Here is a 72,089-nt window from a genome sequence, read left to right as displayed (position 1 = left end):
AATTTTCACTACTGCTTACATGGTATGAGACCACTAGAGGTCTCCTCTGTATTACAAGTCCACTACTTTGTGTCCCTTACAATATAAAGACTTTATTAACCCTTTGTGTGTTTTCTTTTGTGCAGAATTGTAATTACGCAACCGCAAAATTCAGTGTTGTATTTCTGCATCATGACCCCCCAAAGCCATGTTCTTACATATTACATTGGAATTATTTTTATTTACTAAGTGCTGACTTGCACGTCTATAAATTAAGATTCTTATTTAGCTTTTATCCTAAGTCATATGTCAAGGCTCGTTAAAGGGTCGATAATGACTTGTAGGATTGTTACTTCCAGTAACCGGCTACCGGTATTCTTCGATTCAGCATGGAGGAAGCTCAGTCGCAGCTTCCTTCCTGCCCTTCACTCTCCTTTACTTCTCTTCCCTTTCAGTCTCTTTACAATTTGCTCTGCTCTCTTTGCTCTTCCCAGGAGCTGCAGAACTCTCTGTCTGCACGGCCCCAGCTTTCCTTCCTTACTCCTCACTCTCCTCTCACAATCTCTGTCTCTGACAGACTGACTAACTCCTCTTCCAGACCAGAATATATATCTACTAGATGGTGGCCCGATTCTAACGCATCGGGTATTCTAGAATATGCATGTCCACGTAGTATATTGCACAGCCCACGTAGTATATTGCCCAGCTACGTAGTATATTGCCCAGTGACGTAGTATATTGCCCAGCCACGTAGTATATTGCCCAGTGATGTAGTATATTGCCCAATGGCGTAGTATATTGCCCAGCCAAGTAGTGTATTGCCCAGTCACGTAGTATATTGCCCAGCCACGTAGTATATTGCCCAGTGACGTAGTATATTGCCCAGTGACATAGTATATTGCCCAGCCACGTAGTATATTGCCCAGCCACGTAGTATACAGCACAGAGCCACTTAGTATACAGCACAGACATGTAGTAGATTGGCCAGTCACATAGTATATTGCCCAGGCACGTAGTATATTGCCCAGCCACGTATGTAACAGGTTAAAAAAGACTTAAAATAAAAAATAAACATATACTCACCCCTCCAAAGGCCAATTGAAGTCCTGGCCCTTTGTGCGGTGCACGCGGCAGCTTCCAGTCCCAGGGTTCGTATGAGCGTAGGACCTGTGATGACGTCGTGGTCACATAACCTTGATGTCATGGCAGGTCCTTCTCGCATAGCATCCTTGGCACCGGAGCCTGCTGCTTGCACTGCCGAGGATAGGACGCCACGTCGAAGGGTGAGAATAAGGTTGTTTTTTTTTATTATTATTATTTTTAACATTAGATCGTTTTACTATTGATGCTGCATAAATAGTAAAAACTTGGTCACACAGGGTTAATAGCGGCGGTAACGGAGTGAGTTATCCGCGGCATAACGCGGTCCGTTACCGCTCGCATTAACCCTGTGTGAGGGGAGTATGGAGCGGGCACTGACTGCGGGGAGTATGGAGCGGGCGCCGGGCACTGACTGCAGGGGAGTAGGGAGGGAGTAATCGGACTGTGGCCGTCGCTGATTGGTCGCGGCAGCCATGACAGGCAGCTGGCGAGACCAATCAGCAACTGGATTTCCATGACAGACAGAGGCCGCGACCAATGAATATCCGTGACAGACAGATAGAAAGACAGACAGACAGACAGACGGAAGTGACCCTTAGACAATTATATAGTAGATATCTAGGAAAGCTCCCCTGAAACTAGGTTCAGAGCTCCCCCTTCTGGCCCGGAGTCAGAACAGTGTTGCATGTGCTGAATACCTGATAGAGGGATCCTTCCTCGCTTCCAAGCATGGTATCCCTCTCCCTGTGAGGAAAGCAATACCACTGCAACAACCGGTTACCTGGGGAGTCACACCCGCCCTCCCCGTTAAATCCAGGACTGAGAAAGCAAAAACAACAATAGGTTGGTTAAAGACTAGTAATGAGCGAGTATACTCGTTGCTCGGGTTTTCCCGAGCACGCTCGGGTGGTCTGCGAATATTTGTGACTGCTCGGCGATTTAGTTTTCCTTGTCGCAGCTGCATGATTTACAGCTGTTAGACAGCTTGATTAGCTGTGGGAATTCCCTAGCAACCAGGCAACCCCCACATGTACTCAGGCTGGCTAGCAGCTGTAAATCATGCAGCTGTGTCAACAAAAACTAAATCTCAGAGCAGTCACAAATACTTGAAGACCACCCGAGCGTGCTCGAGAAAACTCGAGCAACGAGTATACTCGCTCATCACTATTAAAGACATACAAGCTTTTTGAAGTGCATACAACAGGTTAAACAGGTTATGCAAACTTTTTCTTCCCTTTATGGGAGGCAATTTTCTTGAATGTTACAGGAACATATTTTACATGTGCAAAAGATCACCAACAACAGCAGTGATGTGGGGGACCCGTTCTAAACCCCCAACGTAGGCTTTGGGCATGCTGCAAAGCTTAAGTGGTCTCCTCTCTGGATCTTTTCTTCGGCCACGCCACACAAGTTTTTCTTCTTGGTCCCTTTAAGACAAAACAACTTTTTAAGGCAAGCAACAATAAACAGTTTCTTTAATGGTTCCATGTAAAACCAGTAGAAAGCACCTTAAGAGGTGCTAACTATTTACATGACAGTTCTGATCATGCCTAGTTCATGATTCTGCTGTTCTTTAAACTTGAGAAACAAGAACATAACCCAACCGGGTTAACTTAACTCTTTACAGTTATATTCCAGGGTCTGTGTTAATCCTGCTTCCATGGTAGCACCTGGATGCTACCCTCTCTCATCTTGGGATAAAGTCTTATTTCTAGTCGCTGGCCATATTCCTCCCAGCTGAGGACTTCTATATGTGACCTCTCTGGTTGGACCTCCCCAGGGAACCCAATCAGGTCTGCCCCTGGATTGTCCTACTGAAATATGACCCCCTCTGCGCTCCCCTCCAGTGATGTGCCTATGCGTTTCAACAGAGCTTTCATGTTTTTCCCCTACACCACCTGGTCTGTTGTGAATTCCGCTCTTGGGCTCCCTCCGGTGGTTGTAAGTGGCACTTTTGTGAGTTCTGCTCTTGGGCTCCCTCCGGTGGTTTTAAGTGGTATGGCTGCTCCTTGGATTTTGCAGTCTGCAGCTGCTTCCACTGATTGTCTTTCTGTTCGGCTATTTATGCCTGGCTCTTCCCTTCAGCAGTGCCACTTGTCAATGGTTCCTGGTTGGATTCACATCTCTCTTGGATTTCCCTGATATCCTGACCAGTTCAGCAAAGTTAAGTCCTTGCTTTGCTCTTTTCTGTCCACATGTTGTGGACTTATTCGTTCTGTGTATTCTATGTTTTGTCCAGCTTGTCAGTATGGATTAATTCAGTTAAGCTGGAAGCTCTGGGAAGCAGATTTACCCTCCACACCTTTAGTCAGGTGTGGAGATTTTTGTAAACTCTGTGTGGATTTTTGTAGTTTTTATACTGACCGCACAGTATTCTATCCTGTCTTATCTATCTAGCTAGACTGGCCTCCTGTGCTACATCCTGGTTTCATTCTGTGTATGTCTTTTCCCTCTCCACTCACAGTCATTACTTGTGGGGGGCTATCTATCCTTTGGGGATTTTCTCTGAGGCAAGATAGTTTTCCTGTTTCTATCTTTAGGGGTAGTTAGTTCTCAGGCTGTGACGAGGTGCCTAGTGAGTGACAGGAGCATCCCACGGCTACTTCTAGTGTTGTGTTGTGCTTAGGGACTGCGGTCAGTACAGGTACCACCTCCTTCAGAGCTCGTCCCATGTTGCTCCTAAACCACCAGGTCCCAGGAAACGTTGTAATGATCCCAACCAGGTCAGGGGGCTGATGGTGTTGGGAGCGGACCTACCAGTGTCTTTTCGGCCTGCAGAGCAGTCCTGTCGGTGGCTGTAGTTAGGACAGTCACTGGAGCGGGGTCAGTAGCTGGGGCAGAAGCAGTCGTTGGAGTGGGGGTGGTCACCGGGGCAGGGTCGTTCTCCATAACTGCTTCAGATGTGATCCCTCTGGTGCTGATCTGCTCTGCTGCTGAGGCTGTGGACGCTGGTCACAGGACAGGCCATGGCTCTTCCAGTGCGGTCTTCCTGCGCATGTGGTATAGCAACATTTGAAGGGGGCGTTCATGACTTTTGCGCCGTGCAGCTTGTCTCTGCCCACGATGGCACACTTTTGTTCTCCTGCGCTCCTCGTAGCTGTAATGGCGGCAGTTTCGGCGGCAATTAGCAATTCAATATTCTCACAATAAAGCTCAGTCTCTTAGGCGCACAGGACCCAGTTTGCTGGGTCAGTCCATCCTGTTCGTGACACCAAAAATGGAACGCCCGCCAGGGCAGTGGGGTACTTGGTACCGGGTCCGGTACTTAAAGGGATGTGTCACGGCTGCGGTGAGCCAGTCCGTGGCCCTGGGCGCCCATGTTAAAGGAAAGGTCTTTAAAGGGGTTTGTGAAACAAGAAATGTTCATGATGCCACCTGTGGTGTTCGGTCAGGGAGGACTGACGCTGCTTAAAGAGGTCCACTGGGGTGATGTTATGACAGCAGGGGTGGTATGGCTTTCCACAGGTGAAGCTGGGTCCCCAGGGCTCCCGGTATAGTAGGAACAGGTGGTAGGTGGGATAGAAAGGATCAGAGGACACAAGTTGCAGCCTCTTTACCTCTTTACTTGGTTTAAAGCAGCCACAGTCCAGGGTACAGATCACGGGGGCTGGTGTGGTCTGGCCGGCTTGGAAGCGATTCCAGACTCCCCCTAACCAGGTGGGATCGGAAGCCTTCCTCTATGTGCTGTGTTGTAGCCCCTTGCTGCCTTAGGCCTCACATAAGGTCCTCACTTTCTCTCTGTCCTCCTTTAGGTAGGACACTACCCGCATGACAGGTAACTCGAGCCTTTTTACAGGGTCTCTCAGGATGACTCCGGGCTCTATCTGTTACTGTGCCATCAAGTGTTAATGGTGGACAGGTGACCTGAAATCCTTCTGTCTGCCGGTTTCTGCCGTGGGGCATAAAGTTACCCCCATAACCTCGGTCTTCCGGCTACCAGTATTCTACGCTTCAGCATGGAGGAAGTTCAGTTGCAGCTTCCCTCCAGCCCTTCACTCTCCTTTACTTCTCTTCCCTTTCAGTCTCTTTACAATTTGATCTGCTCTCTTTGCTCTTCCCAGGAGCTGCAGAACTCTCTGTCTGCACGGCCCCAGCTTTCCTTCTTCACTCCTCACTCTCCTCTCACAATCTCTGTCTCTGACAGACTGACTAACTCCTCCTCCAGACCAGAATATATATCTATATCTAGGGAAGCTCACCTGAAACTGGGTCCAGAGCTTCCCCTTCTGGCCCGGAGTCAGAGCATTGTTGCATGTGCTGAATAATTGATAGAGGGATCCTTCCTCGCTGTCGTTCCTCCACACTATGTCCGTGACCCTGCCCTATGTGAGGGTTCATCAATCAATGTACGCCTGAAATCTTGGCTCATCAGGTTACCTTGGATCTGGCCAAAGTAGCTTTCATCATGTCCCATCTCACTGGCGAAGATATGGCGTGGCTCAATCCTCTATGGGAGAGAAGGGATCTGCTTCTTTTAAACCTCCAGTCTTTTCTAGAAGCCTTCCGTAAAGTCTTTGATGAGCCTGGCCGCACTATTTCATGAGCATCTTCTCTTCTCAGACTGCGCCAAGGAAACTTCACAGTGGGCCAGTGCACTGTCCGATTCCGTACCTTTTCCTCCAAGCTCGTCTGGAATAATGAGGCACGGCTGGCCGCATTTTGGGATGGCATTTCTGGGAGAATCAAGGACGAGCTGGCCTGTCACGATATTCCCACTTCAATGGATAACCTTGTGTCTCGTGCAACCCAGATCGGCATCAGGTTTCAGGAGCGTTCCAAGGAGGTGACCAGTGAGAGAAGACCTGTGTGCCTGGCTCCTACTTTTCAAAAGCTGATCTTACAGAAAACCTTAACCTCGGCATCCTCCCAAGAGACCATGCAAATTGACCAGGTTACGATGGCCAATCATTATTAGGAGGCCCGTCCTGCCAAGTGAAGCTTCTATTGTGGCAGTCCTGAGCATGTACTCCGCTCCTGCCAAGAGAAACCGGGAAACACTAAAGCCTAGGGTTTCTTGGAGAGGCCACCCTGGGCGAGAATCATCCCTCTCCATCGCTGATACTGTCAGTATCCATTTCCTGTGGCACAATTGTTGAGTCGGCCTACCTGGCCTCTGGTTTTGCAGGTAATCTCATCCAACAGACCATTAAGAAGCGATACAAAATCCCAATCCAACATCTGCAGGATCCATTGGTGGTTTAATCGATGAATGGAAATTCTCTTTCTGAAACTCTTTTGTTACTGAGCCCGTGGAACTTCAGGTAGGCATGCTACACTAAGAGAAGATTCCTCTTTATGTGCTGTCAGGTCTGTCCCATCCCACCCTCTGCTTTTAGGTCTGCCATGGCTGCAAAAACACAAGCCTGTCTTGGGTTGGAAATCCAGAGAAGTACTCCGTTGGGGACAAGAGTGCCACAAGAGTTGTTTAGTTACCAATCATCTTGCTTGACCCCCGGCCTCTCCATCTAATTTACCTGGTTTGTTTGCTGCACTTTGAATGTATGCTGATGTCTTTGACAAAAACTAGGCTGAGACGCTATCACCTCATAGACCATATGACTGTCCAATCGATCTTCTTCCAGGCACATCTACTCCATATGGCCAATTCATCCCCCGTCACAGGCTGAGAACCGCAGGAACTGGGATCTTCTTTGTGAAGAAAAAGAACATCTCACTTCGACCCTGTATCAATTACAAGGGACTCATCCTCTGCCTCTTATCTCTGAGCTGTTTGATCATCTTAAGAGTTTGAGAGTCTTCACAAAACTTAACCTGCAAGGGGGTATATAACCTGGTTCAAATTCATCAGGGAGACGAATGAAAGATGGTTTTTAACACCCGCGATGGCATTATGTTACGGCTGCGACCGCAGACGTGGCCGAGCCGACGCCTCCACGTCGCCAGACATAACGATGTGGGGCGAGCGTCCCTAGTGGGAATGGAATGTGGACCAACTGGACCCCATAGAGTTACCTGGACCTACCCAAACTAGGGAAGGGCAGTGAGCAGGGTCTGTGGCAGCTGAGCATGTGGACAAGATGGCGATATGCAGAACTAGATTACACCGCACAACTTCAGGTATGAAGAAACAAAGTTTACTCAAATGAAAACACTACATAACAAAACATAATGTCAGTATCCCGATTCCACACATCAGAGTAGCGTACACGTCTCAGGCTTACTAGGACGGCCTCTCTCTCAGGCCTCAGGCGCAGCTCTGGCTCAGCAGGAGAACATCAGACACCGACCCAGGACAGACGTCATCACAGGGTGGACCCCAGGGAACCAGTGGAACATCGGGTCACTGGCTGGACATCAGGACATCGGACACAGGCTGGACATCAGGACATCGGACACAGGCAGGACATCAGGTCATTGGACACATGATAGACATCTAGGTCACTGTTGTGGCAGCCCAGGTCATCGGCTGGGACACTGGCGTGGCAGCCCAGGGCATCAGGTCATTGGACACAGGCAGGACATCAGGACATCAGAGACAGGCTGGCCATCAGGAATACCGGATAGACATCTGGGACACTGGCGTGGCAGCCTAGCTCATCGGCTGGGACACTGGCGTGGCAGCCCAGGGCATCAGGTCATCGGACACAGGAAGGACATCAGGACATCAGACACAGGCTGGACATCAGGAATACCGGATAGACATCTGAGACACTGGCGTGGCAGCCCAGGTCATCGGCTGGGACACGGATGGCACAGGACCAGGTAGCGGTGGTCAGCAGACACCTAGCTACGGCCGTCAGGCTCCAGGCATCGGACCTAGGAAGGAACTCAAGCGTGATGGTGCAAGCACCGCCGGACTGGAACTGGGCCAGACGGGGTTAGAACTGCAAGAAAGGCTGAGCACAGCATAGTAAGAGCTCAGCAAGAACACCGGACTCCATCTTTAAAAGATGAGCTCTGAAAGTTCAGTCACTGGGTGCGGGGTGTCAGACACAAAAGGACTTCAGGAACATAACACAATGGACACAGTTCAGACAGGATCAGGTACTGGATATGCAGCCTCCAGGATAGGCGGGTCTGGGTACTCTGCCCCCAGAATAGGCAGAAAAACAAAACACAAACATATCAGGATATGCAGCCTCCAGGATAGGCGCGTCTGGGTTCTCTACCCCCAGATTAGGCGGAAAAACAAAACACAAACAGATCTAGATATGCAGCCTCCAGGATAGGCGGGTCTGGGTACTCTGCCCCCAGAATAGGCAGAAAAACAAAACACAAACATATCAGGATATGCAGCCTCCAGGATAGGCGGGTCTGGGTACTCTGCCCCCAGAATAGGCAGAAAAACAAAACACAAACAGATCTGGATATGCAGCCTCCAGGATAGGCGGGTCTGGGTTCTCTACCCCCAGATTAGGCGGAAAAACAAAACACAAACAGATCTGGATATGCAGCCTCCAGGATAGGCGGGTCTGGTTACTCTGCCCCCAGATTAGGCGGAAAAACAAAACACAAACAGATCTGGATATGCAGCCTCCAGGATAGGCGAATCTGGGTACTCTGACCCTAGAACAGGCGGAAGACAGGTATCAGCTCTCCCAGAACATACTGCAGACAGAACGGGAGCTGAATATCTCACACACAAGACACAGAAACACAATGCAATGCTCTGGCAACGCCCAACCGGAAAGAGGGAGTTTATATAGAAGCTGCCCCTCAGCGATAGGCTGAGGAAAACAACACAGGTGCACACTCAAACCCTGATAAAAACAGGGTAGGTGTGGCCGCGCACACCCTAAGCACAAATAGAGAAAACCATTACAGCACAGTTACACAGGAACTGTGGCTTAGGATACCTGGCAGTGACTGCTAGCATGAACACACGTGGAAAGTCATGCATCAGCTGCAGAGGACCTTGCAAGCTGCGGATAGCTTCCACAGCGGCAGCCAAGGACCGCACATGCGGGTGGTCATGCAGCATATGTACAGCTATGCAGCAGTACAAGGAACTGAGCCGCATCCATACAGGTAACAGACTACAGTATCCCTGCAAGTTAGGGGAAGAGGAGCAAGGGTTAAAGCAGAGACATGCAAACGTAACGCCGAAGAAACAAGGTATAAACCCAGCGGCGTTACACATTATGAGTATTGTGTAATGCCGTTTGGGGTCTGTAATGCCCTAGCAGTCTACCAACAACTGGCGAACGACATTTTCTGGGACCTCCTCAACACATGTGTAGAAGTTTATCTGAATGACATCTTGGTTGTTTCTCCCTATCTGCCTACACACAAGAGTGATGTTCATCAGGTTCATCAGGCAGAGATTAAGGAAGAACCGTCTGTACGCTAAGTATGAGAAGTGCATCTTCGAGCTGATCTCGCTTTTATTTCTTGGGTATATCATCTCTGAGAACGGTCTGAAAATGGATAGCGAGAAGGTATCTGCTGTCCTGAAGTTGCCTCATCCTGATGGTCTGAAGGTGATCCAACGCTTCCTATCACCAGTTCATACCGCACTTCTCCTCTCAGACTGCTCCAATCTCTGTCCTTGCTGGTAAGGGGGCTAATCCTAGGATGTGGAATCCTGAGGCTGATAGTACCTTTGTCTCCTTAAAGCAGGCCTTAGCCTCTGCCTCAATGCTGCACCATTAATTCTTTCTGGAGGTGGATGCCTCTTCCTAAGGTGCTTGAGCCATTCTTACTCAGATGTCTCCCTCTGGCCGGATGGTAACCTGCATTGCTTTCTCTAAGACCTTCTTGGCTCCAGAACACAACTGCTCAATAGGCAATCGAGAAGTCTTCGCGATAAAACTGTTTTTGGAAGAGTGGCGCTTTCTACTTGAAGGAGCAGTTCATCCTGTGAATATCTATACAGACCACAAGAACTTGGCCTATTTGCAGTCCGCGCAGTGCCTGAATCTGCGCCAAGCCAGGAGGTCTTTGTTCTTTGCTCGCTTTGATTTCGTTCTCCACTTTTGGACGGCCAACAAGAACATCAAAGCTGACACACACTCTCCAGGTCTTTTCTATCTTCTGACCAGAAAGAGTAACCTCAGAGCATCATTGAACTCTCCAAGATGCTTACGGTCACTCCACTAGACCTGTCTCGAATTCCACCTGGAAAGACGTTCGCTGCTGGACCAGGTTCTTCACTGGGGTCACTCGTCATAATTAGCTGGACATGCTGGACAGAAGAAAATGGCTCTCTTCATTCCTAGGCATTATTGGTGGCTGACCTTGAACAGGGTATATTGTGGATTTCTTCTCAGCCTGTCCCTCTTGTGCCCAGAAGAAGGCTCCGAAGCAGCTCCTGGCCGGTCGGCTACTTCTGCTTCCTGTACCTCCTTCTCCATGGCAGCATAGCGTGATGGATTTCTTTATCGATTTCAGTATCAGCCGGATGTTCCATCATCTGTGTAGTTGTGGATTGCTTTTCCAAGATGGCCCATTTTACACCACTGTCTGGTCTCCCGTCTACTCCAATGCTTGCTGAAACAATCATACTATATATTTTCCATCTCCATGGTTTACCTTTCTATATAGTCTTTGATAGAAGCATCCAGTTTATATCTCACTTCCGGAGGGCAACCTGTAAGTTGTTGAATGTCACTCTGCATTTCTCTTCAGCCTACCATCCACAGTCCAATGGCCTGATGGAATGGGTCAACCAGATCCTGACCAATTTCCTGTAGCATTTTGTCAATGCCGACCACAAAGTATTAACAAGTGAATTCAGCACTCTTTGTGGCTTTAAAGGGAACCTCTCACTAGTTTTATAGCTTATAAACCATGCCAATAACCTTTAAAATCATGTAAATTGGGTTCCTACAAAGGAAAATCATGTAATTGGGCTCCTGGTGATGTACAAGTGTAGCCAGCGTGTCGCCTGTATATTACATGACTTTGTTCTGCTGATCTCTGATTCCAATGTGCCATAGCAAGACTTCGAAAGCCGACGGGATGATGAAGAGCCGTCATCCCTTTACATCAAGATAGAAGAGGTGATGTTTGAAGGAACCGGGGCGATCACAATCTAGACTCGGCCATTGGACCGGACCTAGCAACTTCCATGCAGAGCTGTACATGTATAAAACACTTTTTCAGGGGTATACAGGGACATCTATGAGGATGTAAATGGGTTGTAGGAACCCCATTTACATGATTTTAAAGGTGATGGGCATTGACCAAAAAACTTGTGACAAGTTCCCTTTAAACCATAGAATACTATAACTACAGTATTTTGAGCTTAAGATTTACTGTAGTCCATAGTGGATAAGAGGAACCAATGAAGCAACTGACGCCAGAATGGCATTACACTGGAAAGCGCCTGTCACGGCCACAATTAATGATAATAGAGGAACACACAATTGCATCAGGATGTTCTGTGTTAAACTAATTAGGCCTAGGGGGTGTTAAGACCTTTCGAATGTACCGTGACGTGTTTATAGTCCAATTTGTACTGTATAAATACATGTGCAGAAACTAAACAAGGGTATGGTCCCTAGACCATAAGAGACACAACTACAAACTGAATACCGCCGATTTTCTTACATAAAAGGATCGGGACTGCAAAATACATAATTGCGTCTTCATGAAAGGACAAAGCTACCTTAGATAAATAACTAGAACAATGGTGGGGGATACTTCAAGAAAATTAGACCATCATCACTGATGATAACGCTTATTTTCATATTCACATTTTATTTTTCGTAGTGCACACAAAAGGCGATTGCCTGGATATCTGCCATGTTCCTGATAGCCCTCGTAGCCGACAGTAGTGGAGGCACAAAGGTAAGAAAGTTGGATGGTTCATGAATGGACTTATTAGATGTTTGTGTGTGTGGAGATTAGCATCTTAGTCTATCATTCTATTCCTATATCCAGGTTTTAACAAGAAATTGGGGTCCGCAATCTACACTGTATCTCAAAGGAAAGCGTGAGTCAGCCTTTCATTTTAAAATTGGTTGAAGTGACAATAAATTAGAGATATTGTTTATTTCCTTCATTTTTCATTGTTGTTAGTATATGTATGGACACGTTGGCTACCTTAGAACTCAGTAGAACTAGGCTTGTCTATACGGCAGTTCAGACAGACAAATTGGCAGCCATTCTCACAGATCCTTCCCCCCTGTACATGCTGTCGACACTTGTCGAGGCGGAATCGCTGACTTGTAATCTGGTAGGGCCATTAGTTCACCAATAAAGGGGTATTCTGGTATAAGATGGAGTAGATGAAAGCTTCTAGATCTGTAGAGGTCCAACTGCCGAGACCCAAACTTATTGTCAGAACGGGGCACCTTTGTTCCCCATCAGCATGGAGCGAGAGTGTTCATGATTGACCGCGACTTCACTGAATCTCCATGGAGCGCCCAGAGAAAGCGGAGCGCTGTACTCCGCTCGCTTCTGGGGTCCCTGCACCATTACTGAAGTAATAATAACCCATCAATGGACCCTATGGATAGGTGATAATTTATTTTGAAATCAGAATACCCTTTTAAAAAAGCCCTCCTCCTCCTCCTATCAACATTTTAATCCTCTTAATATATCACAGTCAACATATTATACAGCACTGTGTATTTACAATTGCTCATTTTGCCTTTCTACCCATATTATTCTTCTCTTTTCTCTGCTCTATGTAGAAACAGAAAGTCTCTTGTGCCTGCAAAAATCATTCCCCTCTTCATCTCCTGACCCAGCTGCTTCCTCCTCCCCCCTTACCAGGGACCTCTGCAGTGACTCATGACTCATACAGGGAAAATTGACCTCCTGTTTCTGTATAGAGCTTAGAAGGATTCAGTTAGTCAGCGTTTAATCACGTGATGACGTAGACCTAATGGAAAAAGAGAAGAATTAGTGGGTAGAAAGGCAAAATGAGCAATTGTAAGTACACAGTGCTATATAATGTGATGATTGCAATATATTAGGATAAAAACTTTGATGGGAGGAGGAGGGCTTTATGAGTGCTTTGGCTATTATTTCTCCCCTCCCAAATAGCACACCCCCCAAAATTGGAGTGAACCTTTTATTCACCAGTCTTCATAAAATATTCATTGCACAAGATGTGCTGCCTGACCCTCCATGTTTACGACTGTTTTGGCAGGTCCAAAGGAGCTTATACTTTCTTTCACAAATTACAAATTCCGCTGCTTTACCTTTAATCTCTTACTGATGCGCAAACCGCTGCTTCAATCCCAGCAATGCATGTGGCAGTGGGCGCAGTGCACAGATAGCAGCCTAACTTCTAACCAGAGGGCTACAGCCGCTGTCAACCACTAGGCTGTGACCTGCACTCCTGCCTGGTCTGGTATCTTATGGAAGCGTTAAGCAGCAGCAAGACATCATTTGTTTGCATGTAAAGCACCACTCCAGCATTTTTTTATTTTCCCACTGGAGTGGTGCTTCTAATCTTTGTCCCCTACCCTCATACTCATCTTCTGGGGTTTTCCGCTTGTATTGCTCGGGTCCGTCTCCTACAGTTTGTGATCTGCCGGTGAACTCCAGTGCACTGCCGGTGCTGGAGCGCATCGGGGGTCACTAATCAATGGAAGTCTATGAGAGCCTCGATCTGGCCTCGTTCTGGCTTTCAGACTTGCATTCAGAGCTTGTGACGTAGCTTGTGACTTCTGGCCAGTCAGAAGCCACTATCACAAGATGGCGCCGTGGGACCTGATCGGCACCGAAAAACGGGGAAGACGAGTATAAGACAGGGGACAGGAGACCTATATATTTAAAGCACCACTCCAGCGGTGAAATACAGGATCACTGGAGTAGTGTTTTAAACAAATTTGTGCCCCCTCCTGAAATGAGGACCCCCTTGTCCCTGCCCTTATTACACACTACGTTTTACATCTAACCCATATTCTACACATAATCTGTAATAATCCATTTTCTCTGTAGATGGCAGAAGAGATGTGCTAGAAATGGAAGAAGATTTTCCTGTATTAGGACATGTCACCTGGACAAATGAAATACACAAAGGCGTACTAGGTACGTAGGTAGGAGGAATTAGTAACGTTTATATATGCGTGCACTGGCAGACACAGAGAGAAGGGGGCCCCTGGGCAAGAACGATATATGGGCCCCTTGTAGTCTAATAGTTCATCATATTGCTCAATTCCTCCTGCTATTGAGGTGGAAATGGGCCACCCGTAGATCTTGGGCACCTGTCCGGCTGCACAAGTTGCACCAATGGTATGTCCACTAGGTATTTGTGAACGTGGTCTTATAAGGCGCTATCTGAGCATGCTCGGGTGCTAACCGAGTGACTTCGGCATGCTCGAAAAATCTGTTTGAGTCCCCACGGCTGCATGTCTTGTGACTGTTCGACAACCGCAACACATGTAGGGATTTCAAGAAATCCCGAGCATTGCCTGGACTAGACTCAGGTGTGTCTTCTGAGCTCACAGAGCATTGTCTGGACTAGACTCAGGTGTGTCTTTTAAGCTCACAGAGCATTGCCTGGACTAGACTCAGGTGTGTCTTTTGAGCTCACAGAGCATTGCCTGGACTAGACTCAGATGTGTCTTTTGAGCTCACAGAGCATTGCCTGGACTAGACTCAGGTGTGTCTTTTGATCTCACAGAGCATTGCCTGGATTAGACCCAGGTGTGTCTTTTGATCTCACAGAGCATTGCCTGGACTAGGGTCAGGTGTGTCTTTTGAGCTCACAGAGCATTGCCTGGACTAGACTCAGATGTGTCTTTTGAGCTCACAGAGCATTGCCTGGACTAGACTCAGGTGTGTCTTTTGATCTCACAGAGCATTGCCTGGACTAGACCCAGGTGTGTCTTTTGATCTCACAGAGCATTGCCTGGACTAGGGTCAGGTGTGTCTTTTGAGCTCACAGAGCATTGCCTGGACTAAACCCAGGTGTGTCTTTTGATCTCACAGAGCATTGCCTGGACTAGGCTCAGATGTGTCTTTTGAGCTCACAGAGCATTGCCTGGACTAGACTCAGCTGTGTCTTTTCCTTTGCTATGTGCTGGATGAGGATTATATAGGATTCCATGCCAGAGAAGCTACTCGAATGCACAATCTCTACCAGAAGACCCCACCTGCCATGTGCTCATGTGCCAACTATCCAGACTTTACCAGGACTATCTTAATTTTTCAGAAACAATCCCACCAAATTTGCACATTCCCAGACCAAAAAGGTTGGAGTTTACACAAACCCCATACACATATGGGCAGTACCTGGGCAGCACTAAAACCGCCCTAAGTTACCTATATGAATGTTTAGAACTAAGCACGTGCTATTTATGCTACCGATGTTACCTGAAATTGCAGATAGGCCTTTGGCCAACTTCTGGCACCAGTGAAAGAAGTGAGATTGCTACCTATTATCACCTACACCAGGGGTGTCAAACTGCATTCCTTGAGGGCTGCAAACAGGTCATGTTTTCAGGATTTCCTTGTACTGCACAGGTGATAATTTAATAACCTACACAAATAATGAGTTGGTGATTAAATTATCACCTGTGCAGTACAAGGAAATCCTGAAAACATGACCTGTTTGCAGCCCTCGAGGAATGCAGTTTGACACCCCTGGCCTACAGCACGTACACCAGTATTTCAATTTCTGGACATATAGGAAAATAGATTTCTGGTGTCAGCAGGCATAGCCATGTGTTCGTAAGTAACTTGCAGGAAACCTATGCAGCTGCAATTGGTCCAGTGAGAAAAGGGGCACAGCATAGGATAGCTCTGACTAGCGGTGGATACCGCGTTTCTGACTGCCACGCCGTCACGCCGCCCACCTGGGCTCCCATGCATTACCGGTTACCCGGTCTTTGGACATTTCGCTTCCCTGCAGATTCACTCTGCTACAGTGCTGATGTGGGACACTTTTACATGCGGTCATTCACGCATATCTCTAACCCTGCACATTGTTACTGAAGAAGGCCGTCTATTGTGGCCGAAACGTTTAATTTGAGGACTACATTAAATCATAAAATTCCGCAAAGTTGAGTGCCTAAGTTTATTTTCTCTTGACATCGCTAGAATCAGGCTCAAATTCCCTACAATGTGCTGCTCTCGAATGACGTAGCAAAAATCTGCTGAAAGATTCCCTTTAAGGTAGTTAGTATTACCTGAGCATGAAACAGAATAAGACTGTTCACGGTGAACTTAAAAAATAATTATGGTAATTTAGTAAAATAAATAGTGCTGGTGTTGAAAAGATATTTACCCAATCACTCCAATCACGAAATAGGTTTAATACATGACAAATCATTTTCTGAGCAAGAAATTTGTAAGTTCCCCCAGTCTTCTTAGGAAAATACAATTTTCTCATTGCAGCAGATGTAATTTATTAAACCTGACTATTGTCTCTTATTACTGCCGAGGAAAAGCTTATCTCAGCTGTCAGTGTGATGGATGCACTAGGATGACACCAGATAACTTCATGACCATTTGTGACCTAAGAATTATTCATTTATTGCTCTTCTTCTTTTAGGTTCACAGGAGCCAAAGTCAATGCTGCAACAGATATACAAGAAACTAAATCTCTACAGATATTGATGCGCAAATACTTTGATTTTCCTTTCTGATAAAATACATGTTGTTTTCCTACCATTGACTTCCTGTTTTCTGTTATCTCGTCAATTCCCCCCAAAAAATGCATGTCAATAGGGAACGGCAGTGAAAAATTAAACGCTAGCATCTTACTATCTGCATTGGATCTTTTGCTTAGTGATATGTATCCTGTTCTGTGATTGTAAGGGGCCACAAACTAAGTACCGTAAATATCTTTTGGTCGAATGATGGTTCGGCCTGCAGCCAACTCTCCGGATCCGAAACTCTACCGATACCTCCAAGTGTTTTCTACAAGAGAGCCTCTACAAAACTTTTCTGATGGCAGTCTATCTCGCAGGGAAGAAAAGGATCAACAGTCTGAAATCCAGACATGCTGGATCCTTATCATATGTAAGACTTCAGCCAGCGGTTGTCTACGTTGTATGTGGGTCTTTATTCAGTAGATATGAGAGTAACGATTAGAAGGATCCTGGTCCAGCGTCTATGTCAGCAATCCGTGACTGCCAGGTGGGAGCCCAGTGAACCACCTTCAACCTGTTGGAATCCCGGGCGCTTTTTCTGGTTTGTAGGCCCGGCAGGAAATCATCATTGTGGGGTGACACATGCCGAGTTTACTGAACAGAAGACAGGCTGGGGATGCCGGCAGGTTAGAAATGGTTCTCAGGAATCTTGTCTTGTGGTTTCTTCCATGGCTATTGGACGAGCAAATCAGTTTGACCATTTATGTAACTCAGCAATCTGACAATTGTCATTGAAAATCATTTTTCCATTACTGAGCACCTACAGTGATGAACTGATGAAGAGCAACCAATGGCACAAAATGCCTGAGCAATACATTCAATGGTACAATATTCTGACAGGAAGTCCAGTAGATTCACTTTATAGGGTGCCGTTTTCGATTAAGTTTCTCATGCACCTAAAGGTACCTTCACACTGAAGATATCGCTAGCGATCCGTGACGTTGCAGCATCCTGGATAGCGATATCGTTCAGTTTGACAGGCAGCAGCGATCAGGATCCTGGTGTGCCATCATTGGTCGGCGCAGAAAGTCCAGAACTTTATTTCGTCGCTGGACTCCCGCAGACATCACTGAATCGGCGTGTGTGATGCCGATTCAGCAATGTCTTCACTGGTAACCAGGGTAAACATCGGGTTACTAAGCGCAGGGCCGCACTTAGTAACCCGAGGTTACCAGTGTAAATGTAAAAAAAAAAAAACACTACATACTTACATTCCGGCGTCTGTCCTCTCCGGTGCTCTGCTTCTCTGCACTGTGTAAGTGCAGCGGCCGGAAAGCAGAGCGGTGACGTCACCGCTGTGCTCTGCTTTCCGGACGGCGCTTAGTGCAGAGAAGCAGAGCACCAGAGAGGACAGACGCCAGAATGTAAGTATGTAGTGTTTGTTTTTTTTTACGTTTACGCTGGTAACCAGGGTAAACATCGGGTTACTAAGCGCGGCCCTGCGCTTAGTAACCCGATGTTTACCCTGGTTACCAGGGGACTTCGGCATCGTTAGTCGCTGGAGAGCTGTCCGTGTGACAGCTCTCCAGCGACCACACAGCGACGCTGCAGCGATCGGCATCGTTGTCTAGATCGCTGCAGCGTCACTTAATGTGACGGTACCTTAACATAGCTCTCAGATTACAGTTATCTCTCCTGACTTTTCTTTTCATTGAACATTTGCATCAGTCAAGTGTTCATTTGTTTTCAATTAGGAGAGGGGCCAATATCAAGGAAAAACAAAAGGATCCGGCTTTTAGGCTGAAGGCCCCCATACACATTAAGCCAATATCTGCCGAACCCACAGATATTGATGGGTTCAACCAACGATCTAATGTGGATGGGAGCGCCAGCTGCCTTACGGTCGAACAGATGTTTATTGCACATATCTGATTTTGGACTGACGATCGCATTTGTTCTCCTAGAGATAAGCCAACTGCTGATGTGTCAGTTGGTGGCTTTCTCATAGAGAACACCAGAGTGCTTGGCCGAATGAGTGCACCTGTGTATGAGAGAATCGGTGGAGAAGGCTGTTGGCTGAATTCTCTGCCAAAGCTCCGTTCAGTTGACAACCATCTAATGTGTATGGTCGGCCTAAAATTGATGATCTTTCTCTCCTCTGACACCAACTGACAGGAGGACTGACTGAACTGTAGGGCCACCACAGTCAAAATTGTTGAGTTTGGTTGACATTACTCTAATATATATAAGGGCCTTTACACTCTTATTTGAGCAACCAGTATTCTACATGTTAGTGTGATGGGATTTTCCAATGGTATATGGTCTCAAGAACTTTAGCATAAAAGGAGTAAGGGCCAAAATCACAATAATGGAGTAAGTAGTTCTCCATGTAAGACAGCTTTCATTTAAACGTAGACTACCTCCAGTTCTAAAATCCATGAGCGACTTTAAAAAAAAATCATTGTACCAGATCGGAGCACCATCCGTCAGTCAATCTGGTCCTCACTTACTTGACTTTCGATGTGTCAGGAGCTGTGGTCACAAGATGATGGAGAGACACTGGAGCAGAAGATATTGGCTTGTAAATATATTACTAGGGTCAGGTAACATAGATTAGTGATACGTCTTTGGTGATGAAATAAGAAAAATACTGGAGTGGTGATTTAAGGGGTTAAATGACTGTGGACAGCAATTGTCCATAAATGATGGAATTTTAAATTCGAGATCATGCAGAACAGATCAACAAAACGGGGTCAGCAGGCAAGAACAGGCAAGAGTCAGCAATAGCGGCTGACAAGCATGGCAATATGGGATCCAGGCAAAGGGTCAGTCATTTATGGTCATTCAAAAAGGGCTCTAAAAGTGAACCTGGAAATTATAGGCCAGTAAGTCTAACCTCTATTGTTGGTAAAATATTTGAAGGGTTTCTGAGGGATGTTATTCTGGATTATCTCAATGAGAATAACTGTTTAACTCCATATCAGCATGGGTTTATGAGAAATCGTTCCTGTCAAACCAATCTAATCAGTTTTTATGAAGAGGTAAGCTATAGGCTGGACCACGGTGAGTCATTGGACGTGGTATATCTCGATTTTTCCAAAGCGTTTGATACCGTGCCGCACAAGAGGTTGGTGCACAAAATGAGAATGCTTGGTCTGGGGGAAAATGTGTGTAAATGGGTTAGTAACTGGCTTAGTGATAGAAAGCAGAGGGTGGTTATAAATGGTATAGTCTCTAACTGGGTCGCTGTGACCAGTGGGGTACCGCAGGGGTTGGTATTGGGACCTGTTCTCTTCAACATATTCATTAATGATCTGGTAGAAGGTTTACACAGTAAAATATCGATATTTGCAGATGATACAAAACTATGTAAAGCAGTTAATACAAGAGAAGATAGTATTCTGCTCCAGATGGATCTGGATAAGTTGGAAACTTGGGCTGAAAGGTGGCAGATGAGGTTTAACAATGATAAATGTAAGGTTATACACATGGGAAGAAGGAATCAATATCACCATTACACACTGAATGGGAAACCACTGGGTAAATCTGACAGGGAGAAGGACTTGGGGATCCTAGTTAATGATAAACTTACCTGGAGCAGCCAGTGCCAGGCAGCAGCTGCCAAGGCAAACAGGATCATAGGGTGCATTAAAAGAGGTCTGGATACACATGATGAGAGCATTATACTGCCTCTGTACAAATCCCTAGTTAGACCGCACATGGAGTACTGTGTCCAGTTTTGGGCACCGTGTTATGATAAGGTAATTCAGAACCGCAATGGACCTTGAAGTTCAGAGAACACAAAGTGACCTGACCATAACCAAAAACATATGACAAGCTCTGAGACGTGGAAACTCTGCTGACCGCAATCCCTAATCCTATCCAACCACACTAGAGGCAGCCGTGGATTGCGCCTAACGCTCCCTATGCAACTCGGCACAGCCTGAGAAACTAGCTAGCCCTAAGAGGAAACTAAGCCTACCTTGCCTCAGAGAAATTTCCCAAAGGTAAAGGCAGCCCCCCACATATAATGACTGTGAGTTGAGATGAAAGTACAGACGCAGAGATGAAATAGATTTAGCAAAGTGAGGCCCAACTTTCTGAATAGACCGAGGATAGGAAAGATTGCTTTGCGGTCAACACAAAACCCTACAAACAACCACGCAGAGGGGGCAAAAAGACCCTCCGCACCGACTAACGGTACGGAGGTACTCCCTCTGCGTCCCAGAGCTTCCAGCAAGCAAGAAAAACAAATATAGCAAGCTAGACAGATAAAATAGCAAAAAACAACAAAAGCAAACTTAGCTCATGCAGGAGAGATTGGCCACAGGACCGATCCAGGAGGAAGCAGACCAACAATAGAACATTGACTGGAGGCCAGGATGAAAGCACTAGGTGGAGTTAAATAGAGCGGCACCTAACGACTTAACCTCATCACCTGAGGAAGGAAACTCAGAAGCCGCAGTACCACTTGTGACCACAGGAGGGAGCTTGACCACAGAATTCACAACACACCGGTGCTCAGGAAGGATATAATGGAACTAGAGAGAGTACAAAGGAGGGCAACAAAATAAATAAAGGGGATGGGAGAACTACAATACCCAGATAGATTAGCGAAATTAGGATTATTTAGTCTAGAAAAAAGACGACTGAGGGGCGATCTAATAACCACGTATAAGTATATAAGGGGACAATACAAATATCTCGCTGAGGATCTGTTTATACCAAGGAAGGTGACGGGCACAAGGGGGCATTCTTTGCGTCTGGAGGAGAGAAGGTTTTTCCACCAACATAGAAAAGGATTCTTTACTGTTAGGGCAGTGAGAATCTGGAATTGCTTGCCTGAGGAGGTGGTGATGGCGAACTCAGTCGAGGGGTTCAAGAGAGGCCTGGATGTCTTCCTGGAGCAGAACAATATTGTATCATACAATTATTAGGTTCTGTAGAAGGACGTAGATCTGGGGATTTATTATGATGAAATATAGGCTGAACTGGATGGACAAATGTCTTTTTTCGGCCTTACTAACTATGTTACTATGTTACTATGTTACTATGATGTGTCTAGGGATGAGGAACAAGAGCAGTCAAGGTAGATTGGCAACAGAAATGAGATTAAGGTGAGGTAGATCCTAAGTATTGAGAAGCACTGGTAAAGGAGATGAGAACTTTCAGAAGATCCCGCGTATCAGTCTGTTCCCCAAGCTGTGTTATTTCTGTGTGTCTGGGCCTACAACCTGTCGCAAATGTCCGCTTTCCGCAGAATCATCAGTACTCAGATACAGTGGGAGAATGAACTGTGCTAATTAGGACAGGTACCATAATCTGCATCATCACGACATGGAGAATTACAGAAGAAGCTTACAAAAAAAACCTGGGAGGCCATATACTAGAATTTAGAGGAACAGCATGGAAATTATGGAAATTAACACACTGTATGTCTGCTGCCTTCTCAGGATAGTCCCTCCATAGCATAAGCATCCAGCTGTTGTGCACTCCAACAATTCAAAGGCTCATTTTTAGCATGTAAGTCACCTGGCTTCATTCAATCCTCTACGCCTGTATAAGTGTTACAGGTTCCCCTATTCTCAGGAATTGAGATCAGGCACATCAGCGGTTACATCTCATTGTTTGCCTCTAGCTGCCCACTGTCTGTTGTTATTATGCCCTTTTTGGGGTCCATGTTCGTTCATAGGACATCAGCGTAATTATGTACTGGAATAAAAGAGCCTGACACAGATCTGGCGCCTTGATCATTACTGGGAGATAAATGCATCTAATTCCGTCATACTATGCGGTGTTGTCATTCAACAAATAGGTGAGCGAAAAGTACATGACCAGAAGACGCTCATCACAGCCTCTCAGGGGTCCGCATGACTTACACTCATTAAGAAGACATCCAAGCGTCCGGCTGGTCTCCGATGAGGGAAGATCTGTCACATTGGCTTAGCTCATGAGAGCATCGTCTAGAATGGTAAGAAAACTCTGTTATACGTCCGCAGCTTTAGAGCAGATACAATATTTCACACAATCTCTTCTTTTTTATTTCCTAGACAAGGAAAGCTGCTCTGTTCTTCACCTGTGCAGTCTTCCTCTTTATTCTGTCTGAATCGATGTCTGCTCCTAAGGTAACGTTGGGCGCACGTAGCATTACGACCGGCCACCGTACACAGACTAGTCGGGGCAGTGTCACTTATGTGGTAGACGATGCCTTATAGATATCTCAGCCGGATCCTTTCTTTTGTTTTGTTTTTCTTTGTTGTTATTTGGTTGTTTGATTAATTCAGACTTTTATGTTGTTACTATCTGCAGAATAAGTTGATGGCAAGAAATTGGGGGCCCCAATCAATGTTGTATCTCAAAGGCAGACGTAAGTTCTAGATGACTCAAAATCATTAACTTGTGACTGCTTGGTTTTTTAAAAAAATATATATTTTTTTGTTTCAATTTAAAAATTGCTACATTGCATGGTACAAAAAGATAAGTAGTGGATGGGCAGATGGATAGATAGATAGATAGATAGATAGATAGATAGATAGATAGATAGATAGATAGATAGATAGATAGATAGATAGATAGGTAGATAGATGATAGATAGATAGATAGATAGATAGATAGATAGATAGATGATAGATAGATAAATAGATAGATAGATAGATAGATAGATCATAGATAGATAGATAGATAGATAGATAGATAGATAGATAGATCATAGATAGATAGATAGATAGGTAGATAGGTAGATAGATGATAGATAGATAAATAGATAGATAGATAGATAGATCATAGATAGATAGATAGATAGATAGATAGATAGATGATAGATCAATAGATAGATCATAGATAGATAATAGATAGATGATAGATAATAGATAGATAGATAGATAGATCATAGATAGATAGATATAAGATAGATAGATAGATAGATAGATATAAGATAGATGATAGATAGATAGATAGATAGATAGATGATAGATAGATAGATAGATAGATAGATAGATAGATAGATAGATAGATAGATAGATAGATAGATAGATAGATGATAAATATGGAGCAGATGAATATTGAGACAGAGAAAAGTTTTATATATAAATATTTTTATTTATTTTTTTGCAACGTTAAAATAAAATTATTGTATTAAACTGTAGATATACATGCACAGATAGATATGAAAACAAGAAGGAAGCTCTATACTAACAGGGTGTATGTCTGTAAGGTGACTGACTCTGTATCCCACTGCATATAAACCATAGAAAAACTCACATACATGTATGAACTATCTATAGTATAAGCAAAAAAAAGTCAGACACATGTTAGATAGATAGTAAATAGATAATAGATAGATAGATACAGTAGATAGATAATAGATCAATAGATAGATATATAGATAATAGATCAATAGATAGATAGATAGATAGATAGATAGATAGATATGGGATAGATAGATAGATAGATAATTGATAGATTGATAGATAGATGATAAATAGATAGATAGATAGATAGATAGATAGATAGATAGATAGATAGATAGATAGATAGATAGATAACAGATAGACAGATAACAGATAGACAGATAGATAGATAGATAGATAGATAGATAGATAGATAGATAGATAATTGATAGATAGATAATAGATAGATAATAGATATATAGATGATAGATAATAGACAGACAGATAGATAGATAGATAGATAATTGATAGATTGATAGATAGATGATAGATAGAAGGATGGATAGATAGATAGATAGATAGATAGATAGATAGATAGATGATAGATAGATAGATAGATAGATAGATAGATAGATAGATAATTGATAGATAATAGATATATAGATGATAGATAATAGATAGATAGATAGATAGATAGATAGATAGATAATAGATAGACATGATATAGATTGACAGGAGAATATTGGGGGATAACAGTCTACCTTGCTCTGTGGGGGTTATTTTCTATACTGTGACTTCTTTACATTGTTATCCTCCAGTTCTACAATACATCTTTGACTGCTTCTGAATAGTCATTAGCGGCCATGCTGTCGTCCATCTTCCTCTACGTGACGACGTCTGCCCGTTCTATCATGTGACCGCACTTTCTCTGCAGAATGACAATGAATGTGATTGGCCAAAGCCCTCACTGACTACATCAGCACGCAGCCCCCCATAGACTCATTCAGTGATAGGAATCCCCTCCTCTAGACTCGTTTTTCCAACGCTTACATAAAGCTATAAAACTACTGATTCTAAAAAGTGAAAGTTTTCTTTTTTGACACAAAATTAAAATTATGTAAAACTGCCCTCCAGATCCTGCTGATAATAATTATCATTACGCAGCTTCAAGTGGGTTTTAGCTCCTGGCAACCTCACCTATAGTAGAGACCCCCTTCACATTGATGGGACACTCTAGACGCGTTGCTAAAAAATGTTTCCCCACAGCCACGTTTCCTTTTCTGACCGCACCTCTTCCACACCCACTCCACACCTCCAGAACCCGGGCATTGCCCCTTCCTGTCCACCAAAATGTCCATACAGTTCAATAGAGAGGTATAGACAAGGATTCCAATGTGGAGGACCGCATGTAAGTGCAAGTTCCCTTTCATTGAACTGTATGGTAAGTTTTCGGACTGGGAATCTGCAATGCGGGGTCACTGGATCCTTATTCTGTCGATAGGTGAGTGCCTTAAAGTTATTTACAGCATAGCATTTACTTACCTTGTGGATATACAATAAATACTAAAAAATGAAAATATCCCTTAAAACCACTAAGGTACAAATTTATAATGTTCCAGATGGGAGGAGGTTTGTGTCAGACTATGAAGAGCAATATCAGAAGCTGAATCTGGATACTTGGGATGCAATTCTGAAAAGTAAGTAAATGATGATACCAGCAAAGAAGCATTTCATTTACTGCTAACGGGAAAGGAAAGTAGATCCATGACAGGTGTATACTGCAAGGCAGGAGGGGTAAACTGTGTGTGTTAACGGAATTGAACTATAAGCAAAATGCCCAGAACTACAAAAAAATCTACGAAAATAAATCAATACTCACCCTCATCAATCCAACCCCATGTCTCTTCTGGCACAAACTTTGTCCCTGCTGTTCTTTACTTCACAAACCCAGTTATAATCACTTTACAGTTTAGGCTCGCCACCAATATCAAAATCGTTGACAAGCCCTTTAAAGATATCATCATTGTTAATTCCTTCTCGCCACATATAATTTTAGTGTTTATGTTTGTTTTCCTCCCCTTCAACAAGTGAAGTACATGGACGATGTCAACCTGTGATGGTCATCGTTAAGGAAGGGGGGACCTCAACCACCCCTGAAACTGGGACCCTAACTATCCCTGTCTCGGGGGTTGTTGTGAATTCTGTGGCAGAGCTCCCTCCTGTGGTCACAAGTGGTACTTCGGCTGATTCTCTCTGGGAGCGTCCGTTTGTGGAGGAAACTGGTACTGCTGCTTCTGAGTTTCCTCCCTCAGGTGATCTGGTGAGGTCGTTAGGTGCTTCTCTACTTAACCCCACCTAATGCTTTGATTCATGCTTCCTGTCAATGTTCCAGTGTTGGACTTGTGTTTCTCTGGATCATTCCTGTGGCCTGCTGCTCTGCATAGCTAAGTGCTTCTTTGCTATTTGTTGCTATTTTTTTTGTCTAGCTTGTCTATTTGTTTTGCTCGAAGCTCTAGGACGCAAAGCGTGTACCTCCGTGCCGTTAGTTCGGTACGGAGGGTCTTTTTGCCCCTTTGCGTGGTTTTCTTTAGGGTTTTGTGTAGACCGCAAAGTTATCTTTCCTATCCTCGTTCTGTCTAGAATATCGGGCCTCACTTTGCTGAATCTATTTCATCCCTACGTTTGTCTTTTCATCTTACTCACAGTCATTATATGTGGGGAGCTGCCTTTTCCTTTGGGGTATTTCTCTGAGGCAAGGTAGGCTTATTTTTTCTATCTTCAGGCTAGTTAGTTTCTCAGGCTGTGCCGAGTTGCATAGGTAGCGTTAGGCGCAATCCACGGCTGCCTCTAGTTGTGTTTGGAGAGGATCAGGGATTGCGGTCTGCAGAGTTCCCACGTCTCAGAGCTCGTTCTATTATTTTGGGTTATTGTCAGATCACTGTATGTGCTCTGACCTCCATGTCCATTGTGATACTGAATTGCCTTTCATAACAGGGGTACTCTTGAAGGTAGAGAGGCCTGGGTCTTCGACCTTACTATGCTCCTGTTAAACCATGATCTGTCCCCTCCTCCGCACCGTGAGGCATGGGACAGAAATGTAAGGTAAACAAGACACAAAGACAAACAGGGATAACATAAAACCTCTATCATACAAAAGCACTAACCAACAATAGGGCGGAGGATAGGGACAGGGAGGAATAGACTAAATGGGAACAGGGACCAGAAGATAAACACACACGTGCTACAGCAAACTACAGAACACTACTACAACAACTCTACTCCAAACACTTAGCTTTAGCACGCAGCACAAGAAGACAAATCTTTTACAGGCAAGGACAAGAAGATCTGACCAGTTTTTATAGGAAGAGGTAATGACCAGATCAGAAGCAGCTGAGATGGAGCTACATGTTTCTGACCAGCATGGAAAGGGTTGTTAACCTTTTCAGCAACAGAAGAAACTAAATTCATTGAATATGGGACACAAATCATACCATCTCTAAAGAAGACCTGTGATTCATTACCTAACATCATACCATCTAACTTCAGGCCTTCTAGGAGGGCGTGATACCCTCGTGACAGACATTACGTCAGGAAGGGGCTGATTATGAGACTGACGCCTCTGGAGCCATTAAATAACGTCCATTTATTTTTCTAGGGTGTCTTTTTGTTTTTGGAACTGAAAACAAGTATACAAGGCTTCTATGGAACTTAGGTTTCAAGAGAAAGAAAACCCAGTGGGCTTCATAGATGAGGTATAACGACTATTTTACCATAGCGACGTTTTCTCAGATATGAGGCTGTACATTTATTACCATGTGTATTATGGTTTTATTTTTTTTACATTTATTACACTGCAGCATGACAATGTATATGATCCTACACATTTATTACACTACTGTGTGCATTATATTAATGCAAAACATTTATTAGCATAATTATCATTTTTTACAAATAAACTGTATTATTACAGTTATGACATTGTAGTATTATTGTGATGCCATACAATTATTGCATTGTGGTAGGAAAAGGTATTATTAAAATGTTTCATAAGTACGAGGAAGCAATGTACCTTTGTACTATTTTTATTGTTATTATGCTAAACAATTATTATACGTTGCAGCATGATAACATATTACGGTATCTTAAAGGGGTTATTAAAATTATTTTGGAAAAAGTTCACAATGGGTTAAAATAATAATAAAAAAAGCAGCCAAACTCACCCTACCCTGACACTTTCCAGATTTCTCAACTCCCTCCACTTCCTGCTCCAGCACATTGACCGAAATGTGACCGCTGCATCCAATCACTGTCCACAGTCAATCATTGGCTGCAGCGGTCACGTGTCCTGTTCAGGGCAGACAGTGGGGACAAACGGGAGACCTGGGAAGAATCAGTTAGTATGGTTCCTTCCTCTATTTTAGACCAATTCTGAACTGTTTGCAAAGTCATTTTGCCTGCCCGTGTAATCTCTTCCTTGTGTAATTATCACAGTGCAGTATGACATTGTATTATGATGCTAAACAATATTTATATTGCATTGTATTACTATTTTAGCATAACTACATACAATTGTAACTTCACCAAAAGACCATCTCTTCGAAAATACCAACTCTTCGAAAATACCTTTTTGGGCTTAAAATTGCCATTTTGTTCTGCATATATTAATAATTTCTTTGAAGACCATTTTTTATAGCACTTCTTGTCTCCAAAAAAGCTTTCCTTAAGGGATACTGTACTGACAAAACTATCAATATAGTCTTCATTTTCCATCTAGAAGTGTCAAAATTTTTCAAAAATATTCTTACTCCATAAGGGGTAATGTAATAGTCTATTTTTTTTTATTGTGTAACTTCACAGAGAATTTCATGGCTTTTTTGACACTGACAAAACAAAAATCTTTCATTTGTACCAGTAAAAAAAAAACAACAAAACTTTACAGAGTTCTTAGATCCTAAATGTGAAGCCATTCCCTTTAAAGCTCTGCCATTAGTGCTACAGATCTCTTTTTTCCCTAATTATCTAACAGTAAGTTGTTAGTACACCCCTAATGTCACGCTATTGTCAAACTGCAAAGAGTAGGAGACGGCCTACTCGAATCAGCGCTGAAGCTACTGTAAGCACAGGACTTTAGTACTTTTCCGTTAAATCGTGTTTGAGTAAGATATTAAATTATAGCTGTATATCAGTCAGTAGAGAGAAAGTAAATGACTATAGTATTTCAAGTCTTTTTTATTTTATCCCACAATTAAATAAATGGTGTGTGCAGGCAGAGAGTAAAATAAGTTTGTAAGCTGCTTAAAACAAATCACTAAGTTTTGGCACACCTGTTCTTATGTAAAAGTTTGTGACTTTTTACCCATCTTGATGATTGAGATAGAGAAGACAGCAGCATAGTGAGAGCCAGAGAGGAGATAGAGGAGACAGCAGCACAGTGAGAACCAGAGAGGAGATAGAGGAGACAGCAGCGTAGTGAGAGCCAGAGAGGAGATAGAGGAGACAGCAGCACAGTGAGAGCCAGAGAGAAGATAGAGACAGCAGCACAGTGAGAGCCAGAGAGTAGATAGAGGAGACAGCAGCACAGTGAGAGCCAGAGAGCAGATAGAGGAGACAGCAGCAAAGTGAGAACCAGAGAAGAGATAGAGGAGACAGCAGCACAGTGAGAACCAGAGAGGAGATAGAGAAGACAGCAGCAAAGTGAGAGCCAGAGAGTATATAGAGAAGACAGCAGCACAGTGAGAACCAGAGAGGAGACAGCAGCACAGTGAGAACCAGAGAGGAGATAGAGGTGACAGCAGCACAGTGAGAGCCAGAGAGGAGATAGAGGAGACAGCAGTATAGTGAGAGCCAGAAAGGAGATAGAGAAGACAGCAGCACAGTGAGAACCAGAGAGGAGATAGAGGAGACAACAGCACAGTGAGAACCAGAAAGGAGATAAAGAAGACATCAGCACAGTGAGAGCCAGAAAGGAGATAGAGAAGACAGCAGCACAGTGAGAACCAGAGAGGAGATAGAGAAGACAGCAGCACTGTGAGAGCCAGAGAGGAGATAGAGAAGACAGCAGCACAGTGAGAACCAGAGAGGAGACAGAGAAGACAGCAGCACAGTGAGAGCCAGGGAGGAGATAGAGAAGACATCAGCACAGTGAGAACCAGAGAGGAGATAGAGAAGACAGCAGCACAGTGAGAGCCAGAAAGGAGTTAGAGAAGACAGCAGCACAGTGAGAGCCAGAGAGGAGATAGAGGAGACAGCAGCACAGTGAGAGCCAGAAAGGAGATAGAGGAGACAGCAGAACAATGAGAACCAGAGAGGAGAGAGATAGAGGAGACAGCAGCACAGTGAGAGCCAGAGAGGAGATAGAGGAGACAGCAACACAGTGAGAGCCAGAAAGGAGATAGAGAAGACAGCAGGACAGTGAGAGCAAGAGAGGAGATAGAGGAGACAGCAGCACAGTGAGAGCCAGAGAGGAGATAGAGGGGACAGCAGCACAGTGAGAGCCAGAGAGGAGATAGAGGGGACAGCAGCACAGTGAGAGCCAGAGAGGAGATAGAGAAGACAGCAACACAGTGAGAGCCAGAGAGGAGATAGAGACAGCAGCATCCTGAGAGCCAGAGAGTAGATAGAGGAGACAGCAGCATAGTGAGAGCCAGAGAGGAGATAGAGGAGACAGCAGCACAGTGAGAACCAGAGAGGAGATAGAGGAGACAGCAGCACAGTGAGAACCAGAGAGGAGATAGAGAAGACAGCAGCACAGTGAGAGCCAGAGAGGAGATAGAGGAGACAGCAGCACAGTGAGAACCAGAGAGGAGATAGAGGAGACAGCAGCAGAGTGAGAGCCAGAGAGGAGATAGAGGAGACAGCAGCACAGTGAGAACCAGAGAGGAGATAGAGGAGACAGCTGCACAGTGAGAACCAGAGAGGAGATAGAGGAGACAGCAGCACAGTGAGAGCCAGAAAGGAGATAGAGAAGACAGCAGCACAGTGATAACCAGAGAGGAGATAGAGGAGACAGCAGCACAGTGAGAGCCAGAGAGGAGATAGTGGAGACAGCAGCACAGTGAGAGCCAGAAAGGAGATAGAGAAGACAGCAGCACAGTGAGAACCAGAGAGGAGATAGAGACAGCAGCACAGTGAGAGCCAGAGAGGAGATAGAGACAGCAGCACAGTGAGAGCCAGAGAGTAGATAGAGGAGACAGCAGCATAGTGAGAGCCAGAGAGGAGATAGAGGAGACAGCAGCACAGTGAGAACCAGAAAGGAGATAGAGGAGACAGCAGCATAGTGAGAGCCAGAGAGGAGATAAAGGAGACAGCAGCACAGTGAGAATCAGAGAGGAGATAGAGGAGACAGCAGCACAGTGAGAACCAGAGAGGAGATAGTGGAGACAGCAGCACAGTGAGAGCCAGAAAGGAGATAGAGAAGACAGCAGCACAGTGAGAACCAGAGAGGAGATAGAGGAGACAGCAGCACAGTGAGAGCCAGAGAGGAGATAGTGGAGACAGCAGCACAGTGAGAGCCAGAAAGGAGATAGAGAAGACAGCAGCACAGTGAGAGCAAGAGAGGAGATAGAGGAGACAGCAGCACAGTGAGAGCCAGAGAGGAGATAGAGGAGACAGCAGTATAGTGAGAGCCAGAAAGGAGATAGAGAAGACAGCAGCACAGTGAGAACCAGAGAGGAGATAGAGGAGACAGCAGCACAGTGAGAACCAGAGAGGAGATAGAGAAGACAGCAGCACTGTGAGAGCCTGAGAGGAGATAGAGAAGACAGCAGCACTGTGAGAGCCTGATAGGAGATAGAGAAGACAGCAGCACAGTGAGAACCAGAGAGGAGATAGAGAAGACAGCAGCACAGTGAGAGCCAGGGAGGAGATAGAGAAGACAGCAGCACAGTGAGAACCAGAGAGGAGATAGAGAAGACAGCAGCACTGTGAGAGCCTGAGAGGAGATAGAGAAGACAGCAGCACAGTGAGAGTCAGGGAGGAGATAGAGAAGACAGCAGCACAGTGAGAACCAGAGAGGAGATAGAGAAGACAGCAGCACAGTGAGAGCCAGGGAGGAGATAGAGAAGACAGCAGCACTGTGAGAGCCTGAGAGGAGATAGAGAAGACAGCAGCACAGTGAGAACCAGAGAGGAGATAGAGAAGACAGCAGCACACTGAGAGCCAGGGAGGAGATAGAGAAGACAGCAGCACAGTGAGAACCAGAGAGGAGATAGAGGAGACAGCAGCACAGTGAGAACCAGAGAGGAGATAGAGGAGACAGCAGCACAGTGAGAACCAGAGAGGAGATAGAGAAGACAGCAGCACAGTGAGAGCCAGAGAGGAGATAGAGGAGACAGCAGCACAGTGAGAACAAGAAAGGAGATAGAGAAGACAGCAGCACAGTGATAACCAGAGAGGAGATAGAGGAGACAGCAGCACAGTGAGAGCCAGAGAGGAGATAGTGGAGACAGCAGCACAGTGAGAGCCAGAAAGGAGATAGAGAAGACACCAGCACAGTGAGAGCCAGAGAGGAGATAGAGGAGACAGCAGCACAGTGAGAGCCAGAAAGGAGATAGAGGAGACAGCAGAACAATGAGAACCAGAGAGGAGATAGAGGAGACAGCAGCACAGTGAGAGCCAGAAAGGAGATAGAGGAGACAGCAGCACAGTGAGATCCAGAGAGGATATAAAGAAGACATCAGCACAGTGAGAGCCAGAAAGGAGATAGAGAAGACAGCAGCACAGTGAGAGCCAGAGAGGAGATAGAGAAGACAGCAGCACAGTGAGAACCAGAGAGGAGATAGAGAAGACAGCAGCACTGTTAGAGCCAGAGAGGAGATAGAGAAGACAGCAACACAGTGAGAACCAGAGAGGAGATAGAGAAGACAGCAGCACAGTGAGAGCCAGAAAGGAGTTAGAGAAGACAGCAGCACAGTGAGAGCCAGAGAGGAGATAGAGGAGACAGCAGCACAGTGAGAGCCAGAAAGGAGATAGAGGAGACAGCAGAACAATGAGAACCAGAGAGGAGATAGAGGAGACAGCAGCACAGTGAGAGCCAGAAAGGAGATAGAGGAGACAGCAGCACAGTGAGATCCAGAGAGGATATAAAGAAGACATCAGCACAGTGAGAGCCAGAAAGGAGATAGAGAAGACAGCAGCACAGTGAGAGCCAGAGAGGAGATAGAGAAGACAGCAGCACAGTGAGAACCAGAGAGGAGATAGAGAAGACAGCAGCACTGTTAGAGCCAGAGAGGAGATAGAGAAGACAGCAACACAGTGAGAGCCAGAGAGGAGATAGAGACAGCAGCACAGTGAGAGCCAGAGAGGAGATAGAGGAGACAGCAGCATAGTGAGAGCCAGAGAGGAGATAGAGGAGACAGCAGCACAGTGAGAACCAGAGAGGAGATAGAGGAGACAGCAGCACAGTGAGAACCAGAGAGGAGATAGAGAAGACAGCAGCACAGTGAGAGCCAGAGAGGAGATAGAGGAGACAGCAGCACAGTGAGAACAAGAAAGGAGATAGAGAAGACAGCAGCACAGTGATAACCAGAGAGGAGATAGAGGAGACAGCAGCACAGTGAGAGCCAGAGAGGAGATAGTGGAGACAGCAGCACAGTGAGAGCCAGAAAGGAGATAGAGAAGACACCAGCACAGTAAGAACCAGAGAGGAGATAGAGACAGCAGCACAGTGAGAGCCAGAGAGGAGATAGAGACAGCAGCACAGTGAGAGCCAGAGAGTAGATAGAGGAGACAACAGCATAGTGAGAGCCAGAGAGGAGATAGAGGAGACAGCAGCACAGTGAGAACCAGAAAGGAGATAGAGGAGACAGCAGCATAGTGAGAGCCAGAGAGGAGATAAAGGAGACAGCAGCACAGTGAGAACCAGAGAGGAGATAGAGGAGACAGCAGCACAGTGAGAACCAGAGAGGAGATAGAGGAGACAGCAGCACAGTGAGAGCCAGAAAGGAGATAGAGAAGACAGCAGCACAGTGAGAACCAGAGAGGAGATAGAGAAGACAGCAGCACAGTGAGAACCAGAGAGGAGATAGAGGAGACAGCAGCACAGTGAGAGCCAGAGAGGAGATAGTAGAGACAGCAGCACAGTGAGAGCCAGAAAGGAGATAGAGAAGACAGCAGCACAGTGAGAGCAAGAGAGGAGATAGAGTAGACAGCAGCACAGTGAGAGCCAGAGAGGAGATAGAGGATACAGCAGCACAGTGAGAGCCAGAGAGGAGATAGAGGAGACAGCAGTATAGTGAGAGCCAGAAAGGAGATAGAGAAGACAGCAGCACAGTGAGAACCAGAGAGGAGATAGAGGAGACAGCAGCACAGTGAGAACCAGAAAGGAGTTAGAGAAGACAGCAGCACAGTGAGAGCCAGAGAGGAGATAGAGAAGACAGCAGCACAGTGAGAGCCAGGGAGGAGATAGAGAAGACAGCAGCACAGTGAGAACCAGAGAGGAGATAGAGAAGACAGCAGCACAGCGAGAGCCAGAAAGGAGTTAGAGAAGACAGCAGCACAGTGAGAGCCAGAGAGGAGATAGAGGAGACAGCAGCACAGTGAGAGCCAGAAAGGAGATAGAGGAGACAGCAGAACAATGAGAACCAGAGAGGAGATAGGAGACAGCAGCACAGTGAGAGCCAGAGAGGAGATAGAGGAGACAGCAGCACAGTGAGAGCAAGAGAGGAGATAGAGGAGACAGCAGCACAGTGAGAGCCAGAGAGGCGATAGAGGAGACAGCAGCACAGTGAGAGCCAGAGAGGAGATAGAGGGGACAGCAGCACAGTGAGAGCCAGAGAGGAGATAGAGAAGACAGCAACACAGTGAGAGCCAGAGAGGAGATAGAGACAGCAGCACAGTGAGAGCCAGAGAGTAGATAGAGGAGACAGCAGCATAGTGAGAGCCAGAGAGGAGATAGAGGAGACAGCAGCACAGTGAGAACCAGAGAGGAAATAGAGGAGACAGCAGCACAGTGAGAACCAGAGAGGAGATAGAGAAGACAGCAGTACAGTGAGAGCCAGAGAGGAGATAGAGGAGACAGCAGCACAGTGAGAACCAGAGAGGAGATAGAGGAGACAGCAGCATAGTGAGAGCCAGAGAGGAGATAGAGGAGACAGCAGCACAGTGAGAACCAGAGAGGAGATAGAGGAGACAGCAGCACAGTGAGAACCAGAGAGGAGATAGAGGAGACAGCAGCACAGTGAGAGCCAGAAAGGAGATAGAGAAGACAGCAGCACAGTGATAACCAGAGAGGAGATAGAGGAGACAGCAGCACAGTGAGAACCAGAGAGGAGATAGAGACAGCAGCACAGTGAGAGCCAGAGGAGAGATAGAGACAGCAGCACAGTGAGAGCCAGAGAGTAGATAGAGGAGACAGCAGCATAGTGAGAGCCAGAGAGGAGATAGAGGAGACAGCAGCACAGTGAGAACCAGAGAGGAGATAGAGGAGACAGCAGCATAGTGAGAGCCATATAGGAGATAAAGGAGACAGCAGCACAGTGAGAACCAGAGAGGAGATAGAGGAGACAGCAGCACAGTGAGAACCAGAGAGGAGATAGAGGAGACAGCAGCACAGTGAGAGCCAGAAAGGAGATAGAGAAGACAGCAGCACAGTGATAACCAGAGAGGAGATAGAGAAGACAGCAGCACAGTGAGAACCAGAGAGGAGATAGAGACAGCAGCACAGTGAGAGCCAGAGGAGAGATAGAGACAGCAGCACAGTGAGAGCCAGAGAGTAGATAGAGGAGACAGCAGCATAGTGAGAGCCAGAGAGGAGATAGAGGAGACAGCAGCACAGTGAGAACCAGAGAGGAGATAGAGGAGACAGCAGCATAGTGAGAGCCATATAGGAGATAAAGGAGACAGCAGCACAGTGAGAACCAGAGAGGAGATAGAGGAGACAGCAGCACAGTGAGAACCAGAGAGGAGATAGAGGAGACAGCAGCACAGTGAGAGCCAGAAAGGAGATAGAGAAGACAGCAGCACAGTGAGAACCAGAGAGGAGATAGAGGAGACAGCAGCACAGTGAGAGCCAGAGAGGAGATAGTGGAGACAGCAGCACAGTGAGAGCCAGAAAGGAGATAGAGAAGACAGCAGCACAGTGAGAACCAGAGAGGAGATAGAGGAGACAGCAGCACAGTGAGAGCCAGAGAAGAGATAGTGGAGACAGCAGCACAGTGAGAGCCAGAGAGGAGATAGACTGGACCACGGTGAGTCATTGGACGTGGTATATCTCGATTTTTCCAAAGCGTTTGATACCGTGCCGCACAAGAGGTTGGTACACAAAATGAGAATGCTTGGTCTGGGGGAAAATGTGTGTAAATGGGTTAGTAACTGGCTTAGTGATAGAAAGCAGAGGGTGGTTATAAATGGTATAGTCTCTAACTGGGTCGCTGTGACCAGTGGGGTACCGCAGGGGTCAGTATTGGGACCTGTTCTCTTCAACATATTCATTAATGATCTGGTAGAAGGTTTACACAGTAAAATATCGATATTTGCAGATGATACAAAACTATGTAAAGCAGTTAATACAAGAGAAGATAGTATTCTGCTACAGATGGATCTGGATAAGTTGGAAACTTGGGCTGAAAGGTGGCAGATGAGGTTTAACAATGATAAATGTAAGGTTATACACATGGGAAGAGGGAATCAATATCACCATTACACACTGAACGGGAAACCACTGGGTAAATCTGACAGGGAGAAGGACTTGGGGATCCTAGTTAATGATAAACTTACCTGGAGCAGCCAGTGCCAGGCAGCAGCTGCCAAGGCAAACAGGATCATGGGGTGCATTAAAAGAGGTCTGGATACACATGATGAGAGCATTATACTGCCTCTGTACAAATCCCTAGTTAGACCGCACATGGAGTACTGTGTCCAGTTTTGGGCACCGGTGCTCAGGAAGGATATAATGGAATTAGAGAGAGTACAAAGGAGGGCAACAAAATTAATAAAGGGGATGGGAGAACTACAATACCCAGATAGATTAGCGAAATTAGGATTATTTAGTCTAGAAAAAAGACAACTGAGGGGCGATCTAATAACCATGTATAAGTATATAAGGGGACAATACAAATATCTCGCTGAGGATCTGTTTATACCAAGGAAGGTGACGGGCACAAGGGGGCATTCTTTGCGTCTGGAGGAGAGAAGGTTTTTCCACCAACATAGAAGAGGACTCTTTACTGTTAGGGCAGTGAGAATCTGGAATTGCTTGCCTGAGGAGGTGGTGATGGCGAACTCAGTCGAGGGGTTCAAGAGAGGCCTGGATATCTTCCTGGAGCAGAACAATATTGTATCATACAATTATTAGGTTCTGTAGAAGGACGTAGATCTGGGTATTTATTATGATGGAATATAGGCTGAACTGGATGGACAAATGTCTTTTTTCGGCCTTACTAACTATGTTACTATGTTACTATGTTACTATGAGATAGAGGAGACAGCAGCACAGTGAGAGCCAGAGAGGAGATAGAGGAGACAGCAGCACAGTGAGAGCCAGAGAGGAGATAGAGATTACCAAAGCAAAGTGAGAACCAGAGAGGAGATAGAGGAGACAGCAGCATAGTGAGAACCAGAGAGGAGATAGAGGAGACAGCAGCACAGTGAGAGCCAGAGAGGAGATAGAGAAGACAGCAGCACAGTGAAAGCCAGAGATGAGATAAAGGAGACAGCAGCACAGTGAGAGCCAGAGAGGACATAGAGATGACCGAAGCAAAGTGAGAACCAGAGAGGAGATAGAGGAGACAGCAGCACAGTGAGAGCCAGAGAGGAGATAGAGAAGACAGCAGCACAGTGAGAGCCAGAGAGGAGATAGAGAAGACAGCAGCACAATGAGAGCCAGAGAGGAGATAGAGATGACCAAAGCAAAGTGAGAACCAGAGAGGAGATAGAGGAGACAGCAGCACAGTGAGAGCCAGAGAGGAGATAGAGAAAACAGCAGCACAATGAAAGCCAGAGAGGAGATAGAGGAGACAGCAGCATAGTGAGAGCCAGAGAGGAGATAGAGACAGCAGCACAGTGAGAGCCAGAAAGGAGATAGAGGAGACAGCAGCACAGTGAGAACCAGAGAGGAGATAGAGGAGACAGCAGCACAGTGAGAGGCAGAAAGGAGATAGAGACAGCAGCATAGTGAGAGCCAGAGAGTAGATAGAGGAGACAGCAGCATAGTGAGAGGCAGAGAGGAGATAGAGGAGACAGCAGCACAGTGAGAACCAGAGAGGAGATAGAGGAGACAGCAGCACAGTGAGAGCCAGAGAGTAGATAGAGGAGTGTTATGATAAGGTAATTCAGTACCACAATGGACATAGGAGTCAGAGCACATACAGTGACCTGACAATAACCCAAAAACATAGAACGAGCTCTGAGACATGAAAACTCTGCTGACCGCAATCCCTAATCCTCTCCAACACAACTAGAGGCAGCCGTGGATTGCGCCTAACGCTCCCTATGCAACTCGGCACAGCCTGAGAAACTAGCTAGCCTGAAGATAGAAAATAAGCCTACCTTGCCTCAGAGAAATACCCCAAAGGAAAAGGCAGCCCCCACATATAATGACTGTGAGTTAAGATGAAAAGACAAACGTAGAGATGAAATAGATTTAGCAAAGTGAGGCCCGACTTTCTGAACAGAGCGAGGATAGGAAAGGTAACTTTGCGGTCAACACAAAACCCTACAAACAACCACGCAAAGGGGGCAAAAAGACCCTCCGTACCGAACTAACGGCACGGAGGTACACCCTCTGCGTCCCAGAGCTTCCAGCAAGCACGAGAAAACAAATAAGCGAGCTGGACAGAAAAAAAACAGCAAACAAAAAGCAAAAGCGGAACTTAGCTATGCAGAGCAGCAGGCCACAGGAACGCTCCAGGAGGAAACAGGTCCAATACTAGAACATTGACTGGAAGCCAGGATCAAAGAACTAGGTGGAGTTAAATAGAGCAGCACCTAACGACTTCACCACATCACCTGAGGAAGGAAACTCAGAAGCCGCAGTACCACTTTCCTCCACCAACGGAAGCTCACAGAGAGAATCAGCCGAAGTACCACTTGTGACCACAGGAGGGAGCTCTGCCACAGAATTCACAACAGTACCCCCCCCTTGAGGAGGGGTCACCGAACCCTCACCAGAGCCCCCAGGACGACCAGGATGAACCATATGAAAGGCACGAACAAGATCGGGAGCATGGACATCAGAGGCAAAGACCCAGGAATTATCTTCCTGAGCATAACCCTTCCACTTAACCAGATACTGGAGTTTCCGTCTTGAAACACGAGAATCCAAAATCTTCTCCACAATATACTCCAACTCCCCCTCCACCAAAACCGGGGCAGGAGGATCAACAGATGGAACCACAGGTGCCACGTATCTCCGCAACAATGACCTATGGAATACGTTATGTATGGAAAAAGAATCTGGAAGGGTCAGACGAAAAGACACAGGATTAAGAACCTCAGAAATCCTATACGGACCAATGAAACGAGGTTTAAACTTAGGAGAGGAAACCTTCATAGGAATATGACGAGAAGATAACCAAACCAAATCCCCAACACGAAGTCGGGGACCCACACAGCGTCTGCGATTAGCGAAACGTTGAGCCTTCTCCTGGGACAAGGTCAAATTGTCCACTACATGAGTCCAAATCTGCTGCAACCTGTCCACCACAGTATCCACACCAGGACAGTCCGAAGACTCAACCTGCCCTGAAGAGAAACGAGGATGGAACCCAGAGTTGCAGAAAAACGGCGAAACCAAGGTAGCCGAGCTGGCCCGATTATTAAGGGCGAACTCAGCCAAAGGCAAAAAGGACACCCAGTCATCCTGATCAGCAGAAACAAAGCATCTCAGATATGTTTCCAAGGTCTGATTGGTTCGTTCGGTCTGGCCATTAGTCTGAGGATGGAAAGCCGAGGAGAAAGACAAGTCAATGCCCATCCTACCACAAAAGGCTCGCCAAAACCTCAAAACAAACTGGGAACCTCTGTCAGAAACGATATTCTCTGGAATGCCATGTAAACAAACCACATGCTGGAAGAACAATGGCACCAAATCAGAGGAGGAAGTCAATTTAGACAAGGGTACCAAATGGACCATCTTAGAGAAGCGATCACAGACCACCCAAATGACTGACATCTTTTGAGAGACGGGAAGATCTGAAATATGTGTCCAAGGCCTCTTCGGGATCGGCAAGGGCAAAAGCAACCCACTGGCACGAGAACAGCAGGGCTTAGCCCGAGCACAAATCCCACAGGACTGCACAAAAGAACGCACATCCCGCGACAGAGATGGCCACCAAAAGGATCTAGCCACTAACTCTCTGGTACCAAAGATTCCAGGATGACCAGCCAACACCGAACAATGAACCTCAGAGATAACTTTATTCGTCCACCTATCAGGGACAAACAGTTTCTCCGCTGGGCAACGATCAGGTTTAATAGCCTGAAATTTTTGCAGCACCCCGCCGCAAATCAGTGGAGATGGCAGACACAATTACTCCCTCTTTGAGGATACCCGCCGGCTCAGATAAACCCGGAGAGTCGGGCACAAAACTCCTAGACAGAGCATCCGCCTTCACATTTTTAGAGCCTGGAAGGTACGAAATCACAAAGTCAAAACAGGCAAAAAACAGCGACCAACGAGCCTGTCTAGGATTGAACCGCTTGGCAGTCTCGAGATAAGTCAAGTTCTTATGATCAGTCAAGACCACCACGCGATGCTTAGCTCCTTCAAGCCAATGACGCCACTCCTCGAATGCCCACTTCATGGCCAGCAACTCTCGATTGCCCACATCGTAATTTCGCTCAGTAGGCGAAAACTTCCTGGAAAAGAAGGCGCATGGTTTCATCACCGAGCAATCAGAACTTCTCTGCGACAAAACAGCCCCTGCTCCAATCTCAGAAGCATCAACCTCGACCTGGAATGGAAGCGAAACATCTGGTTGACACAACACAGGGGCAGAAGAAAAACGACGCTTCAACTCTTGAAAAGCTTCCACAGCAGCAGAAGACCAATTGACCACATCAGCACCCTTCTTGGTCAAATCAGTCAATGGTTTAGCAATACTAGAAAAATTGCAGATGAAGCGACGATAAAAATTAGCAAAGCCCAGGAACTTTTGCAGACTTTTCAGAGATGTCGGCTGAGTCCAATCATGGATGGCTTGGACCTTAACAGGGTCCATCTCGATAGTAGAAGGGGAAAAGATGAACCCCAAAAATGAAACCTTCTGAACACCAAAGAGACACTTTGATCCCTTCACAAACAAACAATTAGCACGCAGGACCTGAAACACCGTTCTGACCTGCTTCACATGAGACTCCCAATCATCCGAGAAGATCAAAATGTCATCCAAGTACACAATCAGGAATTTATCCAGGTACTCTCGGAAGATGTCATGCATAAAGAACTGAAACACTGATGGAGCATTGGCAAGTCCAAATGGCATTACTAGATACTCAAAATGGCCCTCGGGCGTATTAAATGCAGTTTTCCATTCATCGCCTCGCTTAATACGCACAAGATTATACGCACCACGAAGATCTATCTTGATGAACCAACTAGCCCCCTTAATCTGAGCAAACAAATCGGATAACAACGGCAAGGGGTACTGAAATTTAACCGTGATCTTATTTAGAAGGCGGTAATCTATACAAGGTCTCAGCGAACCATCCTTCTTGGCTACAAAAAAGAACCCTGCTCCCAATGGCGACGATGACGGGCGAATATGCCCCTTCTCCAAGGACTCCTTCACATAACTCCGCATAGCGGCGTGCTCAGGCACAGACAAATTAAACAGTCGACCTTTTGGGAATTTACTACCAGGAATCAAATCGATAGCACAATCACAATCCCTATGCGGAGGTAGGGTATCGGACTTGGGCTCATCAAATACATCCCGGTAATCAGACAAGAACTCTGGAACCTCAGAAGGGGTGGATGACGAAATAGTCAGAAATGGGACATCACCATGTACCCCCTGACAACCCCAGCTGGACACAGACATGGATTTTCAATCTAATACTGGATTATGGACTTGTAGCCATGGCAACCCCAACACGACCACATCATGCAGATTATGCAACACCAGAAAGCGAATAACCTCCTGATGTGCAGGAGCCATGCACATGGTCAGCTGGGTCCAGTACTGAGGCTTATTCTTGGCCAAAGGCGTAGCATCAATTCCTCTCAATGGAATAGGACACTGCAAGGGCTCCAAGAAAAACCCACAACGCCTAGCATACTCCAAGTCCATCAAATTCAGGGCAGCGCCTGAATCCACAAATGCCATGACAGAATACGATGACAAAGAGCAGATAAAGGTAACGGACAGAAGAAATTTTGACTGTACCGTACCAATGGTGGCAGACCTAGCGAACCGCTTAGTGCGCTTAGGACAATCAGAGATAGCATGAGTGGAATCACCACAGTAGAAACACAGCCCATTCAGACGTCTGTGTTCTTGCCGTTCAACTCTGGTCAAAGTCCTATCGCACTGCATAGGCTCAGGTTTAAGCTCAGGTAATACCGCCAAATGGTGCACAGATTTACGCTCACGCAAGCGTCGACCGATCTGAATAGCCAAAGACATAGACTCATTCAGACCAGCAGGCATAGGAAATCCCACCATGACATCCTTAAGGGCTTCAGAGAGACCCTTTCTGAAAATAGCTGCGAGCGCACCTTCATTCCATTGAGTGAGTACGGACCACTTTCTAAATTTCTGACAATATACCTCTATCTCATCCTGACCCTGACACAGAGCCAGCAAATTTTTCTCTGCCTGATCCACTGAATTAGGTTCATCGTACAGCAATCCGAGAGCCAGGAAAAACGCATCGATATTACTTAATGCAGGATCTCCTGACGCAAGAGAAAATGCCCAGTCCTGAGGGTCGCCACATAAAAAAGAAATAATGATCCTAACTTGTTGAACTGGGTCACCAGAGGAGCGAGGTTTCAAAGCTAGAAATAGTTTACAATTATTTTTGAAACTCAGAAATTTAGTTCTATCTCCAAAAAACAAATCAGGAATAGGAATTCTCGGTTCTAACATAGAATTCTGAACCACAAAGTCTTGAATATTTTGTACTCTTGCCGTGAGCTGATCCACACATGAAGACAGACTTTTAATGTCCATCGCTACACCTGTGTTCTGAACCACCCAAATATCTAGGGGAAAAAAAAGGCAAAACACAGTGCAGAGAAAAAAAAATGGTCTCAGAACTTCTTTTTTCCCTCTATTGAGAATCATTAGTACTTGGCTTCCAGTACTGTTATGATAAGGTAATTCAGTACCACAATGGACATAGGAGTCAGAGCACATACAGTGACCTGACAATAACCCAAAAACATAGAACGAGCTCTGAGACGTGGAAACTCTGCTGACCGCAATCCCTAATCCTCTCCAACACAACTAGAGGCAGCCGTGGATTGCGCCTAACGCTCCCTATGCAACTCGGCACAGTCTGAGAAACTAGCTAGCCTGAAGATAGAAAATAAGCCTACCTTGCCTCAGAGAAATACCCCATAGGAAAAGGCAGCCCCCACATATAATGACTGTGAGTTAAGATGAAAAGACAAACGTAGAGATGAAATAGATTTAGCAAAGTGAGGCCCGACTTTCTGAACAGAGCGAGGATAGGAAAGGTAACTTTGCGGTCAACACAAAACCCTACAAACAACCACGCAAAGGGGGCAAAAAGACCCTCCGTACCGAACTAACGGCACGGAGGTACACCCTCTGCGTCCCAGAGCTTCCAGCAAGCACGAGAAAACAAATAAGCAAGCTGGACAGAAAAAAAACAGCAAACAAAAAGCAAAAGCGGAACTTAGCTATGCAGAGCAGCAGGCCACAGGAACGCTCCAGGAGGAAACAGGTCCAATACTAGAACATTGACTGGAAGCCAGGATCAAAGAACTAGGTGGAGTTAAATAGAGCAGCACCTAATGACTTCACCACATCACCTGAGGAAGGAAACTCAGAAGCCGCAGTACCACTTTCCTCCACCAACGGAAGCTCACAGAGAGAATCAGCCGAAGTACCACTTGTGACCACAGGAGGGAGCTCTGCCACAGAATTCACAACAGAGGAGACAGCAGCATAGTGAGAGCCAGAGAGGAGATAGAGGAGACAGCAGCACAGTGAGAACCAGAGAGGAGATAGAGGAGACAGCAGCACAGTGAGAGCCAGAGAGGAGATAGTGGAGACAGCAGCAAAGTGAGAGCCAGAAAGGAGATAGAGAAGACAGCAGCACAGTGAGAGCCAGAGAGGAGATAGTGGAGACAGCTGCACAGTGAGAGCCAGAAAGGAGATAGAGAAGACAGCATCACAGTGAGAGCAAGAGAGGAGATAGAGGAGACAGCAGCACAGTGAGAGCCAGAGAGGAGATAGAGGAGACAGCAGCACAGTGAGAGCCAGAGAGGAGATAGAGGAGACAGCAGCACAGTGAGAGCCAGAGAGGAGATAGAGATGACCAAAGCAAAGTGAGAACCAGAGAGGAGATAGAGGAGACAGCAGCATAGTGAGAACCAGAGAGGAGATAGAGGAGACAGCAGCACAGTGAGAACCAGAGAGGAGATAGAGGAGACAGCAGCACAGTGAGAACCAGAGAGGAGATAGAGGAGACAGCAGCACAGTGAGAGCCAGAGAGTAGATAGAGGAGACAGCAGCATAGTGAGAGCCAGAGAGGAGATAGAGGAGACAGCAGCACAGTGAGAACCAGAGAGGAGATAGAGGAGACAGCAGCACAGTGAGAACCAGAGAGGAGATAGAGGAGACAGCAGCATAGTGAGAGCCAGAGAGGAGATAGAGGAGACAGCAGCACTGTGAGAGCCAGAGAAAAATTATTTAGCTGAGAGCAGCAGCATGCATAATCACAGTGACTGTCCCCTGTTTATTCCTGTTCAATTATTATTATTATTTCTTATTATAGCGCCATTTATTCCATGGCGCTTTACATGTGAGGAGGGGTATACATAATAAAAACAAGTACAATAATCTTGAACAATACAAGTCACAACTGGTACAGGAGGAGAGAGGACCCTGCCTGCGGTGGCTCACAATCTACAAGGGATGGATGAGGATACAGTAGGTGAGGGTAAAGCTGGTCATGCAGCGGTTTGGTCGATTAGTGGTTACTGCAGGTTGTAGGCTTGTCGGAAGAGGTAGGTCTTCAGGTTCTTTTTGAAGGTTTCGCTGGTAGGTGAGAGTCTGATATGTTGTGGTAGAGAGTTCCAGAGTAGGGGGATGCGTGAGAGAAATCTTGTATGCGACTGTGGGAAGAGATAAGAGGGGAGTAGAGAAGGAGATCTTGTGAGGATCGGAGGTTGCGTGCAGGAAAGTACCAGGAGACAAGGTCACAGATGTATGGAGGACACAGGTTGTGGATGGCTTTGTATGTCATTGTTAGGCTTTTGTACTGGAGTCTCTGGGTAATGGGGAGCCAGTGAAGGGATTGACAGAGGGGAGAGGCTGGGGAATAGCGGGAGGACAGATGGATTAGTCAGGCAGCAGAGTTTAGAATAGATTGGAGGGGTGCAAGAGTGTTAGAGGGGAGGTCACAGAGCAGGAGGTTACAGTAGTCGAGGCAAGAGATGATGAGGGCATGGACTAGGGTTTGCATATTCTTGGTTTAGGAATGCACGGTTCCGTGAAATATTTTTGAGTTGAAGGCAGGAAGTGGAAAGGGCTTGGATATGTGGTTTGAAGGAGAGATCAGTGTCAAGGATTACCCCAAGATAGCGAGCTTGTGGGACTGGGGAGAGTGGGCAGCCATTTACTGTGATGGATAGGTTCGTTGGGGGGGTCGGGTGAGATGGGGGAAAGATGATGAATTCTGTTTTGTCCATGTTAAGTTTTAGAAATCTAGCGGAGAAGAAGGATGAAATAGTGGACAGACATTGAGGGATTCTGGTTAGGAGGGTGGTGATATCTGGTCCAGAGATGTAAATCTGTGTGTCGTCAGCATAGAGATGATACTGAAAGCCGTGAGATTCTATGAGCTGTCCCAGGCCAAAGGTGTAGATGGAGAAGGGCAGGGGCCCTAGAACTGAACCTTGCGGGACTCCGACAGATAAGGGGTGAGGTGAGGAGGTGGTGTGTGAGTGGGAGACGCTGAATGTCCAGTCAGTTAGGTATGACGAGATCCAGGATAGGGCCAAGTCTGTCATGCCAAGGGATGAGAGGGTCCGCAGCAACAGGGAATGGTCCACTGTGTCAAAGGCAGAGGACAGGTCCAGGAGGAGGAGGACAGAGTAGTGTCGCTTGCTCTTGGCGGTTAATAGGTCATTGGTGACCTTAGTTAAGGCGGTTTCAGTGGAGTGGTGTGACCGGAAGCCTGATTGTAAGTGGTCGAAGAGGGAGCTGGAAGATAGATGGGAGGTCAGTTCAAGATGGACGTGTTATTCCAGTAGTTTTGAAGCATAGGGGAGAATTGATATAGGGCGATAGCACAATCCCATCTTTATATATAATTGTCTAAGGGTCTGTTTGTAACCGAAATCCCGCGTCGCTGATTGGTCGTGCCCGGCCGGCCTCGACCAATCAGCGTTGATAAATAAACTACATACATATACTAGAATGAGAATGACATGAAGGATAGTCTGTGAGGGAGAGAATAACATGGAGGACAATCTGTGAGGGAGAGAATAACATGGAGGACAGTCTGTGAGGGAGAGAATAACATGGAGGACAGTGTGTGAGGGAGAGAATAACATGGAGGACAGTCTGTGAGGGAGAGAATAACATGGAGGACAGTCTGTGAGGGAGAGAATAACATGGAGGACAGTCTGTGAGGGAGAGAATAACATGGAGGACAGTCTGTGAGGGAGATAATTACATGGAGGACAGTCTGTGAAGGCAAGAATAACATGAAGGACAGTCTGTGAGGGAGGGAATAACATGAAGGACAGTCTGTGAGGGAGAGAATAATATGGAGGACAGTCTGTGAGGCAGAGAATAACAGGAAGGTCAGGCTGTGAGGGTGAGAATAACATGAAGGACAGTCTGTGAGAGAGAAAATAACATGGAGGACAGTCTGTGAGGCAGAGAATAACAGGAAGGTCAGGCTGTGAGGGTGAGAATAACATGAAGGACAGTCTGTGAGGGAGAGAATAACATGGAGGACAGTCTGCGAGGGAGAGAATAATATGGAGGACAGTCTGAGAGGGAGAGAATAACATGAAGGACAGTCTGTGAGGGCGAGAATAACAGGAAGGACAGTCTGTGAGGGAGGGAATAACATGGAGGACAGTCTGAGAGGGTGAGAATAACATGAAGGACAGTCTGTGAGGGCGAGAATAACATGGAGGACAGTCTGTGAGGGCGAGAATAACATGGAGGACAGTCTGTGAGGGAGAGAATAACATGGAGGACAGTCTGTGAGGGAGAGAATAACATGGAGGACAGTCTGTGAGGGCGAGAATAACATGGAGGACAGTCTGTGAGGGAGAGAATAACATGGAGGACAGTCTGTGAGGGAAAGAATAACATGGAGGACAGTCTGTGAGGGAGAGAATAAACACCGCTTCACTGATAATGTATATATTTTACCTGGAAAATCCTGTGTATTAATTGCATTATTCTTAAATCTTCATAAATAAATTACATACATATTCTAGAATGCCCGATGCGTTCGAATCGGGCCACCATCTAGTCTTTATAAATCTGTCCTTCTATATGTTATCAGACAGACTGGTAAAGACAGTGAAATCTGTGAGTTATTGGTTAAGCTTATAGATGCATACGGGAAGTGAAAAGTTAACCCCCTCATGACCGGAGCTTTTTTCTTTTTTGCGTTTTCGTTTTTCGCTCCCCTTCTTCCCAGAGCCATAACTTTTTTAATTTTTCTGTCAATATGGCCATGTGAGGGCTTAATTTTTGTGGGACAAGTTGTACTTTTGAACGATACCATTGGTTTTACCATGTCGTGTAACAGAAAATGGGAAAAAAGCTCCAAGTGCGGTGAAATTGCAAAAAAAGTGCAATCCCACACTTGTTTTTTGTTTGGCTTTTTTGCTAGATTCACTAAATGCTAAAACTGACCTGCCATTGTGATTCTCCAGGTCATTACGAATTCATAGACAGCAAACATTTCTAGGTTCTATTTTATCCAAGTGGTGAAAAAAATTCAAAAAAATGCGCACATTTCCCGATACCCGTAGAGTCTCCATTTTTCGCGCTCTGGGGCCGCCTGAGGGCTTATTTTTTGCGTGACAAGCTGACATTATTAAAGATACAATTTTTATGCAGATACAATCTTTTGATCGCCCGTTATTGCATTTTAATGCAATGTTGCGGTGACCAAAAATATGTAATTCTGGTGTTTTGATTTTTTTGTCGCTACGCCGTTTATCGATCAGGTTACCGTATATACTCGAGTATAAGCCGAGATTTTCAGCCCAAATTTTAGGGCTGAAAGTGCCCCCCTCGGCTTATACTCGAGTCACGGTAGCGGTGGGGTCGGCAGGTGAGGGGCTGAGGGCGCTGGGGTATACTTACCTAGTCCCAGCGATCCTCGCGCTGTCCCTGCCGTCCCACGGGCTTCGGCGCTGCAGCTTCTTCCTCTCTTCAGCGGTCACGTGGGACCGCTCATTACAGAAATGAATAAGCGGCTCCACCTCCCATAGGGGCGGAGCCGCTTATTCATTTCTCTAATCAGCGGTGCCGGTGACCGCTGATAGAGAAAGAAGCTGCAGCGCCGAAGACAGGAGGGGACAGCGCGAGGATCGCCAGGACTAGGTGAGTATGTTATATTCACCTGTCCTCGTTCCAGCCGCCGGGCGCCGATCCATCTTCCCGGCCGGCGCCTCCATCTTCCCGGCGTCTGCGCTCTCTGACTGATCAGGCAGAGGGCGCGATGACGCATATAGTGTGCGCGGCGCCCTCTGCCTGATCAGTCAGAGCAGAGACGCCGGGAAGATGGAGGCGCCGGAACGAGACGCTGGGAGCTGCAATCAAGGGAGGTGAGTATGTGTTGTTTTTTTTTTATTGCAGCAGTAGCAGCGGCAGCACAGATTAATGTGGAGCATCTATGGGGCACAGTGAACGGTGCAGAGCACCGTATAAGGCACAGCTAGGGGGCACAATGAACGGTGCAGAGCACCGTATATGGAGCACATCTATGGGGCACAGTGAACGGTGCAGAGCACCGTATAAGGCACAGCTAGGGGGCACAATGAACGGTGCAGAGCACCGTATATGGCACATCTATGGGGCACAATGAACGGTGCAGAGCACCGTATATGGCACATCTATGGGGCACAGTGAACGGTGCAGGGCACCGTATATGGAGCACATCTATGGGGCACAGTGAACGGTGCAGAGCACCGTATAAGGCACAGCTAGGGGGCACAATGAACGGTGCAGAGCACCGTATAAGGCACAGCTAGGGGGCACAGTGAACGGTGCAGAGCACCGTATAAGGCACAGCTAGGGGGCACAATGAACGGTGCAGAGCACCGTATAAGGCACAGCTAGGGGGCACAATGAACGGTGCAGAGCACCGTATAAGGCACAGCTAGGGGGCACAGTGAACGGTGCAGAGCACCGTATATGGCACAGCTAGGGGGCACAATGAACGGTGCAGAGCACCGTATAAGGCACAGCTAGGGGGCACAGTGAACGGTGCAGAGCACCGTATATGGCACAGCTAGGGGGCACAATGAACGGTGCAGAGCACTGTATATGGCACATCTATGGGGCACAGTGAACGGTGCAGAGCACCGTATATGGCACATCTATGGGGCACAGTGAACGGTGCAGAGCACTGTATATGGCACAGCTAGGGGGCACAGTGAACGGTGCAGGGCACCGTATATGGCACATCTATGGGGCACAATGAACGGTGCAGAGCACCGTATATGGCACATCTATGGGGCACAGTGAACGGTGCAGAGCACTGTATATGGCACAGCTAGGGGGCACAGTGAACGGTGCAGAGCACTATATGGGGCACAGCTATGGGGAAATATGAATGGTGTAGAGCACTATATGGCACAGCTATGGGGAAATAATGATCTATTTTTATTTTTGAAATTCACCGGTAAATGCTGCATTTCCACCCTAGGCTTATACTCGAGTCAATAAGTTTTCCCAGTTTTTTGTGGCAAAATTAGGGGGGTCGGCTTATACTCGGGTCGGCTTATACTCGAGTATATACGGTAATTATTTTTGTATTGTAGATTGCGATCCCCAATGGGGACAGTACCGATAATGTCTCTAAAGCTCTGCGGGAATTATTGTCGCTATCTAAGTGAGTAAAATAAATAAATCTTGAAATGACAGCGACCATTTGATGTGTGGTGCCCCCCGCATCCCACCAGATAAGTGACAATGACACCATTGTCAATAAATATATATTTTTTATCATATAAATTAAAAATGTTCATATTTTATAGGTACTGTAAATCTATCCGAATCAAATTGTAATTTGCTCTAGATTTAAAAAAAATACTATAACTTGTAATCATTTTTTTTTCTAGGTTACAGAAGATATTTTCCGTGAACAATAAGAATACTAGAAGTTTTTCATCTGCTAAACACTTGGGTCTCACCACCCTGACCATTATAGTAATTCTACTTGTAATAGACAGTACATTGTAATACACAACGATTTTTCTGCAGCTTAATACAAAATTGTCCGAGAACCGCGTATCGTTCATCATAGTAGAGACACATTTTCCATAAAACGAGGATTCAGCTACACGTGTGATGCGTCCGATACACATGATATTGCCATAATATCAGACAATTGCCGTCTGAGGGAATGAATGAAGAAAACATTTCCATTTACTTTTCCTTCACTAACCTCAAGAATCATTGGTGCCTATCAGATTCTTTTGTTGGAAAATGTTCGATTGAGTTCTCCTTTAGGGCAAACTTTGTATTAGACCATTCCTCTTCTTAACGGTTGGATGAAACGCTTTGTTACAGTGTGTATTTTCTATACAGTTATAACTCGTAAGCAGCTTTTGTTTAATTGTAACGAAGAATGAATGTTCAAAGTAGAATTTTATAAAAAAAACAAAACAAAACAATGTATAGTCTCTTGTTTAAGCAAACAGACATACATTGCTGGAAATATATCAAATATCCAAAATAAATCAATTCTAAAGAACAGCTTGCTTTGAATCATGATTTTTTTTCTTTTCTTTTAACGTGTCTGCCTGTATAATTTGAAGTTTTTGAAATTCCTTGAGCAATATGTCCACCTTGACATCCTCACTTCCAACCCACCACTCAACTAAGATGGCCCCACTCATGATCTAGTCATTTTTAAAGCTGTAAATCAACAGGGGTGTGTGATCCATATATTATATTGTACTACTAAGACATTATGAACCAGTCTTAGTCACTATGTCTCTCCGTATAGGGAGAAAAAAAGTGGCCAGAAGTAAGCACAATGACCATAAATTGAAGAAGTGTAGACGAAACGTGCGTCGGGGTTGAGGGACATGGCATGGATCCTGCATTTGTTATAGTAAGTTACTCAGCATGGGCATTTAGCTCACATGTGTTAAGCTCTATGTAGATTGATAAAAACTCTTTCTTCAGATACTGGTAGTACTGGTGGTGCTGGTAGTCCTTATCTATTGTTAGCACAGAGTCCTATTGTATGATTGACCCATTTAGGACATCTGTTCGCTTTAATCTTGGATTTAGGATCAAGACGCAGCCTCTATTTACATGGCATAAGTTTTATCTCTACATTTTTGTGATATTCTGTGTATTAATAAAGATTTTATATGATATTTTCTTCAATTTATGGTCATTGTGCTTATTTCTGGCCACTTTTTTCTCCCTATATGGAGATACATAAGCGACTCAGACTGGTTCGTAATTTCTAAAGCTTTGTGGCATTACTCTGCTATACCTGTAAACCTGTCCTCTGCCTTCTCCGACATGGTCCGTCACTCATGCTTCTTGCAAATTCTGTCATCCTTTAGCATTGATAACTTTGCCATTTTTTCGATCTACTCAAACCTCATGATCTGTACTTTCAGGGGCTGATCCATCAATCAATTTATGCCAGTTCTCTTGTGTAAAATAGTTTGAAATGTGCAAAATTGTTGTACAACGTGAAGTTGAAAGATGTCAGAGTTTGGCCAAGAGTGGGCATGGACAAGAATGTCCTACAAATTTATCATAATTTATGCTACAAACATGGAGTAAATTACGTGAGCCATGTACTCCAGTCCCCAACTAGTATACATTGCTTGTGTTGGTGCATGGTAGCTAAATTACTCACCACATTCACCTCTAAATGAATTTTGAGCTTGTTACTGCAGCGTACACTCCATCAAGACTAGTATGCAGAATATCAATCTGGGACCTTAGTTTTTCCAATTCGCACATCATTTTTCATCTCATCTCATCCTCTTTTCAGAAGGGCAGCTATAATCACTTATCATAACATTGATTGGCAGCCTGCTGTGCACTGTGTGTGCAGTGTGTGTTTGCAGAGCTGGCTGTCAATCAATGTGCCAAGGAATGATTACAACTAGAGTTGAGCGAAGTTTGCAAAATTCAGTTCGGATTACGATCGCCGGTGAATATTGTATTTGCAAAATTCGCCAAACACAGGGGAAAGTCATTGGAGTCAATGGGACTATAGTTGAGCGAATATGTTTGGATCCACTCGTCAAACATAAATTCGGTACGAATAGGGTACAAAAATGGCGCGAATATGGCAAATTGGATTCGGCGATTGTTTCCGAACATATTTGCTCAACTCTAATCACAACAGCTCACTGCATAGTGAGTAGTAACCGCAGAAGCTCCATGCTCCACCTCAATTACTGGAAGACAGAAGCTGCAGAGAGAACAAAACTTTATTTTCTACTTGTAGCCTCTGCTTCAGCAAATTGGCTAAATGGTATTTTAAATGCTATTTACCTGTAGATAACCCTATATCTAGAGGTAAACAGTGATTTCGAACACGACAGGTTCCCTTTAATTACCAAATCACGTTTGTTTTTTTATATGAAGGAAATCATCACTATATAATCAAAATCAACACCGACTTGTCATATTCACAGAAACCTGACCTAGAATGTTACTAGGAAAGGGGCCTGTAAGCAAGTGCAGTGCAAAGCACCAATCCTTCATTTCATGTGTAAAAAGATGTGCTCCAAATGGCACATTTTAATCAATTACTAAAGGTACCAGGGTCCATAGGCTAAGAAGAAACTGCTCACATTGCTGTCTACCGTGTTGAAAGCCCATACCATGTACTGTCAAGCTATCTCCAGGTCAAAGCAGTGTAACGTGGCTCGGGGCGGTAGCCGTGGGCGAGGAACTCGTCTTCCAAGCTCGGCACACTACAGGAAAACAGGATTCCATGTTGTGTGTGGTGATGTTGCAGCCGACATCTCCAGGTGCAGCTCTGCCATAGCTTTTGCGGTGCAAGACCCCTTTAAACTCTGTGATGCGAAAACCAGACCAGTTAGTAAACATAAAGTCCTTTTTGCTGTCAATCAAACTTATGAACAGAGGGTAGCAGGAGATAAGCTTGCTGTTTTCTTCTGTACAATACAGAGGCACCTTCTTATTGGTTCTGGACAGCTACACAACTTGCACGTTACTGTAGCACTGCAGGTTAAGCTGAGGACCTCCATCTCCCCAGTATATTGTCATCCGGGTCGATGTGTTTCGCTGTGACTACTACACTCCAACTACGTAAGGTAACTCCACCGGCTGTCACCTTACTAAATGTGCTCCAACCTTGCTGATTCTGTCCTTCTGACCACAGCTTCAAGGTCTGGCCAACTCTAGACATTCCCAAAAGTCTTTTTGAGACCTTCCCAATATTCTCATACCAAGGGTCCCCTGACTTGCCGCCAGGTACGGACTGGGGCTGAAATTCTGCTCTGGCATTTAAAATCACACAGGCCCATGCTGACCCTGTCCCCAAGAACCACGTGGGATATATTGCGGTACTAATATTACCCTGCGTGGAGGAAAGCAAGATTTACTAGAAGACCAATATTTCTAATGATACCTCCGTCACAACTCTTAACAGTATGGGTGTCTTGAGAACACCGATTCTGTTAACAATGTAGCAGTCAAGGCAGCCCATGACCAGACAGGCCCTTCTGGCATTTGCCAGAATTGCCAGATGGCCAGTCCGGCCCTGCTTGCCGCCACTGAAGATCTCTTGCTGAAGCTTACTCCCTTTTTCTTGGTTCCTTCTCACACACACACCTAATGATGATAACCTTTTTCTGGTGATGTCCTTTTTCTTCTCTCTCTCACTGCAGAACTAACTACAAAAATGGCAACTACTAAACAAGTCCCTATTACTCCTCCCCAACTATGGGCTGGCCCTACAGTTAACCCAGTTAACCCAGTCACCGCTGACTAACAGGACCTGCAGCCTACAGGAGAAAAACACATACAATACAGTACATTTAAAACAACAGGGGTTTCCAGAGAGATGCAACATCATCCTGTCCACCCCTAGACTTGCGAAGCCTCCTACATCACATGCTCCCAAGCACCCGAACTATTAATTTCTAAGGAAGGTTTCTGTCAGCGTAACCAAACAGTGGCCATTTTAATTTACTACTGTGATTACCTGCTTGGACAAAACAAGTGTGATTTGCAAAAGAAACATATTTGAACATTTATTTATAATCATACTTTCTTAAAGAGGTTGTCCACTACTTTTACATTGATGATGACCTGTCCTTAGGATAGGTCATCAATGTCTGATCGGCCGGGGTCCGACACCTGACACCTCCACCGATCAGCTTTTATTTAGTGTTTGGCGGCTGCTGGACGGAAGTACTCACTTGCCGAACTGCTCCGTCTATTTGTAATGACCTCATGGTACTACTCATCTGCCTCCTATTCAAATCAATAGGAGGCAGATGTTTAGTACCCTGAGACAGCCACTATCAGAAGACGGCCTGCTCCGCAAGTTGGTACTTCCGCCCGGCGGGCACCAACATTGATAACAGCTGATTAGCAGGGGTGTCGTGTGCCGGACTCCAGCAAATCATACATTGGTCACCTACAGTACCTACATTCAGTCTCTCAAAAAAATTCCTTGTAAAAGTTTACAACCTACAATTCCCCTGCTGTTATTACACTAGCATATGAGAAACTGTAACCTTCACCTCCTGTCTTCTCACAAACTCTCATGGCAAGGCCATCCCTCCTTTTGTAACAGTATGTCTCTCATAAGGCTTTTATTATTTTTTTTTACCTATAAATTGCTATTTTTATTGTCTTTTCTATCGTTTACTTACACCCTTTTTTCAATTCATAATTACACCTCTGTGGAACTAATAACACTTTAATGGGCTTGAAGAACAATATGACTCTTTGTTCTAGATGAAGGAAGAACCAACTACAACTCTGTTTAGATTACATATTTTACTTTTATATACTATATGGAACAAGCTGGAGCGAGAGTAGCACTTTTATTAGCGTAATAGGGGAGTATAGGTGTGATCATTTAAAGAAAAGCCTCTCATTTGCTGAGGTTGTGCAGTTAGGGCACAACTCCAAAAACCTTGTGAACAAATACAGATGGGTGCATCGGATCTGGTTACTGTGGAATAGTCTTCCAAGGAAAGTTCCAACAGAACATACACAAGAGCAGAAAATCCAGGTGACCGGCGCTCCCAAAGGCAAAAATTGGATCATTCACTGGAATTGATCAAAATAAAACTTTATTTGAAAACACAACGTGTTTCAGATGTAATCAGCTTTCGTCAGGTGTCTCCTACATGGTACAGTTGAAACGCGTTGTGCTTTTAAATAAATTTTTATTTTCATCAGTTCTGGTGAATGATATTTTTCTCCTTTTGAAGCGCCGATTCCTTTTTTGCCTTTTGGAGCACCGGCCACCTGGATTTTTTCCTCCTGATATTTTACTTTTAGACATATACAGTAGTTTTAAACCATAGTGTCGTATTGTTATGAGTTGTTAAAGCGTACCTTTATTTTGATATCTTTCCTCTAACTTACATATGCTGCAGATCCAAGCGATGGAGCCCCCACCCAACGCTCTGTAGTGCGGCGCTCAGCTAGTAGAACCGCTATGCTCAATCATGAGCGGTGCACAGAGCGCAAACAGTGCAACTCTGCACATATATCTGTACAATGAAACCAGAGGGGTTACTTTGACTGCGAATATGTGATTTGTTTCATTCCGCACATATTCGGCATCATTGTGAAAAATAGGCCCATCAAGTAATGACCTTTGGTACGATTCATGTGCTGTGAGAGCTGAAAGCAAAGTCTTACGCAAGGATTCAAAGACGAATATGTTTTAATCAAATTATCATATTGGTGATGGCATATCTATGGTGGTCTCCATTATGGCTATAGCATATAACATTTATTGTTAGAAGCTCTTTATGTGAATGAGCAGGTGTGCTATGTAGAATAATTATGCTGATATGTAGAAGAACACGAGATTGCTTTGTAACAAGCCATACCCTACATGATAAGCTTAGAAACATGAAATGATGGAGTATTAGATTACCTTGTGTTGGGTCTCATGACTGATTCTAAATAAGTCAGATTTTTGTGCTTCTTGATGACAGTAATCTTTAGTTGTTGTTTAGCACTGAAATTTAGCACCTTCTAGGTAATGACGCTGTCACGATACGTATTGAACCCAACAGGGGGTCAGTCAGCGGGTGGTGCAACATACACAACGGGATGGAAAAGGAGTGAGGAAGGCCCTACTGATAGGGAAATGAAGGAAGGGACACCCCTGAGCTCAAACCTAAGCCTGTCCCTGCACTCCTCTAATGCCCTAAGTGGGTCCTTCCCCCCACTGCCGTCAGGAACCTCGTCCCTCATTGTCACCTCACACTGCCCTGGCTAGTGCACTGGACATCAAGGAGCGCTAGCCTCACCACTGCAGATGGTACCACACAAGGTATAGTGACGAACACAAAAGGGACAAGGAGCCAACACAACACTAAGCTTACAGACACTGCTGCCAAGCTCCACCCTGCAGATAGCACAGCAACAGGACTCCAAAACACCAGTAGTGGCAGACACCAGAGAGCTGCTCCTGCAAGGCTGGTCTCCATAGAGAAACTCTATCACCAACAGTCAGCTGATGCATCAGGTGACCATTTAAAGGATGGTGGGAGTGGTCACAACCCACATCAGCTGACCTAGCAACACTGCATTTCCACCCGATTGCCAATGGGGGGTGTTAGGGCTAGCGGAATGCACCAAATAATAAGACAGATAGAGTATGGTGCGTTCGCAGCCCGGGGTCCACCGTGCAGAGATGGAACCTGCTGCCAAGTAATGACGGACTAAATGGCGGTACAAAGTGAATACACACATGGGCTAACCTCACCCTGTGTGAAGGAAGCGAACCCTGTTACGTCACAGGGCCGTGGTACCGCACCAAGAGCGCAAGCAACGAGTCTCAGAACTCAATCCCAAGACACAGGATTTGAGTACATAGACCTCATGCGCTCGACACCACTACTGAGGTGTCAGAGTGACAGCAATAGAAGCACGAGAGTGCATGCAGTGCCGCACTGGCGAACGCCGCTAACCACCCAAGCTTGGGTCAGGAAAGCGCTGTGAAAGCACAAGGCGCCGCACTGGCGGTCACAGCAATAAGACGCTGTATTGTGTGTTTACGTGCTGATGGCTAAGTCGGGCGCTAGATAGCAAACATACACCTTCCGCGAACAGTCATCCAATAGGGAGGGTTATTTAAAGAGCGACTTTCACTCACAACACACACACATTTACAAATGTACACTAGCGCATGGCCGTGCGGTCATGCGCAGCTATATAGTTGCAGCACGTTCAGGACCTTCCAATAAAGGACCAATAGGAAGCTGCTACCAAAGTTTTGCCCTTTCAGGACCTTCCTGGAGGACCAATGGGATGTGCTGCAGTACCTGAGCATGTGACTCTCGATCTCCAATGGGAGATCTTGCCCTGGGCATGCTCAGAAAGAGAAAAGCAGGACTTAGCCCCAAAAGCATCTGCTCGCCGCTGCCCAACACTGACTTCAATGGCAGAAGCAGGAAAAGCAGCAGTAACTCTTTGTACAGAGTGAGACTGAGCAAGATGCTGGGACCGACGTCTCTGCTTAGCAGACTCCACTGCGGCTGGATAAGAATGGGAGACCGCAGCGGAGATGGCTCGAGATTCCCCTTGTGCAGAAGCGGGAACTCGACACCTAACAGGGGGTGAACTAACATTAACCCCCACTGGTCCTGAGAGGAAAAAAGCTACTTTTAAAACAGAGTGGAACCAGAGCTGCCATGAATCCAAAAATGGATCGTGACAGACACCATTCCCCAAAGACCCATTTGTTTCCCAACAATACATGTTACATGTTGTTTTAACCCCTTCACGACATGCGCCATATATATATATATGTCATGTGTCATGTCTCCCCCTTTTATATGGGCTCTGGCACGGAGCCTGCATCTTTTCTGGCATATCAGCTGACATGTGCCCCTAACAGCCATGGGTGGATTCGTGATCCACCTGGGGCTGTTAACATGCTAAATACCACTGTCAGCCTCTGACAGCGGCATTTAACATGCCCATGCCAGAAGCGCGTCACTAACTCCGCCCATCGGCGCCATGTCACCTGACTGCGGATTGCCCATGGGTTGGCATGACAACTCGGGGTCTGCACGAGACTGCTGTGGTTGTCATAGCCAATTTGCTATGAACGCCACCCAGTGGCCGGCGTTCATAGCAGATGAGCATTTCTGCTACACATAGCAGGGCTGCAGCGATCCACAGATTGCAGCTTCAAGTCTCTTATGGAGACTATTGAAGCATTAAAGCATGCAAGAAGTGAAAAATAAAAAAGGTTTTTAAAAATTATACAAAATTTTGTTGAAATATACACAGCTCTGGCAAAATTAAGAGAACACCACATCAAAACCCTATCATGGGCAGCCCAATCTCCAGACCTGAACCCCATTGAAAACCTCTGGAATGTAATCAAGAGGATGACGGATGGTCACAAGTCATCAAACAAAGAAGAACGACTTACATTTTTGTGCCAGAAGCAGTGTGAAAGACTGGTGGAAAGCATGCCAAGACGCATGATAGCTGTGATTAAAAATCATGGTTATTCCACAAAATATTGATTTCTGAACTGTTCCTGAGTTAAAACATTAGTATTGTTGTTTCTAAATGATTATGAACTTGTTTTCTTTGCATTATTTGAGGTCTGAAAGCACTGGGGTTTTTTAAAATTTTGACCATTTTTCTTTGTCAGAAAAAAATTCAAAATTTATTGCTTGGAAATTCGGAGACATGTTGTCAGACGTTTATAGACTAAAAGAACAATTTACATTTTACTCAAAAATATACCTACAAAGAGAGAAATCAGACAAACTGAACATTTTGCAGTGGTCTCTAAAATTTTTCTAGACCTGTAAGTTAAAATCACCCCCTTCAAAATAAAACAATAAAAAATATTTAAAAAAAATACACATATTGGGTATCACCGCATTCAGAAATGCCTGATCTATCAATATAAAAAGAATTAATTCAATCTGTAAATGACGTAGCGAGAATAAAAATTTAAAACGCCAAAATTACATTTTTTAGTTGAAATAACATTGCAATAAAATGCATTAACGGCTATCAAAACATTGTATCTATACCAAAATAGCATTAATAAAAAACGACGGGTTGTCACGCAAAACATAAGCCCTCACCAAGCCCCAGATCCTGAAAAATTGAAAAACTATGTTGCCGAGTTCCAATGAGCTATTAAAACACAATTTTCTATTTTTGCTGAATTCTTCTTTTGGACATAGAGAGACAGATACATAGATGATAGATAGATAATAGATAGATACTGTATATCTATAGATAGATGATAGATAGATAGATAATAGATAGATAGATAGATAGATAGATAGATAGATAGATAGATAGATAGATAGATAGATAGATAGATAGATAGATAGATAGATACAGTCATGGCCAAAAGTATTGACCGTGTTCTTTTCTTTGAATGCCTCTTTTTTTCTCCTGTAAACTCTATGTTGATGCCTTTGCCCAAAAAGCTCTACTTTTGCCTCATCTGACCAGAGAACATTCTTCCAAAACGTTTTAGGCTTTTTCAGGTAAGTTTTGCCAAACTCCAGCCTGGCTTTTTTATGTCTCGGGGTAAGAAGTGGGGTCTTCCTGGGTCTCCTACCATTCAGTCCCTTTTCATTCAGATAGTACGGGTTGAACATGGTCCCTACAGTCAAACATGGCGGAGGTTCCCTGATGTTTTGGGGTTGCTTTGCTGCCTCTGGCACTGGACTGCTTGACCGTGTGCATGGCATTATGAAGTCTGAGGACTGCCAACAAATTTTGCAGCATAATGTAGGGTCCAGTGTTAGATAGCTGGGTCTCCCTCAGAGGTCATGGGTCTTCCAGCAGGACAATGACCCAAAACACACTTCAAAAAGCACTAGAAAATGGTTTGAGAGAAAGCACTGGAGACTTCTAAGGTGGCCAGCAATGAGTCCAGACCTGAATCCCATAGAACACCTGTGGAGAGATCTAAAAATGGCAGTTTGGAGAAGGCACCCTTCAAATATCAGGGACCTGGAGCAGTTTGCCAAAGAAGAATGGTCTAAAATTCCAGCAGAGCATTGTAAGAAACTCATTGATGGTTACCGGAAGCGGTTGGTCGCAGTTATTTTGGCTAAAGGTTGTGCAACCAAGTATTAGGCTGAGGGTGCCAATACTTTTGTCTGGCCCATTTTTGGAGTTTTGTGTGAAATGATCAATGTTTTGCTTTTTGCTTCATTCTCTTTGGTGTTTTTTCATTTAAGACAAATTAAATGAAGATAATAATACCAAAGAACTTGTGATTGCAATCATTTTCAGGAAGAAACTGAGTATTATCTGACAGAATTGCAGGGGTGTCAATACTTTTGGCCATGACTGTAGATAGATAGATAGATAGATAGATAGATAGATAGATAGATAGATAGATAGATAGATAGATAGATAGATCTATAGATAGATGATAGATAGATAGATAATAGTTAATAGATAGATAGATAGATAGATAGATAGATAGATAGATAGATAGATAGATAGATAGATAGATAGATAGATAGATAGATACAGTAGATAGATAGATAGATAGATAGATAGATAGATAGATAGATAGATAGATAATAGATAGATATATCTATAGATAGATAGATAGATAGATAGTTAATAGATAGATAGATAGATAGATAATAGATAGATATATCTATAGATAGATAATAGTTAGTAGATAGATAGATAATAGATAGATAGATACATCTATAGATAGATAGATAATAGTTGATAGATAGATAGATAAAAATTGATGAGCATACATGAATTGGCCAATTTATGCACTAAGATCCTTCATTTTCATTCATTTCCGTGAGTTAAAAAAATTTGCAAACTTTTTTTTAAGTAGTAAAATATAGATTGTATGTTTTTAATGTTTTTCCGTGTTTTCACATGGCCTAAACTTATACATAGTGCTGCTGTGCTTTCTTGTTTCTAGATAGATAGATAGATAGATAGATAGATAGATAGATAGATAGATAGATAGATAGATAGATAGATATAGATAGATAGATAGATAATAGATAGATAGATAGATAGATAGATAGATAGATAGATAGATAGATAGATAGATAGATAGATAGATAGATAGATAGATAGAGAGAATATGTTTTATGTATTTGCACATCATGGAAATGTTTATATTATGTGTTTTCTTTATTTGTGCTTTTAATCCACAGAATAAATTATCGGTAAACTCTGCATTGTGTATGCATTTGCTCAGTTGCATCAGTCCCTACGACATCAGCACATATTTGCCTCATTAATATGGAATACGCTCTTAGGAAGTGTGACAGAAGCAGCATTGTGCTCATATAGCAGATGTAGCGGTCACCGAGTAGCAGACATAACCTCTATACAGCTTCACTTACATTAATACGGGGATTATCTTTCAATAAACAATACAGATTAGGAATGGGCAATGAGCCACAGCACGCGGCACCATATATACGTACAGGATTTTAGTGGCCGATGAGAGAGGTCAGTCCCAGTCACATTACTAATAGGAATCTGTGATGTAGAAAAACTTCTATAAACAGCGCTGTTTAACTTCTCCAAAATACGCTCCTCAGCAGTGACAGTGCAACACCAAGAAGGAAAAGTTGTGGAAATATGGAAATCGCAGGATGAACAGACCTGTTACTGATATGATCAATGTGAACAGCGGCTACAGGACATGACTTCACAGCATTTTGTAACATGAATTTTTATTGAACATTTTCAACAATCAATTTTGGTTTTTTTAGCGTTTCGCTTGTGCTTTTTCAGGCGGGTTATGGAGTGAAACCACCAGAAAAAGACATGTGCACATATCCTTTAAGGGGTTTTCCAGGAATAGTCATTGTTAGCATTACTTTAGGATAGGCCATCAGTATATGACTGTTAGCACTTCCAATCAGTGGACCCCTACCAATCAGCAGAATAAAGGGATTGCTCGTGCACACGACCGTAAAAAATTGCGGCATGCACGATTCCGATTATCGGATCGCACTCGGCCATTCAAGGCCCCGTTCACATGTATATGTTCTGTCTGCATTGTTCACAGATACAATACTTTTCACATGTCTGGGCTTTTTTGCAAGCCAGTTATCAGCAAATAAAAAATGAAGATATGTTCGTCTTTAAAGGGGCTGTCGTTTCGTTAAGAGTCTCTTTACGTGACTGCAGACGTCTGAACCCTAACCAAAGTGCACACTGTCAGGAATCACGGGTATTGCCATCGAGAGCGGGCTGTCCGTGTGCTTTCATACTTCCGGGCCACATTCCAACTAGACGTGTCCGGCCTCGCTCAATACAAGTGAGTTGAGGGAAGTAGAACACGTCTAGTCGGCATGTGACTGCATGTGTGCAAAACAGCATACTTGTGGTCCCACTCTCACTGGCAATACCGGTGAATCGTGACAGCGTGCGCACTGCGCATTGTCAGCGTTCAGAAGTCTGCAGTCACATAGAGTTATTGCAAACTTTTATCAGAACTCCGGACAACCCCTTTAATCTAATTTGCACTTCAAACTTGACCATTAACCCCTTCACCCCAAAGCCTGTTTTCACCTAAGTGACAGGGCCAATTTTTACAATTCTGACCACTGTCACTTTATGAGGTCATAACTCTGAAACGCTTCAACGGATCCCGGTGATTCTGACACTGTTTTCTCGTGACATATTGTACTTCATGATAGTGGTAAAACTTCTTCGATATGACTTGCATTTATTTGTGAAAAAAACAAAAATTTGTCGGAAATTATGAAAATTTAGCAATTTTCAAACTCTTAGTTTTTATGCCCTTAAATTAGAGAGTTATATCACATAATATAGTTAATAAACAACATTTCCCACATGTCTGCTTTACATCAGCACAATTTTGGAAACATAATTTTTTTTTGTTAGGACGTTATAAGGATTAAAAGTTGACCAGCGATTTCTCATTTTTGCAACAAAATTTGCAAAACCATTTTTTTACGGACCACCTCACACTTGAAGTGACTTTGAGGGGTCTATATGACAGGAAATGCCCAAAAGTGACACCATTCTAAAAACTGCACCCCTCAAGGTGCTCAAAACCACATTCAAAAAGTTTATTAACCCTTCAGGTGCTTCACAGGAATTTTTTGAATGTTTAAAAAAATTGAACATTTAACTTTTTTTTCACAAAATTTTTACTTCAGGTCCAATTTGTTTCATTTTACCAAGGGTAACAGGAGAAATTGGACCACAAAAGTCGTTGTACAATTTGTCCTGAGTACGCCGATACCCCATATGTCGAGGTAAACCACTGTTTGGGCACATGGCAGAGCTCGGAAGGGAAGGAGCGCCATTTGACTTTTCCATGCAAGATTTGCTGGAATTGAGATCGGAGCCCATGTCACGATTGGAGAGCCCCTGATGTGCCTAAACAGTGGAAACCCCCACAAGTGACACCATTTTGGAAAGTAGACCCCCTAAGGAACTAATCTAGATGTGTGGTGAGCACTTTGAACCTCCAAGTGCTTCACAGAAGTTTATAATGTAGAGCCGTAAAAAAAAATTTATATTAATTTTCACAAAAAATGATCTTTTTGCCCCAAATTTTTTATTTTCCCAAGGGTAAAAGGATAAATTGGACCCCAAAACTTGTTGTGCAATTTGTCCTGAGTACGTCGATACTTCATATATGGGGATAAACCACTGTTTGAGCGCATGGCAGAGCTCGGAAGGGAAGGAGTGCCCTTTGACTTTTCAATGCAAAATTGGCTGGAATTGAGATCGGACGCCATGTCGCATTTGGAGAGCCCCTGACGTGCCTTAACAGTGGAAACCCCCCACAAGTGACACCATTTTGGAAAGAAGACCCCCTAAGGAACTTATCTAGATGTGTGGTGAGCACTTTTAACCCCCAATTGTTTCACTAAAGTTTAGAATGTAGCATTGTGAAAATTAAAAAATCATTTTTTCTATCCACAAAATGATGTTTTAGCCCGCAAATTTTTTTTCCCAAGGGTAACAGGAGAAATTGGACCACAAATGTTATTGTCCAATTTGTCCTGAGTACGCTGATACCCCACATGTGGGGGGGAACCACCGTTTGAGTGCATGGCAGAGCTCGGAAGGGAAGGAGCACCGTTTGAAATGCAGACTTAGATGGAATGGACTGCAGGTGTCATGTTGCATTTGCAGAGCCCCTGATGTACCTAAACAGTAGAAACCCCCCACAAGTGACCCCATATTGGAAACTAGACCCCCCAAGGAACTTATCTAGATGTGTTGTGAGAGCTTTGAACCAACAAGTGTTTCACTACAGTTTATAACGCAGAGCCGTGAAAATAAAAAATATTTTTTTTTTCACGAAAATGATATTTTATCCCCTATGTTTTTATTTTCCCAAGGGTAACAGGACAAATTGGACCCCAAAAGTTGTTGTCCAACTTGTCCTGAGAATGCTGATACCCCATATGTTGGGGGGAACCACTGTTTGGGCACACAGGAGAACTCGGAAGGGAAGGAGCCCTGTTTTACTTTTTCAAAGCAGAATTGGCTGGAATTGAGATCGGACGCCATGTCGCGTTTGGAGAGCCCCTGATGTGCCTAAACAGTGGAAACCCCCAATTATAACTGAAACCCTAACCCCAACCCTAACCCTAACCCTAACCCTAGCCCTAGCCCTAACCCTAGCCCTAACCCTAGCCCTAACCCTAGCCCTAACCCTAGCCCTAGCCCTAACCCTAGCCCTAACCCTAGCCCTAACCCTAGCACTAATGGGAAAATGGAAATAAATACATTTTTTTACATTTTATTATTTTTCCCTAACTAAGGGGGTGATGAAGGGGGGTTTGATTTACTTTTATAGCGTTTTTTTGGCGGATTTTTATGATTGGCAGCCGTCACACACTAAAAGACGCTTTTTATTGCAAAAAATAGTTTTTGCATCACCACATTTTGAGAGCTATAATTTATCCATATTTTGGCCCACAGAGTCATATGAGGTCTTGTTTTTTGCGGGACGAGTTGACGTTTTTATTGGTACCATTTTCGGGCAGATGACATTTTTTGATCGCTTTTTATTCCGATTTTTGGGAGGCGGAATGAACAAAAACCAGATATTCCTGAATTTCTTTTCTTTTAGGGGGGGCGTTTATACTGTTCCACGTGTGGTAAAGTGGATAAAGCAGTTTTATTCTTCAGGTCAGTACGATTACAGCGATACCTCATTTATGTAATTTTTTTTATGTTTTGGCGCTTTTACACAATAAAAACTATTTTATATAAAAAAATAATTGTTTTTGCATCGCATTATTCTGAGAGCTATAACTTTTTTATTGTTCTGCTGATGATGCTGTATGGCGGCTTTTTTTTTGCGGGACAAGATGACGTTTTCAGCGGTACCATGGTTATTTATATAAGGGGTTAACTAGTGGGATAGTTTTATAGAGCGGGTCGTTACGGACGCGGCGATACCAAATATGTGTACATTTATTGTTTTTTTTTTTTTTACATAAATAAATGGATTTATTGGGAAATGTTTTTTTTATTTGGGGATTTTTTTTTTTTTTTTACACATTCTATTTTTTTTTTACTTTCTAACATTGTCCCAGGGTGGGACATCTCTGTATTAGATCAGATCGTTGATCTGACACTGTGCATAGCACTCTGTCAGATCAACGATCTGACAGGCAGCTTAACTGGCTCTCCAGCGCCTGCTCTCAGCAGGCGCCGGCTAGCCAGGTCACTTCATGACCCGGAAGGAGTCCGGCGGCCATCTTGGATCCGGGGACTCCTTCCGGGTCACCGGAGCAACGCGATCTCATTGCGTTGCTCCGGTGGGAGAGCGCAGGGAGCCCCCGTCCCTGCGCGATCCCCCTCTATGCCGCTGTCACTACTGACAGCGGCATCAGAGGGGTTAAATGCCCGCGATCGGCGATAGCGCCGATCGTGGGCATTGCTGCGGGGTGTCAGCTGTCATATACAGCTGACACCCGCACCCGATCACCGCGGCGCTCAGCGCGAGACCGCGGTGATCGGTGCGCCGTACTAGTACTGCTGCTGGCACTAATGCAGTGCCGGCAGCGCAGTACTAGTACGGCGCATGTCACGAAGGGGTTAAATTGAATAAATAAGTTAAAAAAAAATGCACAGCACTAACTTGCAAAATGTTATTTTATTTTTATTTTTTTTTTGCATGCGAGAAAAAAGTATACCAAACAGATGGAAAACATGGACACACAAACCAAAAAATAATGAAATACCGGTCCATTTTTTAATTTTGTATGCAAAAAAACCCAAAACATCTGAATGAGGCATAAGATAGTTTATGTCAAGAGAATAACAATAATAAAGGGAATCTGTCACCAGGTTATTGCCACCTAATCTGAGAGCCGCATAATGTAGAGAGAGAGATTCTGATTCCAGTGATGTGTCACTTACAGGGCTACTTACTGCAATTTTGATAAAATCCGTTCCAGAACTTCTAGATCGGCAGTAGAGAAATAATGTGATTTTATCACAACTACAGTAAGAATCCCAGTAAGTGATACAACACTGGAATCAGGGTCTCTGCCCCTACATCATGGCATTCACAAATATAACAAATATCTGGTGACAGATTCCCTCTAAGTTGTATGACATGCTATATATTAAGTTACAAAGCTGTGTAAGTACACCATGGACAGCTGTAATTATTCCGGGTCCTTCTGTAATATCTGTTCTAGGCATTTACCAAATTCTTCAATTATCATTTGCTCCGCAAATTTAGCAGAATACTGTTCTCTTTCAGCTATTTCAGCCCGTGCTAAAAGACAGGAACATGTTGCTCTCACGACTTCTATGGAAGAGCAAGTCCGTAAAATACTAGAAGCAAAGAATAACATTGCTGTCATTGATATACAATGTCTCGTGTATAATTCACAATCTTTGGTTAGTGCACTACCAGGACTTTCAATATGTCAGCTCTGAGCAGTTCCCAGCTATCCCATCTGTGGGGTTGTAGGACGGGCTGTATGCATTTGATTTGCGTTGCATCTCTGGTTATGTAACTATTGTTTGCATTTTAACTTCAGTCACAAGAGAAATATGGCCTCTGTTTTCCAGTAAAGGAAATCTTTCACCATGTTTTTGCTATGTAATCTGAGATGTAGGGGCTGAGACCCTGATTCCAGAGATGTATAAATTGCTGGACTTCTAGATGCAGTTTTGATAAAATCCCTGTTTTCTCTGCTGCAGATCTACCAGTTCTGTGAATGCTGAGCTGTGTATAACCCCGCCCACACCCCTGATTGGCAGTTTTCTTTCTACACTGTGCACAAAGCTGCCAATCAGTGCTGGGTTCGGGGTTACACAGAGCAGGAGGACTATATGGCATGAGGCAACTAGTCCTTTCGTGATAATCTCCTGCTGATAAAACTGTGACTTCAGCAAGCAGCCTAGTAAGTGATATATCACTCTCTGCCACCAACGTCAAGCTGCCATCCTACATACATATAATCTACCATTGTCGTACCTATCCATATCTGCATATTGCTGCTTATTCCCAAGGTATTTGCTGTCTGGGCTGTCTTCATAATTCTTACATGTGATACATTTACATATAGTAGAGCACAATATTTTAGCCTATAATAAATGAGAAAAAGAAACAATTCCTACAATTAATAAGTCTAATTCATGGGCATCACTCTACTGTATATATAATCAGTACTTCTAACTAGAACAGCAGGATCGCAGCACTAGTGATTAGAGAGGTTTTCCAATAATTATTTCTTTTACGCCCCAGGCTGAAAAGAAAAATATATAATAATAATAATATAAAATATATATATATATATTTAATATATAAAATATAAAATAATAATAATAAAAGGTTAAAAACAAGAAAGTTACTCACCTTCCCCTGCTCCAGCTCCCTTCGCTGCTCTCCCCCCAGACTATGCTAACAGGCTGTAGTTGTGGTGTCACGGCTATAAAACACGTGACCACTGCAGCCAATCACTGTTAGTAGATTATATGGGCTACCTTGGCATCAACACTGACTGAGAGGTCAGAGACAGGAGCCAGGCAGTAGGCGGGAAATAGGCAAAGAGGGCAGGAGAGATGATAGCGCAATGTCCCCGCTCTAAAGTATGCAGAGCAGCGCTATAACCGCACCCCCGACACTGGCTGACACTCGTCAGTCTGGACCGGGGGCACAGTTACAGCCGCCAGTGACTACACCAGTGCCGGCGTCGCCCGTGACTGAAACCGGAAACGCTGCTGGGAGAATAACGTTAATTTTCCCCCCATAGCGTTTGGCTAAGTGTAGGCACCGGACGGGTTAATAACGCTATTCTCCTGCAAATTAACCCCAGGTTAATAGCGTTTTTTTCTGGTGACAGGTTCCCTTTAAAATGTATAAATCCTTCAAAACAGAAGGAAATCCCGATAATGAACAAAAAATAAATCCCAAATACAAAAAGCATAGATACTACCAACAAAAGTATTTAGAGACACATAATCAAAAACATATATAAAACCAACACAAAACAAGGACATATTAAAAATGGTAAAAAAAAAAAATATCACTCCCTGATGAAGCAGGAGCGAAACGGCGTTGGAGTGATGTGAGGAGATGCGGCATGTCCCTGTATTAATTCGTAATGATTCATTTTCTGAACCTTCCAATCATGTGCCTTCAGATTATTGTATTCTTTAATCATGTATTTTGCTAATTCTTCCCATGTGAGTTCTTTCTTCACGTATATACAGATTTCTGAAAGATCTGATTAATTTATAGCACTTTACCTAGAATTCTAACATACATTTACATTTCAAGGTTAAAGTCTTCTATTGTATCTGTGACACTTATAAATAAGTATGTGGATTATAACTTAGCTTTTGCATTTATGATAGAACACTTATCCACACTTTTGAATATCTGGACATAGACTAATGGCAAATGTATATCACATTTTTTGGTGATTAAAGTAAAGTTAATCCCAAACCGAGTGGTAATTTAATATGAAATAATTTTTATTAACAACAGGTTAAAATTACATGCAGTAAGAAAAAGGTGCTAGATCTAACGTTAAAGAGGGATTTAATTGCCATAGGAAACTCCAACCAACTTGGCCATGCATCAATATATACACCTATAACAAGGTATAGCAATGCTCCACATGCAGAAACTCTAAAGGTACCCTCACACATAACGATTTTGTTAACGATATCGTTGCAACATCACGCTTTTTGTGACGTAGCAACGATATCGTTAACAAAATCGTTATGTGTGACAGCGACCAACGATCAGGCCCCTGCTGGGAGATCGTTGGTCGCTGGGGAATGATCAGGACCTTTTTTTTTTTGGTCGCTGATCACCCGCTGTCATCGCTGGATCGGCGTGTGTGACGCTGATTCAGCAATGTGTTCACTGGTAACCAGGGTAAACATCAGGTTACTAAGTGCAGGGCCGCGCTTAGTAACCCGATATTTACCCTGGTTACCATTGTAAAAGTTAAAAAAAAAAAAACAGTACATACTCACATTCCGATGTCTGTCACATCCCCCACCGTCAGCTTCCCGCACTGACTGTGTCAGCGCCGGCCGTAAAGCAGAGCACAGCGGTGACGTCACCGCTGTGCTCTGCTTTATGGTCGGCGCTGACAGTCAGTGCAGGGAAGCTGACGGTGGGGGATGTGACAGACATCGGAATGTGAGTATGTACTGTTTTTTTTTTTTTAACTTTTACAATGGTAACCAGGGTAAATATCGGGTTACTAAGCGCGGCCCTGCACTTAGTAACCCGATGTTTACCCTGGTTACCCGGGGACTTCAGCATCGTTGAAGACAGTTTCAACGATGCCGAAGTCGTTCCCCTGATCGTTGGTCGCTGGAGAGAGCTGTCTGTGTGACAGCTCCCCAGCGACCACACAACGACTTACCAACGATCACGGCCAGGTCGTATCGCTGGTCGTGATCGTTGGTAAGTCGTTTAGTGTAACGGTGCCTTAAGTGCAATTGCACCACATGGGGAAAATAAACAATACTGCCCCTAGTCATTACACTCAATTAACATAACACTAGTGTGCTCCATAGTGATAGATGAGATGAGGCAAGAATGTGAAGACCCCTAAGATGCTGTAAAGCGCATGTGGATGCTATGCTGCAGTGAAGTGGTATGACGTTACCTAAGGTCAGCTGTGTGGTGTTCACTGGCGTTCCTCTGCCTCGACGCGTGTTTCGCAATGCTTCTTTGGGAGGCGCCTATTGTTTATTTTCCCCATGTGGTGCAATTGCACTTAGAGTTTCTGCATGTGGAGCATTGCTATACCTTGTTATAGGTATGCATGGCCAAATTGGTTGGAGTTTCCTATGGCAATTACGTCCCTCTTTAACGTTAGATCTAGCACCTTTTTCTTACTGCATGTAATTTTAACCTGTTGTTAATAAAAATTATTGTATATCAAATTGCCACTCGGTTTGGGATTAACTTTACTTTCATCACCAAAAAATGTGATATACTATCTTGTTTAGTGGTATATTTTTCCCTGTCATAGGGATATATCTATTTAAGGGCACTTTTTGTGATTTATAATGGCAAATGTACCATGATTTATTTATGTGGTCATTAACAATATAAATATCGGTGATTACTGTTAATATAACAAATTCTATTAATACTTAATATATATATATAATTTTGTTTATGTTTGCATTTAGTTATTGGAAGGATTGTGTTATTTTCTTGCGTGTGTGCCCCTCCCCCTCCTGAGCGGTTTTTTTTTTACCATTTTTAACATGTCCTTGTTTTGTATTGGTTTTATTTGTGATTTATTTGTGTAATAAAATATATCTTTGTCATTATTGATTTTGTGTCTCTAAATACTTCTGTTGGTAGTGTCCCTTTAAAATGTCCGTCCTGAACAATTGAGTACAGGACTAAACATATAAAAACTGGGTTAAACAATGGAAAGTTGTTGGCATGTTGGGGGTCAGCGGAGCTGTGTGATCCACAATCTTTCCTTTTCCATGTACTACGTTTCCATGTGTTATTATTGTTCATCTGTCATTTCGCCTTTTTTTTAACTTTATAACTGATTTGTGTGTCGCCATTATTTTTCGCCTTTTATTCTACTTTACATATTAAAGCGTAAAACTTTAAGACGGTCCTGATATGCGCTAATGAATCCATAGCCTTTCGGAGAGTGTGCGGCCGTTTGACTGTCGGACAGCAGTGTGTATTTTGGGGGTCTCATCACCCCTGTGTGTTTGATACTGTCTGTTATGTCCCATGAATGAGACATTTTACAGACTGTCCCGTACATTTTACATGCTGTATTGCAGTTTCTCATATTGTTTATTGTTGCTATGTGTTCCTGTGTTTTGCATAGCTGAAATCCTCCCTTTCCATCAAGTTTGCCCCTTCCGTCTCCCTGTCTCCCTCTGCTGGGTGTCATGTCACTTCCTTCTTCTTCTCCCTGTGTCTCTGTCTCCATCTTGGCTTCATTAGAGGCACATGTGCCTTCAGCTTGTCTTAAGAAAGTCTTTTTTACCTGCTGCTGCTGCTGTTTATGCATTTAACAAGAATTCTTAATGAAATCAAAGTCTCTTCTGGATTCTTCATAACATGTGTGCCGGCAGCTGAGTTATGCTATCTGAGAACGTCGCCAATTGTAAGTAGGGTGAAGAGATTCAGCATCTCTCAAAGCCATATTTGCAGCCATAGGCCCCGGGGACAGAATACTGTTCATTCTGCCAGCTCTGCTCTCTGGTGCCTTAACGGTGCAGCACTTCTATTACAAGTCTATATTAAATATTGAAAATACAGAATATTGAACCCCATTAATTCCAAACCTTAAGCTTTACTAACCTCATAACATGCACAGTAATTTTTACAA

General features: G+C 44.5%; 1 protein-coding gene across 2 annotated transcripts; it reads left to right on the top strand.

The window, feature by feature from the left end:
- Positions 1–22,283: 22,283 nt before the first annotated feature.
- Positions 22,284–51,436, top strand: LOC138648689 (spexin prohormone 2-like). 2 transcript variants are annotated; one of them, XM_069738485.1, is made up of 6 exons: positions 22,284–22,506; positions 22,586–22,660; positions 22,845–22,902; positions 25,324–25,401; positions 27,360–27,456; positions 50,160–51,436. In XM_069738485.1, exons 1-5 carry the CDS (start codon positions 22,486–22,488, stop codon positions 27,449–27,451), a joined length of 324 nt encoding a protein of 107 aa, XP_069594586.1. In that variant the 5' UTR covers positions 22,284–22,485; the 3' UTR covers positions 27,452–27,456; positions 50,160–51,436. The 2 variants fall into 2 exon arrangements, 1 of the variants encoding a protein (XP_069594586.1); XR_011315177.1 differs by lacking the exons at positions 22,284–22,506; positions 22,586–22,660; positions 22,845–22,902 and adding an exon at positions 25,084–25,205 and having other exon boundaries at positions 50,160–50,285.
- Positions 51,437–72,089: the final 20,653 nt, after the last annotated feature.

Source organism: Ranitomeya imitator, chromosome 9 (genome assembly GCF_032444005.1).
Source record: "Ranitomeya imitator isolate aRanImi1 chromosome 9, aRanImi1.pri, whole genome shotgun sequence".
Taxonomy (NCBI): Eukaryota; Metazoa; Chordata; class Amphibia; order Anura; family Dendrobatidae; genus Ranitomeya; species Ranitomeya imitator.
Note: the sequence above shows the minus strand (reverse complement) of the source record. Positions and strands in the feature narration are given on the sequence as shown.

What these genes read in the sequence shown, in the direction of transcription:
- LOC138648689 (XM_069738485.1), top strand. Translation starts at nt 22,486, where the DNA reads ATGAGAGCATCGTCTAGAATG. An exon ending in TGAGAGCATCGTCTAGAATG is followed by an intron (nt 22,507 to 22,585) that starts GTAAGAAAACTC and finishes TTTATTTCCTAG; the next exon opens with ACAAGGAAAGCTGCTCTGTT. An exon ending in GTTGTATCTCAAAGGCAGAC is followed by an intron (nt 22,903 to 25,323) that starts GTAAGTTCTAGA and finishes ATAATGTTCCAG; the next exon opens with ATGGGAGGAGGTTTGTGTCA.